The sequence below is a fragment of the Cynocephalus volans genome, chromosome 3 (genome assembly GCF_027409185.1).
Source record: "Cynocephalus volans isolate mCynVol1 chromosome 3, mCynVol1.pri, whole genome shotgun sequence".
Taxonomy (NCBI): domain Eukaryota; kingdom Metazoa; phylum Chordata; class Mammalia; order Dermoptera; family Cynocephalidae; genus Cynocephalus; species Cynocephalus volans.
In genome coordinates this window covers 9,440,588-9,494,555 of record NC_084462.1, presented here as the reverse complement: position 1 = coordinate 9,494,555, position 53,968 = coordinate 9,440,588, and the positions used below count along the sequence as shown (strand labels likewise).

Below are 53,968 nucleotides of genomic sequence, written 5' to 3'. Positions count from 1 at the left end.
ATGCCCCAAAGGGATCCTTCTCAAAAGAATATTTCTGTTTATTTCCCATTACACCCTCTTATGCTGATTTACTTTAGAGGTTGCTCACCTACAATTAAGAATTGAAACTATGTTTTCTTGTTTTTCTTACTTTTCCTCATCAATTGCTAATGGAGGAATTCCAGAGAAAGGCAAAGCACCCTAGCTGATTAACTCACCTTCTTGCTTAAAGGAAAATTGCAAACACATTAGTTAGAGGTATGAGTCAGGTATTTTTGGTAATTATAGTTATTTCAGGTAATTATAACAGCTTGACCGAGGTTATTGTCTTTGAGCTCTCCCTAGGAGATAAGGACTCTGACCCCGAGATAACATCAAGAGTTTGAAGCTGACCAGTCCAGTAACTGCAGACTCTATGACACCCAGTCCATTATGGGACCCTGACATCTGACTCAGACCCTCTGCTGACCCTGTGACCAGCCTCCTGCTTTGCCTGCAGGACAAAACTCTTACCTTACCTTCCTGCCTCTTCTCCTTTATAAATCCCAGAACAGGCATCAGAAGGTGGGATCATTTTTGCGTGGTCATCCCCCAGATGTGGTTATCTGAATAAACCTTCCAATCCTTGCACCAACTTTTGGGTCATTTGTTTAATGTGAGAGGGTAAGCCACGCCCGTTGATGGTAACACAGCCAGAAGAGGCACATAGGGTAAGGTCTAGAAGGGTCTGTCCCCATGGAGATGGCGTGTATCACTCTCCCACGGGAGAGTTGTTGAACTTAGATATGTTCACCAACCCAGAACCTACCCGAACCCTGAACTTTAGGGATTTTTATGAAGATTTCATTTTGTGGGCACGATTAATTATTAACTCAATCTCCAACCCCTAGCCCCTTCCCCAAGTGGGCCTGAGAGTTCCAAGCTTCTAATCATGGCTTGGTCTTTCTGGTGACCAGCCCCCCATCCAGAAGCCTCATTAGGATTAAAGACATTCCTATCACCCAGGAAATTCCGTGGGATTTAGAAGCACTGTATCAGAAATCAAGTCAAAGACCAGATATTAGAACAAAAGACGCTCCTAGCAGCCCTATTGCTTAGGAAATTATAACAGTTTTAGGAGCTCTGTGCCAGCAACTGAGGGAGAGACCGAATATATATATATATTTATTATGTGACAATATCCTTTCTAGGTCCCTCAATAAGAGGGAGATGAACCATGTACTCTCAGGCCTGAGAATCAATCCACCAAGAGTTACCTTTCCAGTTATAACAGTCAGAAAGGAACACATCCCTCCAAGCTGTTCTAGGCTGTGCCATCTTGGTTAAGCTTCCTAACCTCTGTGCCTCAGTTTTCTTATCTGTCAGACGGGGATAACAATAATACCTGCCATATAGTATAAGAGTATTTTAAACGAGTTATTACCTGTAATGGATTTAAACAGTATGTGGAAGAAAGGAACTATTATAAGTTTCTGTTTCAAGATGATATAAACATTTTCCATGTGCCTCAGATGGGATGAGATGTTGGCAAATGTCCTACTCAGAGAAAGAGAAAAAGACAAGCTGAAGAAACAGAAAGGAAAGGGCTGGCTGGTTAGCTCAGTTGGTTAGGAGTGGTGTGTTATAACACAAAGGTCAAGGGTTTAGATCCCCATACTGGCCAGCCACAAAAGTAAAAAAAAAGGAAAGGAGGGAAATTTTTATTTACTCACTGATGACAGTAGAAAGGTGGACACTGGGGTGACTGAGGTGTCCTCAATAGAATAAAGGGAACAGAGAGTGAATTTGTAAGGAAATGTTCAGTGACTCAGTGTTCGGAAAAGTGTTTCATAAACTCAGGAATCTTTACCTTCTGAGATATTTTATTGTATATTTTTATGTTGGTAATGATGCAATAAATCATCCATATAACAGACATCTGGTTGACCACCTTCTACTCAAAGACTGGGGTGCAATGTTGGTTTATACTAGGAATCCATGAAAATACTTCTCTGTTAAAAGAAATTGGTACATGACTCACATATGAGAATATTTGCTCTTGGGCATAAAAATACTCCTTCCTATAGCAGTGCATGCTTTTACAAGGAAAATTGAGATGACTTGTCCAGTGTTCAAAGAAGCTTACATTTTTTACATAAAATCAGAGCAGCAACCCATTTAAAGATATTCTAACCAGATTTAGATTGCCAGACTTTGGTTTTCCTGGAGAGTGGAGCTCTCATCCTTACCTGAACCCCAAATGCTCTATGTGTGAGTATCACTCATGCAAAGTGGGCATTCCTGTTACTGGACTCAGGTCCAGCTGCGCATCCCTTTGAAAAGGAAAGAAAAAAAACTCAGAAGTCAAATAGTTGGTGTTAGGCAAGCAGATGTATTCAGCTGAAGGAGATGGTAGGCTACCCCATCTCAAAGATTTACATTTACTGAGGGGTTTTTAAAGGAAGGGTTGAGGGAATGGAATGTGGGAGGTGAAAAGCAGGAGAGCAGGAGACGTGAGTTATGAAGGGTCGGTGTCTATGAGTCAGGTACAAGGTCTTGCCAAGGCCTCATCTGGTTTCTGTTCTCATCTTCGCTGTTATCTCAGGACCCTGCAAGGTTTTGATTTGTGCCAGTGTACACGGCTGGTGCCCTTCAGTCATTTGGCCTTGATCATTTCTCAAAACTCTACAAATCTCAGAGAAAGAACTGTTAGCTCTGCAAAGTACTAATTAGCTTCTCGGCCTCGTTTTCCTACTTAGCGAGCGAGACAAGAAAGTCAGGGGATGGGAAACAAGAGTGAAGACAAAAAAACCTGTCCTTTTTTTTTCTTTTGGTCTTTTTGTGACCGGCCACACCACGCTCAGCCAGCGAGCGAACCGGCCAGTCCTATATAGGATCCCAACCCGCGGCGGGAGCACTGCTGCGCTCCCAGCGCTGCACTCTCCCGAGTGCGCCACGGGGTCGGCCCAAACCTGTCCTTTTAAAAATCCTCCCCCGCCTCTGCAGCCCAGGCAGCTTTAGGTCCCAACATGGCTTCAGTCCTGTTCACGCCAACAATTCCTTTACCTTAAATCCAGAAAAGGAGATAATTTATCCCGTAGCCTGTGCAGACTAAAATACTGCAAGCAGGTCCCCCTGTCTCTGCCTTCTGCACTGCGGCTTTGGTGGCTTCTGCCTGGACACCTTCCACTGGTGCAGCCGGCCACGTCCTGAGGGCCAGCACGAGGAGCCAGGCGGCCATGTGCATCCCGGCGACCTGAGTGGCCAACGTGCCGGACATCAGGGGCTGGCTCTGGAGCATCCCGGCCATCATGCGCTGTTGGTTCGCCGCCACCGTCGCTGTACCCTTGGTTGGCCCTCTGTGGAGGGCCACAGATTGGTATTAATGAGGTATGAAGGTTGTTGCTAGGCACTTTTTCCCCTAAGTTAAGTGATCAAAATTGCAGTGGAGTTGCATCTAACATGGGGGGTAAATATAATCCGTGATGGACATAATCCCTTTGTGTTTTGTATATAGGGCATACTGGCTTTGTGTCCCAGAGTAGTTGGGCTGTGTTTTATTAGGTGGTTCCAAATCACATTGGCCACAGCAAGATGCTCTCTTTGAGAGGCTCCTGGGCATTGACTGCATTTCATTATCATTCTGGATATATGCTTGTTGAAGTAAGGTGGGAGAACCTCATACCCTATTTAAATTGTCTTTTTTTTTTTTTCTTCCTGCCCTGCTTTTGGTGAAGTGTTTTAGTTAATTGTGAGAAAGGTGTAGCTCGTATGTGTGTAGATCATTCTTTAAAGCTAACAAGCACTCCTAAGTGAATCACACGTAATTTTGGGTTGTAATGATTTTAGAATCATTTGTGTTTGAGGGTCTTTATTATTTTGAGTCATGAATGTATAAGCTCTGTGAATCAGACCAGCTTAAATAACCACCAATTCTATTCATGGGTGGGCTTTTTCCGTCAGAGCTTGGCTCATCACCAAATGAAGTTTTTTGAAGGCTACGGTGTTTCACACAGTTACTTTACTTTGTTTTTACTCTGAAAGCAGACTGTGAGGAGCAATGTCTGCTGTACTTTGAGTCAGCTAAAAAGGCTTTGAGCATTTTGATTAGTTTCTTTTCAGGAAACGTTGTGCTCTACACAGTATGACTATTCTTTTCCCTACCCTTAAACATTGATGCGTGTTATATTAGGAAAGGGGAATTTGAAAACAGCTCCTTATTTTTTAATAAAGTTTGTTTGTGTGTACTCTCCATATTTAGTTTATATGATAGAATAGTAGGTGGGGAGAGTCTGAACCTTCACTGTCATGTGTTTTGCTGTTGACCTGTGAACAAAAATAAAATTTACTTGTAAAATTTTAGAAGCCATTGTTCCTGTTATGTTGCATGTGTAGTCACTGTACAGGAGTGGAAACTCACTGTATGTGTAAGAAGATTCTAAGGGTAGGTGAGCTGGAGTCTCTTATGTGCCCTCTTATCAACTCAACTCTCTGAGAGCAGTAGTTTTTCTAAAGGTTTCCAGAAGTATTTAGAACTCTTCAGTTCAAGGCAAAATGTTCATTAAATTCTTGCTCTTAGACACGGCTAGGAAGCTAATCATTTTATTGATTTTTTTCTGGATTACCTATTTTTCTGGAATAATTTTACCAAAACAAGCTATTTGAGTCTTGACTTGGCAAGATAAGACATGACAGTGGATTCTTTTTATGAATGGGAAAAAAAAAAACCCTTGTTTTGTATAGATGATTTCCCTTTTTTGTACTGAATTCTTTCTATTGGTAAAAATTGTAAATTAAAATATACAACTTGAAAAAAAAATACTGCAAGCAGAGGCTCTTCCCACAGGGGTCAGGTAGTCATATTAGTTATAACAGAATACATAGTAATCATTTTTTTTTTTTAAAAAGATGACCGGTAAGGGGATCTCAACCCTTGGCTTGGTGTTGTCAGCACCACGCTCAGCCAGTGAGCAAACCGGCCATCCCTATATAGGATCCGAACCCGTGGCCTTGATGTTATCAGCACCACACTCTCCCTAGTGAGCCACGGGCTGGCCTGATAGTAATCATTTTAATGGCTAAATATTTTAGCTCTTACAGATAGTGTTCATTGACCATCCTTCCAAAAAAATGATTTTTCCTGTCTTTTATGGAATTTTTATAGACAAGGAAAAATGAGGCAAAGAATGTTTTAAAATAGATTTATTTCTATGGAAATGTTACATTATTTTTATTTGAATGGCAGGGGGCTGTACTAAGAACAAATTAAAAATGTAATCATTGAATATGCTCCTCTGTTTCCTACTATTTCCCTTTAAAGCTATATCCCAAACATTTTTACCCCTTTCCATTTTTCTCTGTGTCTCTCTGTATATAAATATGTGCATATACACACTAGCATATGAACATGAATTATAAATGTTATTATGTATATGAACAAGTGGAAAACTATTCAATCATGGAGACCCTGCATACGTGTTATATATATCCATAATATATAGTTACATTTATTATGCATATAAAACTATGTAATATATACTATAAAAACATATAGAATATAGTTATATACTGTAATTACATATATAATATTATATAATATATACTATGTAATATATTTAAATAAAAACTATGGGAGGCCATTGTTTTGGACTAAGATCCTTCACTAGGCCCTGAGAGATCAGACTAAAAATCAAAATGGAGTCACCAAGGCTAAAATTCCACATCACCAAACCCAAACTAAGTTGTTATCTGACCATCCAAGAAATCGGTTTCCCAGTTTAAATCATCAATAGGCAAGTTAATGTGTACTTGTATGTGTATTAATATATTATATAGTATTTAAGATTAAATACTATATAATAATACTAGTGTTTTGTTGTTTTTTGTTTGTTTGTTTTGGCAGCTGGCTGGTACAGGAATCCAAACCCTTGACCTTGGTATTATCAGCACCCTGCTCTAACAAAGTGAGCTAACTGGCCAGCCAGCCTATATATGAGGGTACTTCCAAAAGTTGGAGGAAAAACAGAATTAAAAGACAATATGAATCCTTCCATGAACTTTCTGAAGTACCCTCATATTTATGTATATACATATATATACACACATATATGTATATATGCACGTATAAACACACGAGGGTACTTTATATACACACACACATATATATAGTCAAAGGACAAACTTATGACAAATTTAGTTTAAATTTAGTTTGGCTTCATTGTGATTCTAGAATTGAGCAACATTTCATTCCATAAAATAGGATAAATGTTCTGATGAACTGAGCAGAAGGGCTTGGCTTTATAGAGAGAGAGGGCTGAAGAGTGTCTTTCAAAGCTACTTTCCTTTTAAGGTGGAAACAGAGAGATAGAACAATAGAAAAATAACTGGTTAGTTAACATCAGGTTACTTCAGACTACTACTTTATTTTTTTGTCTTTTTGTGATCGGCCGCACCATGCTGAGCGCGTGAGCGCACCGGCCATCCTTATATAGGATCCGAACCCACAGCGGGAGCGCTGCTGAGCTCCCAGCGCCGCACCCTCCCGAGTGCGCCACGGGTTCGGCCCCAGACTACTACTTTAGAGTAAGGATTAAAGCAGAGGGAATTTCCTTACCATGTCTATTGAAGATTTAAAGTGAGAAATTGGCTATCTCTTTCTCCTGATTTCTTGCAAGGTCAGATAACAACTTAGTTTGGGTTTGGTGATGTGGAATTTTAGTCTCGGTGACTCCTTTTTGATTTTTAATTTGGTCTCTTGGGGCCTAGTGCAGGAGTTTAAACCAAAACAATGGCCTCCTTTAGTTTTTATTTAAGTATATACACGAGGGTCCTTCGAAAAGTTCGTAGGGAAAAAAAAATGGTTGTGGAAAAGTAGGATTAAATGACAATACAAATATTTCCATGAACTTTTGAAGTACCCTCATGTACACACACATACACACACACCATTTAAACGGAAGTTTTCCATTTGTTCATGTACATAATTATCTTTATTATTTCCATGGTCTACTTCTATATAATTTTTTGTATTTGTGTATATATTTGTGCATGCATGTATTTTTTTTTTATGTGTGTGCATCTGTGTATTTGTGTACTTGTATAGCTATTTAAAGAACTCTGAACTGTGAATTTCTGCAAAAACAGTTCCATATTGTGTAACCATCTCTTAAGGTCAAGTTTCTAAAATGAGTTTGTTGAGTCAACTGTGATGCACAGCTTATATTTTGAGACATTTTGCAATCTGCCTTCTAGAAGTTCTGTACTGATTGACACTTCTGCCAACTTCTTTCACTAAACACAGCGTTCTGTCAGGCGCTGCAGCCTCTGTTTTGCTTCTACTTTCTCAGTAGATCGAAAATGTGCTCCTTCCTTTCTCTGCCCCTGACCCTTACTGGACCTCAGACCTTACCTTCTCTGACAGGGCTTCTCTCATTAGTTTTCTTTCTTTCTTTTTTTTATTTTTTGCAGGTGAGTTGTTACACACTCCTTAGCTGATTTCAACTTCTGTGGCCACCGTCCTATCATTAGTTTTCCAATTGACTCCCCTTTTCTTAATCTCCTCCCTTCCAATCTCCCCAGTAGCCTGCAGGGATACAGATACAGCCCTAATCACGCCACTGCTCCATTCAAAACTCCTCCTTGATTCCCAGTCCCGTTACCTTTAAAATCCAGACTTTACCTGATGTTGGATCTGACCTCAGCTGGTTCCCACTAGCCTTACTTCCTATTTCTCCTCTGCTTGGTGCTCAATCCAAGTCAAAGTTTATAGTTCCTAACATGTGGCAATACACATTTACAGTGTCATTTCGTTGAAAGGGATTGCATCTTTTTTTTTATGCGCTTGAATGCTTTGGTATGGCCTTCCTGGCCAGCTTCTGTTTCTCTTGTTAATTCCCTCTGCCTCATTTATTACCATTTTCTTATAACTTGACCGACTGCATTGTTACAGAATATTGTCTGTCTAACTTTCTTCACCTACTAGACCAGGGGTGGGCAGACTTTTCCTGTAAAGGGCCAGGTGTAAATATTTTAAACTTTGTGAGCCATGCATTTTGTCTCAAAGACTTAGCTTCGCCATTGTAGTGCAAAAGCTGACATAGACAATATGTAAATTGATAGGGCTGTGTTCTAATAAAGCTTTATTCATAAAAAAGGTGGTGCTGGCAAGTTAGCTCAGTTGATTAGAGGACAGTGTTATAACACCAAGGTCAAGGGTTCAGATCCCCATACCAACCAGCTGCCATAAAAAAACAAAACAAAAAACCCCCCCCAAAACACCAAAAAATAAGTAATACAGGTGGCAGGCCAGATTTGGCTCATGGAATATAGTTTGCCGAACTCTGATCGAGTACTGGAGCTGGCAAAACTGCAGACTGACAACCTAAATGTTCCTTGACATATGAATGAATGAAAAATGGAATATAATTAAGCCTTAAAAAAGAAGGAAATTCTATTATTTGTTACAACTTGGATGACCCTGGAGGACATTATGTTAAATGAAATAAGCCAGACACAGAAAGACAAATATTGTATGATCTCATTTATTCATAAAATCTAAAATAGTAAAATCCATAGAAGCGGAGAGTAGAATGGTGGTTTCCAGGGATTGTGTGGAGGAAATAATGGGGAGAAGTTGGCCAAAGGGTACAAAGTTTCGTTTACACAGGATGAACAAGTTCTGGAGATCTAATATACAGTAATGTGACTCTAGTTAAGAATATTGTATTGTGGGCCGACCCCGTGGCTCACTCGGGAGAGTGCAGCGCTGGGAGCGCAGCGGCGCTCCTGCCGCGGGTTCGGATCCTATATAGGGATGGCCGGTGCACTCACTGGCTGAGCGCGGTGCGAGCGACACCAAGCCAAGCGTTGCGATCCCCTTACCGGTCACAAAAAAAAAAAAAAAAAAAAAGAATATTGTATTGTGTACTTCAAATGTGCTATGAGAGTAGATCTTAAGTGTTCTCACCACACAAAAAAAGATAACTACATAAGATGATCGGTATGTTAAGTAGCTTGATTGTGGTGAATATTTTACAATGTTGATGTATATCAAAATATCAAGTTGTACATCCTAAACATATACCATTTTTACTTGTCAATTATATCTCAGTAAAGCTAGAAAAAACATTATTAGTTTACTGTTGCTTTGCCTCCCATGGATTTGTCACCCCTTTTCCCCTGGGTGACGGAGCCACCAGAGATTACTCAAAGCCTATCTCTTCTGAACAGTGAGAAGGCTCAAAAAGGGGTTAATCTCCCTGAACCCTCAAGAGAAAGGTATTCCTTCCATTTTGGGAAATTAACCACGAATTGGGGTTCTCTTCCTGCATTTATTCTCCAGCACAGGAAGTTACAGGAAGAGACACAGGTGGGCTTTTTTGTAAGTACAGTTTAACAATTTTGACAATAGAAGCTGGTAACATGCAATTAAGTCAATCCACTTACAAAAGCTTGATTTTAGCAAACATTCTCTTCTTACAGCAATTTCCCAGTATCTTTACATATCAATCAGTAACCTGTCTGTCTTTGAACCAGCAGCCTTGCTGTGTTACAACTCTTTATCTTACAACAGAGACTCAATAGCCTGGGGAAAATTTCCTGTTTTTTTGTAAGGTCAATATTTGAAAATGCAAGGCTTTGGAAAACCAGGCCCTGTGAAGTACATATGCTTTATGCATACTCTACATTTTACCATATGCTTTTATCTTATTTGGGGTCTTTTGGTCTTTTGTACATGTCTGTTACCTTGATTGAAGTGATGGAATCATGGGCATTTGCATATGTCCAAACGCATCAAGTTGTATACATTAAATATATGCTGCTACTTGTATATCAATTTTACCTCAACAAAGCTGTTAAAAAATTAATCTCTTTTTGATTTTTCTCAACCATATAAAACACAATGGTGGGCTGGCTGGTTAGTTCAGTTGGTCAGAGCATAGGGTTATAACACTTAATGTCAGGGTTCAGATTCCCATGCTGGCCAGCTGCCAAAAACAAACAAACCCCCCCCACGATGGTGGTAATTATTGCACAACAATATGAATGGACTTAATGTCATGAAGTTTACATTTAAAAATGGCTAAAATGGTAAATTTCATGTTATGTATATTTTACCACAATAAAAAAAGCAAAAAAAATGTAAAGAAATTTTTTAGCCTGGGGGGTTGTACAGAAACATGCAAATTGCCAGATGTGGCCCTTGGGCTGTAATTTGCCCACTCCTCCTGCAGTGGATTGGATTGTGTCCTCCCAAAGTTTGATGTATTGGAGGCTTGGTCCCCACTGTGATAATGTTAAGAGGGTGAGAAATCCTATTATGGTAATTGAAAGGTGGGGCCTTGAAGAGGTGATTAAGTTGATGGTTTAACGGTGGTCGTGGGCAAGGTTCTAAGGGCTTTAAAAAGAGAGCACGTGAGAGTCTCTCTATACTTCTTCCATCTCCCAATGTGATATCCTGTGTTGCTGAAGTCACCACCAAAGAAAGCCCTTACCAGATGTGTTCCCTGGACTTTGGACTTCCCAGCCTTCAAAACTATAAGCAATAGATATTGTTTCTTTATAAATTACCCAGTTCCAGGTATTTTGTTATAAGCAACAGAAACGGACTAATATACCTCCATTAGACAACAAGCTCTTTGACAAGAGGGATGGTTTTGGGATCATTTCTGTTCCCTGAGTCTGTAACATAAAAACGAGTGCCCAAGAGGATGTAAGTATATTTGTTTAATTGATGAATAATTAGAGTTTATGAAAAATTACTGTATTACTCTTCTGATACCTTTGGAAGGGTCTTGGGAATGGCTGGGCAATGATAGTAGAGATTCTGGAACTTTATTCTTGAGGTCTCTAGATTCAGTGGGCAGGTGGGACTTTTGAGTAATGTGGGTCGTCTCAGTCAGGCTGACCACCTGAGATTTAGAAGCAGTGATTCCAGAGGAGAGACCATCCAACAGGCAGCTGGAAGCTCTACTGTCCAGTTGATATGTTCTGCACTGGCTCATGGCTTATCTTGGGGCAAGAGTTGCATACTCGCTGGTCTGGGTATGGCTGGGCAATGAGGAGGGTGTCATAGCTGTCCCCTGGGTAAGGGCACTGCAGATCAGCTCCGAATAGGTCACCTCCTTTGGTCCTAAAGCTTCACAGGCCTGGGGAAGGAAGGGAAGTTATGAAATGGTCATGTGATGTTGAGGACTAAAGGATTGTTGGTGGCAGAGTAGAGGAGAAACTCCTTACCTGTCCATCCATTGGTCCTGCCTCTGGCTGTCTCTCTTTCCTATCAACACCTGAAGGGAATAGGAGATTGTTTTGAACTGCATGTTTGTGTTCCCTGAAAATTCATACATTGAAGCCCTAACCCCCAATGGGATGGTATTTGAAGGTGGAGCCTTTGGGAGGTGATTACGTTTAGATGAGGTGTTGAGGGTGGAATTTTCATGATAGAATTAGTGCTCTTATACAAAGAGACCAGAGATCTTGTTTCCTCTGTCTATCTGCCATGTGAAAACACAGTGAGAAGGTGGCCATCTGCAAACCAGGAAGAGAGCCCTCACCAAGAACGGAATCTCCTGGCCCTTTGATCTTCGACTTGCCGGTCTCCAGAACTATGAGAAATAAATGCTTGTTGACTAAGCCACCTCATCTTGGTATTCTGTTATAACAGCCTAAATGGACTAAGACAGAGGTGGTCATGTCTTCTGACAGGTCCAGATTCCACCAGCCCTGTCTTCTGATTTCCCAGATAGGAACTGAGGCTCAGGAAGGTATTGTGGTCCCAGGATGAGCCAGCACACTCGCCCACACCTCACTGTCTCCCTCAACCCCCTTCCTCATCCTCAGCAAATGCCCCGTCCCCATTTCCCCTCTGATTTGCACCGTCCTCCTGTATGAAGGCTTCCCCTCACCCTCTCACGGACATACTGTTTTTGGCTTTGCAATGGTGGAAGATGAAGAAGAGGAGGACAAGGGTGAGAATGAGAACAGCAGCCACTGGGATGCCAATCAGAATGTCCTTTTGGAGGCTTTGGTTGTCAGGTGGGGCTACAAAAGAGGAAATCATGTTGGAGCAGCTTCTCTTTATAAAGTACCTCCACACACTGTGTAGTTCCTGTACACTTTCTCAGACCTTGACTACAATCTCACAGCAACAGAATTGTTGACCCCATTTCTCTGAAAATGGGAATGAGCTTTGACCACCTCATCTGCTTACTCAATGAAACTCATAGATGATGAAAGACTTGGACATAGTGTCTGAATTTGTGTCACACTAGAGTAGAGATCAGCAAATTATGGCCCAGGGGGCCAAACCCAGCTCACTGTCTGTTATTGTATAATCCACGAGCTAAGAATGAATTTTACATTTTTACTTTTTAAAATTTTAGAGATCTGAACCTTTGACCTGGTGTTATGACAGTGCGCTCTAACCAACTGAGCTAACTGGCCAGCCCAAATTTTACATATTTAAATGGTTGACACACATCAAAAGAAGAATAAGATTCCATGATGCCTGAAAATGCTCTTAAAATCAAAGGGCAGTATCTGTAAATAGTGTTTTCTTGGAATAACGCTCACTCACTTTGTATCTTCCGTGGCGGCTTTTGTGCTGCTAGAGTTGAGTAGCCGTGAAAGAGACTGGATGGCCCACAAAACCCTAAATATGTATCTGCCCTTTTACAAAAAATATTTGCCAACTGGGGGGTAGAGGAAGAACAATTCAAGAAGGAGCCAAAAGACAAATATCCAGAGTGTAATGCTAGCAAAGTCAATGAAAGAGCTCACTTCACCAATTAAGAATTGAACACTTAAGATATTGTGGAAAAAGTTGAATAATGCAAAATCAGACATGGACAACATGTAAGCAAACAAGCATGGTTAGATTCCAACAAAATTTTCTTTTGTTTTAACCAAATAGGCCGAGTGAGCAGGATTTAGCCTGAGGACCATAGTTTTCCAACCTCTGTTCCACCTGCATCTGGTATATTTTTGACCCCAATAGATTTTGTTGGCTTGCATGTTCTTGTTTTTCCTTCCCACTCTATGCACACGGCCTGGATTATCCCATCTACTTCCTTTTCTGTCTTTATGCTGATCAATTACACGCCTGTATCTCCAACCCTGCACTCTGTTATAGTTCAAGACTTATCAAACTAACATCCATCGCCCATTTCTCCTAGGATGACACGTGGCCAACTCAACGGCAACAAGTCCAGGATTAAACTCTTTATCGTTTCTCACCTTTGGAAACTCCTCCTGTGTGTTTCTCTGTGAACGGTCTCCTAATCAGGCACTGACAGAGACACAACATGGGACTGAGAGCAAATTACCTTCCTTAGTCCTTTACAGAATTTGCTTCTAAGTGTGTGGAGAAAAGGAGGCTCAGAGGGACTGGAAAGACTGGTTCATGTGAACACAGTGAATTAGTCGTAGAGATAGTTCTCACATTTTCTGTCCTCAGCACAGTATAAGGAAGAAGGCTTCAGAGAACAAGTGAGTCCAGAGCCCTCTGCAGCAACTATTTTGAGATGATATTAAGAATATTTGCCCTTCTTGGAGTATAGCTCCGTAGGTTAGGGGCTATGAATCACAGAAACTCCCAGAAATATTGGCAATGTGGATCAATGATGAATGATATCTATGGATAGTATCAATTTTATTTGCAATCAAGAGTTTCTAACTCTCTGCTCTCCCATGTGGAGAGAAGTCACACTTCCTTTCTCTATTCCTTCTTGACCCTCCAACATCCACACTCTGTGGTGTCCTGCACACTTAAAAAGCCTGCTGTCTCTCTGGTGCATAATCATTCTTCTACTCCAGGTCAGAGGGAAAGGAAAACCCCTCCTTTTAATTTTCCACCTGAACTCAGTTACTCACCAGTTGAGGGACTGGACTCCATGGGATGGCCACGAACTTCTGTAAATGGGGATAAAATGGGAGTGGTTTTCTTTATCTCTGCCCAGGCTCTTTGCTACCTGGGTATTCCCAAAGACCTACACTAACCTTTCCCACAGCCCCCAGCTTGTAGTGTGAGAGCTGCTAAGTGGGTGAGGGGGAGTGAGTTCCTCTGGCTTCATGTCAAAGGAAATGAAGCTGACTTCTCATTCCCACCCTGCTGTCCTCTCTTCCCCAACCATTGCTCCAACTGGACGGTCACAGCCCCCGGGAGGGAACATGGGGATGGACTGGGCTTCCTCACCATTGACCTCAAGTTCCAGTGGGTCACTGGGGTGAGACCACACATAGGGGTTATTACTCATGACACCAAAGCATCTATAGGTCCCTGCTTGTGTGGAGGAGACGTGGTCCATGAGGAAGACAGCTCGATGGACTTTGTCCTGGGGTGTTGAGCTTTGGTTCTTGATGATGTGAGATCCATCTTCTTTGGTGAGAATATATGTGTTAAATGGCACTTTTGAAAAACACTGCAACTTCACTTTGTCTCTTGAAGCCCCGTCAGTGCCAGGAATGCTTGAGAGGGAGGGTTTGTCATAAGCTCCTGAGGAAGGAGGACGTTTGGTGATAAATGGGAAGGCCACGTGCACTCATCACCCCTTTTTATGCCCTGTTTGTGGTTCTGGTTTCCACCCCCTTCCATGTTCCACCCCAATGAAATTGTCTCCACTATCTCTGATTCCTTCCAAAGAATGGAGGTTTTGCTCCTTGATGTTTCCTGTCCCCAAAGCCTGGTCCTTCCCTCTACAGAGAGGCCAGTCCTGGTTCTGCTGCCTCTGTGTCCACTCACCAGTCATCATCAGCTGCAGGGGGTCGCTGTGCTCAGACCAGCGGTCTCCTCTCTGATAGGAACAGTGGTACAGCCCTGCCCTGTCTGGCATCATTTCTATGATATTCAATGTGTTCATCGTCCTAGATCCCAGTTGTTTCTTTTTGTTCAAGGGCTCAGAGCTTCCCACTGTCCATATTCTGTATGATTTAGCTTCTGCAGGCCCTCGGCACTGGATGATCACAGACTTCTTATACGGAATCATGGAGCCAGGGATAGCTTGGATCTGAGGTCGAGGGAGATTTCCTAGGAGAAAGAGAACAGGTATTGGATTTACAAGGGTGTCTTTCTCTCACACTATTCTCTACTTCCTCCCCTCTTAAAGCCAGCAGTCTAAATGCTTAGTCCCCACTTTCCAGCTGCCAAAACTGCTGACATCTGGCCTAAACAAAGAGTAGGAACCTGACAAATATTATAAGGAATACTCACTCTTCTGTGCCTGGGTCCTCTGGTATAGATACAACCCTAGAAGAAAACACCAGGTGAGGAGAGCCCAGCCTTCTTGAACAGTTGCACCTGCCCTCTGTAGCCCCTGTTAATTACTCACTGTCTCTTCCCTCCAGGACTTACCAAGACAGAGCAGGGTGGGAAGAACCACGTTCATGATCTGTGCCCATCCAGGCCCTTGGCGTCAGCAACACTGTTCTTCTGAAGAACAGAGTCCACTTACAAGTGAGACAGACCTACAGAAAAGGGTGCGGGTGGCTCTGTCCCAACACTGAGGATGAAGGGATTTCACATCCTCTTTCCACTTCCTTCCTTGTGGGTGGGGCTTGTAGAAGTAACTAACATCATGAAGACATTCACCATCTGAACTTTTTACTAAAATCCATCCAACCTGATTCCTATTTTCTGCCCTCAATCCCATATGAGTATTTTAATTTTTCTATGTAAAGCATAGGGTAAATGAATTTCAGGCTGAGAAACAGGACAGAAATAACTTCCAAAATTAGTGCTGCTTTGAGATTGGCTCTTGCTGCTGCTTCTTCTTTTTTTTTTTTTTTGGAGGCTGGCTTGTGCAGAGATCCAATTCTTGACTGTGGTGTTACCAGCACCATGCTCTAACCTAGTATGCTAACTCGCCAGCCAGCCCTTGCTTTTTAATGCCAAGCTTCCACCTCTTTACTTCGAAAATGAGGAAATGATAATGAGTTCCTGAAAAGTTATGATCACAGTAAATTGTCCAGAATAGACAGCACTGGAGAGACAGAGAATAATTATTATTCTCCTTCCTTCCACAGTCTATATTCCCAAGATATTGTTAGCAGTCATTCTCTTTATGGGTGTCAATTTTGAACCTACAGAAGATACTTTCTTTGGGTTAAATCAGACTTCTGTTCTTAAACTTATCCCATTTCCTGAACCCTACAAAGTAGCTATGCCATTCTTCCTGATTGGCCATGTAGCCTTGGTTTAAAATCTTTCCTCATTCCAACTTCATGAGACACTCTTCTCCAAAAATCTGAAATAATTGAGTAGATCACACTTAACTGATTTTTCACTTTTTGTCAGATATTATTTCATGCAGATGAATAATTTTCATCAAAACACGGTAGATTATTGTTCCAAATTATTTAGTACATCCATATAACCATCTTAAAAATCCACACCCATATCTGTTAGAATTCCATCACAAAAGCCTACTTATGTGAGTGACATAGAATAAAGGGTTTATGGGCCGAGCCCGTGGCGCACTTGGTAGAGTGTTGCGCTGGCAGCGCGGCGACGCTCCCGCCGCCGGTTCGGATCCTATATAGGACTGACCGGTGTACTCACTGGCTGAGTGCCGGTCACGAAAAAACGACAAAAAAAAAAAAAAAAAAAAAAAAGAATAAAGGGTTTATTATAGGAATTAGAGCATATGCAGTTCTGGGTGCAGATGAAGAAGTCTAAAAGGCTGTCACGGGTGCATCAGGAGGTTAACTGAAGTCACTAAAGATCAGCTGGGCTGGGTGTTGAGAAGAAAAGCTGCAGATGAAGAGGGGGCACTAAAGGGCACACTGCAGCTCTCAAGGGAATTCAGAGGCCAATCACTCATCATCTCTCACCTCAATGGTGTGTAGTGTTCTTCACTCTAGATCTGCAAAAACGCTGGTGCAGGTATCGAGGAACCTGAAGGAGGAGAGTTGAGGGAACTGGAGGAATCATTAGCTCCCACTAACAAGGTGAGCCGGGAGGTGCCATACAGTATATGTGGCTGCAAAGGCAACTGCCTCCACTTACCATCTGCTCACCATCTAGCAGTCAACACACATGTGGGAACTGAGGCCACTCCCAAAACTTGCAGTAGTTCTCACCAGAGCATTGGAAGCTCTGAGAAGGTAGAAACTGCTCTCTTTCTTCTTGCAGAAACAACCACAAGTTGATTTAACACTGTGGGATTTTTGCACGGGCTTCCTCAGACTCCTGGCAGTCAACCTACTCTGGATAGCAGAACAACTGTGAGTGTGAGTGGCAGTTTCCCGTGGTTTTCTGACCTCTTTGTGGCAGCAGATTCTCCTGATTGCAGCTGCAGAAGGAAACCTGAAAGCTAATGGTGCACTCACCAACATTGTTCTGCAGCTTCTCCAACAGTTTTCTAACAACCTAATTCATTGGTTAGAGCATGGTGCTGATGATACCGAGGTCATGAGTTCGGATCCCCTTACCACCCAGCCACCAAAAGAACTCCCAAACAAACAAACAAACCAAACCAAAACCAAAACAAAAAAAATAACCTAATCCACTGTATAAAATTTCCTTCTGAATTACATAGAGTTGTTTCTGGTTTCTTGATTGATGCACCTATCTCCCATGTCACTGTAGGTGTCTCCTTCAGCCACAGACACTAACGTCATAATTCTCATTTTTAGAATCAAGCTCCATGAGTGAGCAGTTGGAGGGAGGGTCTCAGGGGCTTTGAGAATTTTGAAAAGGGAATGAATGGGCTTGGGATTCCTTTCTACCCTATGAGATTGTTCTCATTTCAAGGCTCATTCAATCACCCCCCACATCTTTTCAACATCCCTGTGGGTAGGGATTCCTAAACACCCCACCCTCTTTGTGGACATTCCTCAGAAGTGACTGCTTATCACTCCCAGAGAATAAGCCACAAATGAACCAGATGGGAAGGGTAGGAAAATGTAAGACTGTCTGCTTGACTTGTCTTTACTTTAGAAGCACCGCTAAAGCAGCATGTGTCATAAGTAGCATGATAGCCACCGCTCTGTGTTACAGACTATCCTACAAGGTTTTCTATGAGGATTTCTTGAGTTATTCTCCCTCCCTCCATCCAACCAATTGGCTAAGTTTCTCCTGTTAGGTACCAATTGAAGATGGGACTGTGGGAGCCAAGGGAAGACGTCATTGGCTTCCCCCCTTGAAATGGAAGACATCCTTTTCAATCTCCTGAATGTTGTCTGAAAACTCACCTGATAAACACAAATTAAGGGCTGAGCCCGTGGCGCACTCGGGAGAGTGCGGCGACGCTCCCGCCGTGGGTTCGGATCCTATACAGGAATGGCCGGTGCACTCACTGGCTGAGTGCCGGTCACGAAAAAGACAAAAAAACCCCCCCAAAAAACCCAACACAAATTAATACAAAGAAAGCGTTCGGATCCCTGTATCCGCCAACCACACACACACACACACACACACACACACACACACACACACAAAAGGAATAACAAATTTTATTATATCATAGGTTTCCATGACACAGGAGCCTTCAGAATGAAGACCCAAAGATATAGAAAAAAATTGTCCCTATTTATGCTTAAGTTCTATGAGGTAGGCATAGCCTCGCAGAAATGTGATTGGACAAGAAAAGTAAGATCTAATGTTAACAGACTGAGTGGGGAAACCCAGCAAGGCCTGTCTGTTCAGATTCTCCTTGGCCTCTCTGTGCAGCGTTCATTCCTCCAAGGTATGGTGTGGACCCTTTCTGGAATGGGTGTCTTATGACCTACAGTTAGACAAGGTGTGTCAGAGAATTTCTTTATGGACAACTCCAAGACAGAAAGAGGGGTAGGAGGAAGATTAGAGGATATCTATAACCCGCCCTGGGGAAGAGGGATTCTAGTTTCTATGGCTGCCTCGAGGAAAACTTTGTTTCGAAGCTGCTTCTGAGGCCTTCACTTTGGGGTATCACTTTCTGGGCCCCAACAGGACTCTGGCTCTGTCAATGAAGGGAAGCCCATGTGATCACCTGGGAATGTGTACAGGAATCATTTGAGAGGCTGAGGCTGTCTTGGGTAACCCCTATTCACCCTCTGTCTCCTCCTCTTGGTTTTGTTTTATAGCTTTCTTTACCCCTTTCCTCGCCACCCTGTTCCAATTACAGGTAAAATAATCCAGACATCCAAAGAATGGCTTAGTGTAAGAGAGAGGAAGAACCAAACTGTTTTTCCTACTCTCACACTCTATACAGAATACTTCACTTCTGGTCACCAAAATGTATGTGGGGTTCTTCCCCACACACCAACCAATTCTCTGGACACCAACTGGTTGTCCTACAATTTAACTCAATTCTGACACTCCATATCTGACATGAGAGTCAGATCCCACAGGTTGAGGGCTCAGTCCCACAAAACTGCCCTCCACTTCAGAGGCCAATTGCAAGTTTCTGACCAACCAATTATAGATCTGAATTTTCACTACCCCCTCCTAGGGTTTGATTGATTTCCTAGGAGGGCTCACAGAAATAAGGGAAACACTTATGTTTACAGGTTTATCATGTCAATAAAGGAGATGATCCAGGATACAGATGAACAGAGAGGTACAGGACAAGGTATGTAAGAAGGGATGTGGAGATTTCACGCCCTCTCAGGATGCAACACCCTCCCGGTATATCTCCATGTGTTTAGCAACCTGGAAAGCATTCTGAACCCTGTTTTCTTGGGTTTTTACAGAAGCTTCACTACGTAGGCATGATCGATTACATCATTGGCCATCGACGATCAACTCAACCTCAGCGTCCTTGAAGGTAGGGGGTGGGGCTGAAAGTTCCAATCCTCTAATCGTGTGATTGGTTCTCCTGGCAACCAGCCCCCATCCTGAGGCTATCCAGGAGCACACCAAGAGTTGCCTCACTGGAACAAAAGATGCTCCTATCACCCAGGAAATTCCAAGGGATGTAGGAGGTCTGTGTCAGGAACCAGAGACAGAGACTAAATATTAGAACAAAAAATTGTCCTAGCACTGCAGTCTGCAAGGGTTTCAAGAGCTCTGTCTCTGGAACGGGGTGGAGCAGAGGTCAAATACATCTTTCTTATTATATTCCAATAACACACTTAGCATATGGTCAAGAGGATGTCTTCCTTTGTCTGTTCCCAGGGAGGGTGAACTTTTCTCCCTGTATCACTCTCTCGTGCTAAGAACAGGGCTACAGGCTGGGTGTAAGTGGACATGAGCTAGTCTGAAAAGTCATGAGCTGTGTGAAATACACACTGGATTTCAAAGACTGAGTAAGGAGAAAAAAAAAAGAAAGTATAATATCCTATTAGTAAGTTTTTATATTGATTACATGTTGAAATGTAATATTTTGGATATACTGTGTTAAATAAGATCTATTATTTTTTCTGGCATCTGGGCTGCCACAGAGATTTGAATCCTTGACCTTGGAGTTACAATACTGTGGTCTAACCAACTGAGCTAGCTAACTGGACAGCTGGCAGAATCTATTATTAAAATTAATTTTAGGGCCAGCCCATGGCTCACTTGGGAGAGCGCGGTGCTGATAACACCAAGGCCACAGGTTCAGATCCCTATATACGGATGACTGGTTAGCTCACTTGGGAGAGCGTGGTGCTGACGACACCAAGTCAAGGGTTAAGATCGTCTTACCGGTCATCTTTAAAAAAAAAAAAATTAATTTTATCTGTTTCTTTTTACTTCTTTTTAAACTTCCTTATTGAGGTTTGATTGACATACAGAATGCTGTACATATTTAACATATACAACTGGGTGATTTTGGAGATAAGTACCCTCTAAACCATCACCACACTCTAAACTGGAAACCTGTCCATCACCTTCAAATGTTTCCTCCCACCTTTATTTATTTATTATTTCTTATTATTGTTATTCTGTGATAAGAACACTTACAAAAAGTTCTACCCTCTTAGCAAATTTTTAAGTATACTATACAGTATTGTTATACAGAATGAATAAGTCCTAGAGATCTTTTGGTTTTTTAAAATGTGTCTACTAAGGGCCAGCCCCGTGGCGCACTCGGGAGAGTGCAGCGCTTGGGAGCGCAGCGGCGCTCCCACCACGGGTTCGGATCCCATATAAGAATGGCCGGTGCACCGGTCCGGTCACAAAAAGACAAAAAAAAAAAAAAAAAAAAAAAAAAAAAAAATGCGGCTACTAGAAAATTTAAAATGACTTACATGTGTTGCCCTTTATCTCTGTTTGTTGGACGCTGCTGTTCTACCACTAGGAGCGCAGGGGTGTCCTGTGCTTTTTAGGATATTTATCAGCATCTCTGGCCTCTACCCACTAGATGGCAGTAGTGTGCACACACGCCTGATGACAACCAAAACTGTTTCCAGACGCTGCTAAATGTCCTGTATGGGGCAAACTCACCCCCTATTAGGAATCTCTCTATTCTGGAGAATACAGAATACAATAAATAGGGCTGGCTGGTTAGCTCAGTTGGTTAGAGCATGGTGTTATAACACCAAGGTCAAGGGTTTGGATCCCTATACTGGCCAGCCCCCAAAAGCAAAGCAAAATAGACAAACAAACAAACAAAAAAAACCCCAATAAAAAAATAAGCAAATACAGTATTTTGAAATAAGAGATAGTAAAATAAAAGTCAAGGAACAGCATTAAGAAGTACCAGGAAATGCTGGTTTAAATATAAATGGTCAGAGAATGTCTCAACAATGGGATGATATTTGTGCAAAGACTTGAGCAAAATAAAGGTATGAACCATGTAGAAGGAGCTTGTTGGTGTGTTCTGTAACAGAAATGTGTTAGTGATACTGCAGGTATTAGGAGGAGATGGGTGGATAGCTAATGCAGAATCGATCTTTTTCCTACCTCTATAATCATCAGTCTACTTGTAATAGGCTGAACAGAAGTGACTCCATTTTGCTAAATTTCTAAATTAAAAAAGTTTTTTCCTTACTCTTGTAACCTGAATCACATAGCTTGCAGCTGGACACTAGAATACAATGATTCTTGTTCACATGACTGCTAGAACATAATGACTTTTGCTCACATTGTACACAGAATAATTATAGAAGAAATTATTAACCCAGGTGGTCATTCTTTACTAGCTTACTATCTAGATCTTTTTGAGGTTAACAGGAACTGAACCTGTGACTTGACTTCACGGAGGACGGTCACCATAAATCAGCTCCCACCCGAGAAGTTCTTTGATGTTTATCTGCAGTTTTATGATTATGCCTGCGCGTCCCTGCTTAGATCACCGTGAATCAGCCCCCTACCACCTGTCCCTATAAAACCCTTTAGGCAAGTCTGGGAAAAGTGGAGATGAAAGTCTTTGAGACATGAGTCCAATATTTCCCCTGGCTGCCGGCTTCCTGATTAAAGGCTACCTTTCCTTACACCAGCACTTATCTCTCAATTATTGGCTATTGAGTGGTGAGCAATGGACCTTTGGGGTTTCGGTTAACATACTTACTAGTTATAATTGCCCTGCCTATCCCAGAAACCTGGCCATAACTCTATAGTCAGTTCTTTCTTGCTTTTTGAATGATGGCCAAGTGAATGCAATAAGCCTTAGAATTCATTAAACTTAATCTGTCAATCTGTTAAAAAAATCATGTCGCAACAACACCACATCCTGCAATAGGAAAGAAGGGTTACCCTTAAGTAAGGCAGTGAGTATTCACACAGCTCAGAAAATGGCAACAGTGTTTGTCCTGCAAAGGAGCCAAGAACTACCTTCCTTCCTGTTTAAAAAAGAGAAACTTAGGCCTGTTGTGTTTTTACTCATTTACTCCCCAAAATATATTGAGCACCCACTGTGTGGCAGGCATTTTCTAGTCATTTGAATACAGCTAAGAACCAAAGAGAAAAAGTGACTTTGCCCCCAGAGGAGACATCCATGTGAGCAAAGAGGAAAACAGATGTGTAGATGACTTAATGCTTAGCCAGGGGGAAGGCACACCCGCTCATCCTCACAGTGATGTCTGTGGCAGTCACAGCAAGTGCGACAGAGATAGTTTTGTTTTACTCAAATGCCGTGTGTGAGAACTGCTCTGGAGTTGCTGTTGATTCCAGCCATGCACCTCTGGGAGCTGACTCCTGGCTTGGAGACAGTGGGTTTTATTTCTCCCCCTGAGGTCAACAGTCTGACCTTCTGTGACCCTTATGGAGACTCAGCCCAGCTTAAATAAGTTTTTTCTTCACTTTTATTTTATTATATGTTCAGTCTCAATTTCTTTATAACAAAAAAGTTAAAAAAAAAGGCAAAAGATAATTTCTTAATCTCCATGCATTTGTATACTTATTTATGTATTTATTTTTTTTGGTGCCTGGCTGGTATGGGGATCCAAACCCTTGACCTTGGTGTTATAACACCATGCTTTAACCAGCTGAGCTAACCAGCCAGCCCCCATGTGTGTATTTAAAAATTTTTTCTATGTAATTAATAGGCCAAAGAAGTGTCGACCTCACTTAGAGCATGGTGCTGGTAACACCAAGGTCAAAGTTTCGGACCCCCTTACTGGCCAGCAGAAAAAAAAAAAAGTGATCAAAATTAAGAATGTTGAAGCAGAAATAATTTTGTAAAGTTTGTTGGGAGCCAAATGTGAGAATCGACCCAGGAAACACCATCTGGCAGACAGAGAAGTGCTCCAAAATTTATTACAAATAACAAAGACTTTATAGACAGCCTGAAGAAAGAAGCAAAGAAGAAAACACAGTTTGGTGATTTCAAAGTTACTTTTCTTGCAAGGTGGACAGGGAGACAGAACAATAGAAAAATAACTGATTAACATCAGGTTACTTCAGGCTATCTGTTTTGTGTGAGGATTAAGGAAGAAAGAAGTTCATTAGCATACCTATTGGAGATTTAAACTGGCCTATTCAGGAAATGGGCTGTTATCTCTTTTTCCTGACTTCTCAGAAGGTCAGACCACAGCCTAAGTGACATAGAATTTAGCAGATGTGACTTTATTTTTATTTTGTAATTTAATTTTTATTTATTTTTACTTAGCACAGTGGGGAAGAGAAATTGGGCTCAACTCTGAATACAGTGTGGGCAAGTGGGATTTGTAGCCAAGCAGGGTGGGGGGTCAGTGGATGGAAAATTACTAAGAAGAAACATCAGGGGAAGGGGAGATTCTGGCCCAGCTGACCTAAAGATTCTTGCTGAGGACAGGCAAGGGTGATCACACATCACCTGGGCGATGGTGGAGGATGAGGAACCTGATTATACATAGCAGGGGGAAGTTCTTGCTAAACTGACTTAGCAGGGTTCTTTGCTAAAATCAGATTTTACAAGGAAGTGCACTGATGGGCCTAGGTGGATGTTCAGGAGCTTGATGAAAAAAATTTGCTCAGAGCATCTTTGTCACCCCCCCTTAGATGCCAATCATATATCCCAAGATGTGACCTGTTCTTCTAATCAACTGCCTATAAATTTGGGGTTTTCATGACCACCTCCTTGCATTCAATTAATTTGCTAGAGTAGCTCACAGCTTTCAAAGAAACACCTTACTTATATTCTCCCATGCGTTACAAAGGAAATTTTAAGGGATACAAATGCACAGTTAGAGGAAGAGATCCATAGAGTTAGGTTCAAAAGGGTCCCAAGCACAGAAGCTTCTGTGCCCCTGGAGCTGGGGTGCTTCACCCTCCCAGCAGGTGGATGTGTTCTTGTTCAACAACCAGGAAGCTTGTCTGAACCACGTCCTTTTGGATTTTCATGGAGGCTTCCTTAGGTGGACACGGTCGATTACATAATTGGCCATTGGTGATGAACTCAACCTTTAGCCCTTCTCCCACCTTGGAGGTCAGGTGGGGGGTTGGGGCTAAAACTTCCAAATGTCTAATCACATGGGTGGTTTTCCTGGCGAGCAGTCCTCCACTGCCCGCTCTCTCCCATCTAGGGAATTTCCAAAAATCACCTCATTAACAACCTCACACGTGGTTATGAATAATAAAAGACACTTCTTTTACCTTTATAGCTTTGCAGCTCTTTCAGGTAATGAGGACTCAAGGCCAAATATTTTAACAAAAGATACTCCTATTGTTCTAGTTATTTAAGAAAATACAAGGGATTTTGGAGCTGGGAATCAGGAACCCTATACAAAAACCAAAATGTGTATTTCCCATTATATCACAATATCACACCTGACCCACGAGGCCCGGGAAGAGAACTGCACATTAGAATCACCTTTGGAGTTCTTAAAGGTCCTGATTCCCCAAATCCCACCCTAGATCAATTAGATTAGAATCTCAGCGGACAGGACCCAGGCGATTTCAATGTGAGTCTCACGTCATAGTTGAGGACCACCTATTGTTAATCAAGGGAAGCATTCCATACTGGGCAGGAAGGCCTGGGCGGTGGGAGGGAAGACCAGCCCCAGGGTCCCAAGGGCCAATCACAGAGCTTGCCTCCGAAAAGGAATCCCATAAAATTGATTTCTTTTACACAGGTTAGCCACAGGCAGGACGTCAGTCCTAACCTGGGGAAGGTGAGTACCAGTTCTTGTACCTACTTCTCTCTCTCCTCTTCTAAGAGAGCAGCAATTACTGATTGAGCTTCTACTCTAGAACTTTCCAGTCCTTAACAGTTTGGTGTGTAAACCTCTACAAAGATTTTTGAGGTCCTCCAGCTGAGTTCTCCCTTTATAAGTATACATTTGGAAAGGACGGCAGCCAACAATTACATCGGTTTTTTTCTTAGTATTTTTATTTAAGAGTTTTATTGAAGTATAACTTACATATTATAAAATCCACCCATTTTAAGTGTATGATTTCTAGTAGGTTTGTGAAGGAGTGCAACCGTCACTGCAACGTAATTTTAGAACACTTTCATCACTCTCAGCCCATCTGCAGCATACTTACATTCTTACTGTAAATTTGAAAAGGGTACTGCTGTCTCCAAGTCCCCCAGTCACTTACCTACAATTTGGAGTGGTGGATGAATCCTTCATTTCAATGGAAGGGTTCAGGTGTTGCAGGCATGGAGGATAAGGGAGAATAACATGTGCTTATAGTGCTTAACATGCTTTCACCCCCACCCCTGAATACCTCTGGTAATAGCATCAAAAAAAACTGAAACTAGGTGCTGTCGGTAAATGTGTGGCGTCCTTAACAATCCTGTAGTTCTAGGCTGTACCATGCTGCTTCCCTTTAGTAGGTGTCTTTGTCTTTAATTTTGTTCTGACAATAGAACCTCTCAGGCTTAATCTGGCTCAGCTCCTAAATTTCTTAGGACTGGCTGTTCATCTTCACATTATTCATACCTATTTCTAATTAAGAATTGCTTTCTCTCCTATTCATAGAAAAGTGCTCGCCAGAGGGTGGGCGAAATGAGATGTTGGTCAAAGGTACAGACTCATTTACACAGATGAATAAGTTCTGGAGACCTAATGTACTGTGTGATGATTGTAGTTAACGTATTGTATACTCAAAATCAGCTAAGAGTGGTTCCGAGTGTCCTTATCACAGAAAAGAAAGGTGACTATATATAAAGTGATGAATGTTAATTAGCTTGACTCTGGTAATCATTTCACAATGTACATGTATATCATAACTTCACGTTGTACACGCTGACAAATAAACGCTGTGTATATTTAATCAAACCCCAGTAAAGCTTTAAAGTTAAGAGAATTGCTTTTCCTTCCAAGGGCAGAGCGGCCCACCTTTAATCCCGTGGGGCTTGGCTGCGTTAGCAATTCACTCACTATCTGTTCATTTTCCAAGCCTGTCTCTCAAGTTCTGCTTTTCTGCTTTTATCTGCCTATGAATATACCCAAGTCATTTACTCCCATGTTTTCCCTCCTCCATTTATTCTGGGTGGGAACATCCCTCTTTTGTAATGGTAAGAGAAGAGGTAATGGTCTAACCATTATCTGTAATCACAAGGCTGTTCACTCTAAACAGGAGTACCGATAGAATTAGAATAAAGTGATTTACTAACCAGTTACTTGAGCATGGAAGTAGGTGGCTTGTAAAACTCCACTGTGGGGGTTCTCAAAAGGTGCATGACTATCCTTATGTATCTAGAAATTCCTCCCTAGCTCCTTTCTCTGCCTTTTTTTTTTTTTTTTTTTTTGCACCAACCATCCCCTTGGTGGTCCAGAGAGCCGACCACTTCTGTGCACCATTTTAGACTTGGGCATATTCACCTTGGTTTCACTAAGGAGTCCTAATATGGGTTTGCTCTACTGGGCTAGCTTGAATAGCAAGTGATCAGTAAGTGCAATCCTAGCTGGTTTTCTCTCAGCCAGAATGTGAGAACTCAGTTATCCATCTCTGAGCAACACGATAGATAGGCAGGAAAATCAGTATCTGGTTCTGTCTTTATGTCCTGTTTCATGTTATGCTTTTCTGTTTGTGTCTCTGTCAGCACAACTCTAACCAACTGAGCTAATTGACCAGCCTGTGTCTTCAGGTACGAGCTTTTTTGCTCTTCATGGTCTACATCTAAAATTCCATTAGACTTTTCCTCTCACATAGGTGTACTTTTTAAAGAACTTCACCCCTCTTTTCACCTTCTGGGCACTTCAAGCTGGACCCTGGGTTCTGACTCAGGGTTTTAGGAATAGCTTATAGGAGTTTCCAAGTCACCACCCATGTCTTGGTCTGCTCAAGTCTGGCTTCTACCCCACCACCTTCCTGGAGCTGCTTTCTTTTGCTCTTAACTGGGAAACACACAGACGTGTTCCTATTTTGACTTTATAGCCTAGTCCTCCCATTCTCCTTTCTAAATTGTGTCACACGCCCACGGATCAAATACAGCATTGAAAAAAGACGATAACACCACAAATCTTCCAGGAGATTGAAACTCAAATAAAATCATTGGATTTTGGGGTGTATACTTCTAGCACTTACAAGCTGTAGTGGTTGTCTCGTCTCAACTGGCACACCACATGTGTAGCTTGACTTTTTTGGTGTTTTGGGTTTTTCCCCCTACTTCTTATTTTGGTGTCTGGCTGGTACAGGGATTGGACCCCGGACCTTGGTGTTATCAGCACTGCTGCTCTAGCCAACTGAACTAACTGGCCAGCCCCCTGCTTTACTTAGCATTTTAGTGTGAGAATTATTATTATTATTTTTTTTTTTTTTCTTGGGTGACTGGTTTGGGTATGCCATCCATTGACTTGGTGTTACAACACCACACTCTAACCAACTGAGCTAACTGGCCAGCCCAGCATTTCTATATTAAATATCTTGTAATGATCAATCAACCTATGTTACCCATTTTGTTTAGAAACGTTTTGCATAATTAGTCCTGTGATTGGATAGACTTTCTCCCTTGTATATTAACATGATGAAATATAGCTGTTTAGTAAGTCATCCTTAGTTTTGCCCTTTTACCACCTGAAAATGTAAAGATTTTAAAAAATCTGATTGTTTGGCAGAGGTGCTGTGTCAGTGTTAGAGAGCACCGGGTTGTGAGTAAAACTCCTTTGATCATACTTGCCTTCAACTTCAGCAGCTGGGTGGTCTTGGGTCTTACTTTCCTACATCCGTGGTCCTCAAACTTAAGCATTCATCGTAGTCACCTGGAAGATTTGTTAAAAACATTTCTGGATCCACCTGCTGGGGCTTAGGACATAACCCTCCCAATATGACTGCAGGAGATCAGAATGTCTCCATAAAAGTCCTTGATATCAAAAGGATTCAAGTGTCGCTGTCGTGGATGCTTAAGGAAGAGTGACATTTGCTTATGCAGTTTACAGGTTTGTATTTTTTTTCTCTCACCAATACCTGGTGACAGCATCAAGGAAAACCGAAAAGCCGGACACATGCTAAGTATGTATGGGGTCTCTAATAATCCTGTAGTTTAGGCTGTGGCATATCTACTTTTAGTATATAGATGCCTTTCCCTTTTTACTGTCATTATCCAGACTCTTGGGCTTATTCCATCTCAGCTCCTAATCTTATCAGCACTTGGCTGTTCACGTTTACATTACTCATACCTATTTTATCTTTACTTTTTAATTCTTAGTGAGGACATGCAGTATTTCTCTTTCTGTGCCTGGCTTATTTCACTTAACATAATTTTCTCTATTGCTGGGAACAGCAGAATTTCTTTCCTTATGGCAGAGTAGTATTCCATTGTGTGTATGTACCACACTCCTTATCCAGTCATCCATTGATGGACACTTAGGTTGGTTCCAACTGTTGGTTACTGTAAATCGAGCTGTGAACATGGGAGTTCATGTATCCCTTTGACATGATTTCCCACCCTTTGGGTAAATACCTGGCAGTGGGATTGCTGGATCGTATGGCATTTCTATCTGCAGTTGTTTAAGGAAACTGCGTACCGTTTTTCATAACAGCTGCTCTAATTTACAGTCCCACCAACAGCTTCGTTCTCCTTTCTCCACATTCTTGCTCCTATTTTAAATAAGAATTGCTCTTTTAAAAGTCAACTCAGAAACACAGTAGAAATCAGGGGTAAGCCCCTGCTTACCAGGGGTTGGGGGAAATGGGGAAATGTTGATCAAAGCTTATAATCTTTAAATGCAGACGAATAAGTTCTAGAGACCTAATGTAGGATAGGATAGAAATTCTGGAGGCGTAATGTCCAGCATGGCGACAGTAGTTAGCTAAGTTCAAGTATGCAATACATTATTACTAAGAGCAGATCAAGTGTTCTCACCACAAAACAGCTAACTATATGAGGTGATAGGCTAATTAAATTGTGGTAATTATTTTACAGTTTGTACATATACCAAAATATGTGGTATACATTTGTCAATCATACTTCAAGCTGGAAAACTAAAAATTGCTTTTATCCTCCAAGGATAAAGCTATTCACCTAGAATCCCATGGGGTTTGGCTGCATTAGCAATTCAGTTACTAATTTTCCAAGGGCTACCTCTCAAGTCCTGTTTTTAATCTGCCTATAAACATTCCCAAGTCACAGACCCCCCCCTCCCTTTTCCCCCCTCCCCCAATCATTCTGGGTGGTCACAACCCTCTTTTGCAAGAGTAAGAACAGAGGTAATGGTTTAACCAAGGGTGCCTCTATTGCTGCAACACATTTTCAACCTAAGGTGTTGGTTGCATACACACTGTGAAAACTGTCTTGACCTCTTCACTATTATGAAATGGTATCTAGGTATCTAGTAGTAGTCTTCCCTGAAATCTATTATTTTTCTTCTGGTGGCTGGCCTTCACGGGGATTGAACCCTAAACCTTGCTGTTAGCAGCACCATGTTCTAACCAACTGAGCTAACTGACCAGCTCCTTTCCCCAGACAATTTAGTCTGATATTAGTGTACCTAAATCAGCATTTTTGTCTGGAATTAACATGTCTTGACTTTGAGCCTATACATGCCCTTTTATACTGTATGTTCTGTAGGCCATCTTTGATTTTACTTTCGTTTTGGGTGGCTGGCCACTATGGGATCCACCCAAATCCTTGACTTTGGTATTGTAACACTGTATCCTAACCAACCGAGTCAACCAGGCAGTCTTTAACTTGAATTGGAGTGGTTTGGTCTGGTTAGATTCAATGTAATTAGTATCTGTCTCTCCTCCTTGCTATTTGTTTTCAATGTCTTATTCAGTGGTGGCCTAAAATGTTTAACAAGTAGCTCTTTTTGGGTGGGAGAGGGGAGGTCTTGGTTCATAGTATCTGCTGATTTCTGTGGTGTAAATATTTCCTTTGTGATTTCATACTATTAATGTGACAGGTCCTGTACATGGACTTAGGTGTACGTAGTAAGTCTGCTTTAGTCATAGCTAGCACAAGCTGGCCCTAACACACCATTGACTCTTCATTCTTCGTATTTCTTCTTCCTCCTTTCTTTTGGACTAATGAAGTGCTTTTTAAAGATTCTTAATACCATGTCAGTTATAACGTTTTAATGGAGTTATGTATGTGTATTGATTTATTACAGTCTAACTAAAATTGGTACTACTGTATTCCTGGTTCTCCAGATCATTGCAGTAGCTAAAATTTCTTAGAACATAAGCCTCATAAACCACTAATGTTTTCTGCTTGGAACCCTGCTCTGCACGTGAGCAGCAGTCATGGATATTAACCCCTTATCAGATGTATGGTTTGCAATTATCTTCTCCCATTCTGTAGGTTGTCTCTTCATTCTGATTGTTTCCTTTGCTATGCAGAAGCTTTTTTAGTTTGCAGTTCTACTTGTTTTTTTTGCTTTTGTTGCCTGTGCTTTTGGCATCTTATCCAAAATATTATTGCTGATACCAATGTAAAGGAGCTTTTCCCCCCTTTCCTAGGAGTTTTGCAGTTTAGTTCCTTATTTGTGTGTGTGTGTATAAGGGTCTAATGCTTTTACCTGTGGATATCCAGTTCTCTCAATGCCGTTTATTAAAGAGACCATCCTTTCTCCATGGGGTGGTCTTGATACTCTTCTTGAAAATTATTTGATTGTACACTCAATGGGTTTATTTCTGGGCTATATTCTGTTGCATTGGTCTATTTTTTTTATGCCAGACCATGCTGTTTTGGTTACTATAGCTTTATAGTAGATAAAACTACCCAGTAGTGTAATATCTTAGCTTTGTTCTTTTTGCTTAGGACTATTTGGGGTCCTTGTATGGTTCCCCAGAAACTTCAGTGTTCCCCCCACCCCAATTTCTGTGAATGTTCTTGAAACTTTGTTAGGGATTACATTAAATTTGTAGGTCACTTTGGGTAGTATGGACATCACTCTTTTTTGGAATCAAATGGCTTTAAAAAATTTTAACACATACATATTTGTATGTTTCAATAGTGTGGACATCTAAAACTTCTGATCTATGAACGGAAGGATATCTTTCCATTTGTGTCTTCAATTTCTTTTGGCAATGTTTTATGGTTTTGTGTATAGGTCTTTCACCTCTTTGGTTAAGTGTATTTCTAAGCTTTATTTTTGATGCTATTGTAAATGAAATTTTTTTTTTCTTTCTTGTGTAGTTCATTAAGTGTATAGAAACCCTACTGACTTCTTTTGGAGAATGGCCAGTACAGGGATTAAACCCTGGACCTTGGTGTTAACTGATCAGCCCCCTGACTTCTGTATGTTTTTTTGTGTCCTGTAACTTTGCTGAATGAATTTATTCTAACAATTTTTTATGGAGTCCTTTGGTGTTTTCAATATATAAAATCATGTCTGCAAGCAGACAATTTTACTTCTTGGTTTGGATGCCTTTTACTTATTTCTCTTCCCTGACCAGTCTGACTAGGACTTCCAAGTACTGTGCTGTATAAAAGTGGCAAGAGTGGGAATCCTTGTCTTGTGTCTGATCTTACAGGAAGAGCTTTCAACTTTTCACCGTATAGTATATTAACTGTGGGCTTGTTGTGTATGGCCTTTATTATGTTGAAGTATATTTGTTCTATACCTAATTTGAGTTTTTATCATGAAAGAATGTTAAATTTCGTCAAGTGCTTTTTTCCTGCATTTTTGAGATGATCATATGGCTTTTATTCTTAGTCCTTATTAATATATATCACTTCTTACTGATTTGCACATGTTGTCATCCTTGCATCTCATGGAAAAATCCCACTTGATCATGGTGAATTATTTATTGCACTGTTGAAATCAGTTTCCTACTTTTGAGGACTTTTGCATCTGTCTTCCTTAGAGTTACTGGCCTGTAGTTCCCTTTTTTTTTTTTTTTTTGTTGTTGTGTTCTTGTCTGGGTTTGGTATCAGTATTGCTGGCCTTATAAAAATAAGTTTGGAAGTACTCCAACTCTTTATGAGTTTGGAAAGAATTAATATTCTTTAAAATGTTTGGTAGAATTCAACAGTGAAAGCCATCAGGTCCTGGGCTTTTCCATTTTGTACCAATAGTTTTAATCATATCCAGGTGGATGTTCTAAAAGTAATGACAAAACGTCAAGTTCTTTTCGGAAAGAATACTAACAAGGCATAATATTCCACATGCAGGAAGATACATAAACAGGTTGAGAGAGTGCATGCATGTATATATTCGTGTGCCACTGGTTTTTTTCTTGATAGTAGTTAAACTCATCTTTGGAAGATTTTTTTTTTGATTACCGACTTAATCTTCTTGTTATGGATCGGTTCAGATTTTTTTTCTTCAGTCTACATAGTACTTCACCACTGTTGCATGGGTGGTAAGAACAGCCCTGTTCTTGGCACATATACAACTGGTGTTTTTTTTAGGATACTGATTCATGAGTCGTCGTCCCCCTCCCCTCCCAATTCTTCAATCCTGAAACTTAAGGTCAATCCTGAAACTTGAGGTATCATAGTTGGGGCACTATGACATTTCCACAGCTAGAGTTTAGCCTGGAGATGCTTCTGGAACAACTGAACAAGGATGAATTAAGGAGGTTCAAATATCTGTTATCGTTCCATCCCCTGCAAGATGAACTACAGAAGACCCCTGTGGTCTGAGGTGGAAGAGGCCAGTGGCAAGAAACTGGCAGAAATTCTGATCCAGAAATCTCCCAAACTCTGGATAAGGGAGATAACCATGAACATTTTAGAAAAGATGAATCTCAGAGTTGTCTGAGTTGGCAAAGGCTCAAGTCCCAGGTAAGTAGATGCTGGTATAAACTGGCTATTTGCAATGAGGAGTAAGTCCTGTGGGTTGTAGAAACATAAGGAATAGTCTCTGTGCTCTAATTCTATACTAGATAGGTATATGGCAGGTGGTGAATTCTGCTCGTTTCTCTCGCCTATCTACCCTGAGCTCTTCCACCCCATGTCCTATCTTATTGGCTAACTTAATGCCTGTGATAGCATTGTGCATGTGTTCATGACCTTAGTTTATCTATTACCTCTCTTTGTGGTGTTTTCAGCATTTAAAAAGCTTTGCAACTCTTATAAATAAACCTAAAATTATTCTGAAATATATCTTTCACCCGATATCCCCTAATGTTAAACATTTTACACTTGTCAAAACTAAGAAGTAAGCATTGGTACGACACTAACTAAATTCGACTATTTGGATTTCAGTCTTTCCACTAATGTCTTACTTGTTCCCAGAACCCAGAGTCCTACGATGTATTTCATAGTTATGTCTCCTTAGTCTCTCCATCTGTGAATATTCTAACTTGTTTCCACAAGTTATGTATATGTGTTTAATGCCCATAAAATATCTGAATTCCCAAGGTGCTACCAATTAAATCAGCATTCTTTTAATAAACATTTCCTTTCCCACATAGAAAAAACTCACTCAATTCTATCACATTAAAAGAAAATGTTTTCAACCTAGCATCTCCTTCCAGGCAGTAGTCAGCAAATTTCTTCTGTAAAGGTTCTGATGAGAAATACCTTAGGTTTTGCAGACCATAGTCTGTCATAGCTATATAGTTCTTCTGTTGAAAATGGCTGCTTTCACAATAAGATAATAAATAAACAGCCATGCCCTTGTTCCAATAAAACTTTTACAAATACAAGAGGCAGACCAAACTGACTGTGGTCCATAGTTGGCTAAGCCCTGTTCTAGGGAAGTGGATTTCACATTGATCTGCATATGAAATTGTATAGAGAATCTCAAAGATACTGTTTCCACCGTCCTACCTGGAGAGATTGAGTCAATTGGTTGGGTGTTGTCTTGGAATTGGGGTTTTTAAAATCTGCCCATATAATCGTAATGTGTAGGTAAGACAGAATCAGTTCTATGCTCAATCTTCTGGATGTTTAAAACAGCTTAACCTGCCATTACTACTAAGCTTAGTGCTATTAGATGATTTCTAGTAATTCACTAAGTGTTCTCTGGTAGGAACTTCACGGTGATGTAATTTTTATAAAAATGAAGAGTCTAAATCTGACACTTGGCATTCTGCAGGGTCTGCCATAGAATAGCTATTTAGTACCAGTTGGCCATTTTATCTTCTAACATCTTTCGCTTTCTGTGTCAGTAATATTGTCTTCATTCTCCTATAGCACTATTTTTAGTTCTTCAGGGACTAAATGTTTTTTGCCTACTCCTCAAGATATGGTAGGTCTTAGTGGTCTGACAAATCATTTTCATATTCTACTTGTCCTGGTTCATATTTCTTGTTGAAGTTGGAATTATACTGATCCCCAAGGCATATCTTCTACCTGGCTATGCTGTTGTCTCAGTATATTCCCCAAAATTCCTAAATGGGAACCAATGTGATCATATGCGGGTACTTCAAAAAGTTCATGGAGCTACTGAAAGGCGTTTTCAGATCTTTGCATAAACTTCTTGAAGTACCCTTGTATTTCAGGAATAATGCTTGTATTCCGCTTCTGTTTCTTATAACAAAATACACAGAACTGGGTGATAAAGAAAATGAAATTTATAGCTTACAATTTCTGAGGCTGGGAAATGCACAGTCTAAGGAACACATCTGGTGGTGGCGGCAGTGACCCCTCACATTGCAGGATGGTGGAAGCAGAGAGACTAACCTCTCTGTTCTACTTTTAAAGCCCTTTGTGTACCACACCTGACCACCACGTTTAATCCATTCACTACTGCACGGTCCTACAATCTCCTCACCTCTTCAAGCCTCCACCTTTCAATTAGCATAATAGGATTTCCCACCCTCAGTTACGGTGGGGATTAAGCTTTCAATAAATGAACCTTGGGGGACACAACTCAATCCACAGCAATGCTTTAAAAAGCCCAACTGCCTTCATCTTCAGAGAGCACATGAGTCCCCAGAACACTAGAAACATACTTGCAAGAGAACAAATAGGAATCAGAAAAAAAACTGATTTGTATCATCAGGTGCTAGAGTGATGTAAGTGACAGGTGCTTGCTCCTCTAGCTCCTGCTAAAGCTGTTGCATTCTCTATACCAGTTTCTTCCATTGCTTATAGTATCCATTGTACATCGTGGAGAGAATGGTTTCTCTTAATCAGACCAGGTTTAACAAGAGATAGACTTCAGCCTCCTGGAAGCCTGAGAGTATGTTGTGCCGTGGCTGTGTTTTGTGTCAGTTTTAGAGATCGTAGACAAGACTGACCCTGTTAGTTTCACAGAATAAAGAACTGAGAACTGTTAGTGGGAATGATTGAGCTGACCCTGTAGACAGTCCAGGTATAGATCAGGGATTTTCCACTTAAGCACTAATGACATTTTGGGCTGGCCTTTACCCACTAGATGATAGTATCACCTCACCCAGTTATGACCATTAATGTCTCCAAACATCAAGTCCGCCCTGGAATTGAGAACTACTTGTCTGGACAAAGTTTCTTTCAAACCAGTTGGTAAGTCACTTGACTTAAAATAGCAATGAAACATTTGAGCTCCTATAACGTGGTAGAACAGGGCTCAGCAAACCATGACCCATGGACCAAATCCATCCCACTGCCTGTTCTTGAAAATGGAAGTTTTATTGGAACACGGCCATACTTGTTTGTCTTTGTTATCTGGTGTGGCTTTTAGTTTCCAATGACAGAGTTTAGTAATTGAGAATGTGTGGCCTCCAAAGCCTAAATTTACTCTGTGGTCCTTTACAAAGTGTCCTTTTTTATTCTTATGATGAAGAAAGATGTTTCTCACCCTCATAGAGCTTATGTTCTATACCAGTAGTAGACATAAGCAAAGCCAGATAAAATTGTGGTGTATTCTGGTCAAGTTACTAGAGTAGAGGTGTGTAACATGGTGTATTCCTCTGCTTGGGTGATTAAAAAACACAGAATGGGTGGCTTAAACAACCAATATGTATTTTTCTCACAGTTCTGCAGGCTGGAAGACCAAGATCAAGGTGGTGTTGGCAGGGCTGGTTTACTGAGAATCTCTTTCCTTGATTATGATGGTTGCCTTCTAGCTGTGTCCTCATAGCCTTTTCTGTATCAGTCCTATTGGCCACACCCTTAGGCTTTCGCTTAATCTCAGTTTCTTAAAGTCCTGTCACCAATATAGTCACATTCTGGGTTAGTCTCAATATAAATTTTGGGTTTGTGGGGACACAATCTTGTCCATAGTATCTACTTTAGAGTTGCCTTTTTTCTCTCTAGGTAACTTGTGTGTTATATTTCCTGATTCAGAATAGAAACTTGAGTCTCTTTCCACATTCAAGAATAGACTCAACAGTTTGGTTCTTCAAAAATGTAGAATTACTGGGTTATATGGTCATTCTCCTAGATATGTACTTAGGAGATTGAAAACAGGTATTCAGATGCGAACTTGTATATGAATGTTTGTTAGCAGCACTATTCACAATACCCACAAGGGAGAAACAATCCAAACGTCAATCAATGGATGGATAAACAAAACTATCTTCCATACAGTAGAATATTATCCATCTGTAGAAGGGAATGAAGTACTGATATACTGGAACATGAAGATCAAACATTATGCTAAGTGAAGGAAGTTAAAGATCACATTTTTAGCTTCCCATTTATATGTAATATCCCAAATAGATAAATCTTAGAGACAGAGCAGACTAGTAGTTGCCAGACGCTGGAGATAAAGATAGGAGTAGTTACTGCTTAATGGGTATGGAATATCTTTTTGGGAGCCATAAAAGTTTTGGGACTAGGTAGTATACAGCCTTGTGAAGTTGTCTAATGCTACTGAATTGTACACTTTAAAATAGTTAAAATAAATCTTGCATGCATTTTACCAGGATAAAAATAAAATGGACTCAAGAATATTCCTTTATGTACAACAGTATCTGATCTAGAAATATAAAAAATCCTATGGGTTAAGCTTATATTTGTATATTTATTTCAGAGGGTGAACAGGTGCAAGAAATGGATAACCCAGAGCTGGGACACACTGGAGAGGACTTGGAGGTAGAAAAGCCAGGTGGGTAAATGCTGCCTTATAAGTTTAAGAGCATAGAAGGTAAATCTCCTCTTCCTCATTCTTATTTCTGGTACTTTAGAATGTATATTTTTTATTCAGGTGAGTTTGATCATTGGCACCCCAACTCTCCTATTATATACCACTACAGGTAAAATGGTTGGATATAGAAACACGATGGAGAAACTTTCTTTAATCTGGAAAGATACATTTTGGCCAGGAAGCAGTGACAATTTCCATGATGATGTCACTTGGAGAAGCCAAATGTTCATACCGTTCTTGAGTTCCAAAACACCCACACAGCCATCACCATATACAGTGGTTTTGCATGGTCCTGCAGGTGTTGGGAAAACTACAGTGGCCAAAAAGTGTATGCTGGACTGGGCAAAGAACTACAGTCCGACAGTCAAGTACGCTTTCTATCTCAGCTGCAAGGAGCTCAATCACGTGGGGGCGTGTACATTTGCAGAGCTGGTCTCCAAAGATTGGCCAGAACTGAAGGATGACATTAAAGAGGTACTTCTAGCCCAGGCACAGAAAATTCTGTTCATTGTTGATGGTTTTGATGAGCTGAGAGCCCCTCCTGGGGCACTCATCAGTGATATATGTGGTGACTTGGAGGCAACTAAGCCTGTGCCTGTCCTCTTGAGTAGTTTGCTGATAAGAAAAATGGTACCCAGGGCCACTTTACTGATCACTACACGACCCCGGGCCCTGAGAGAGCTCCGGCTCTTGGTCGAACAGCCCCTCTTCCTAGAAATCGAGGGCTTGTTGGAGCTGGACAGGAAGGCATATTTCTTGAAACACTTTGGAGATGAGGATCGAGCACTGAGAGCTTTCGGCTTGATGAGGAACAACGCAGCCTTGTTCCACCTGGGCTCGGCCCCCGCGGTGTGCTGGATCGTCTGCACTTGTCTGAAGCAGCAGATGGAGAAGGGGGAAGACCCCAGCCTGACCTGCCAGACCACCACGTCGCTGTTCCTGCGTTTTCTCTGCAGCCAGTTCATGCCGGCACCTGGCAGCTGCCCGGGTCAGTCCCTCCGAGGCCCGCTGAAGGCTCTGTGTCTCCTGGCTGCCGAGGGCACGTGGACACAGACGTCCGTGTTTGACGGAGAAGACCTCGAGAGGCTTGGGGTAAAGGAGTCTGACCTCTGTCCTTTCCTGGACAAGAACGTCCTCCAGAAGGACAGAGACTGTGAGGGCTGCTACTCCTTCCTCCACCTCAGTGTCCAGCAGTTTTTTGCAGCTATGTTTTATGTCCTGGAGAACGAGGAGGAAGACGGGGATAGCCGTAGGTGGGACATTGGAGATGTGCAGAAGCTGTTCTCCAAGGAAGAAAGATTAAGCAACCCCAACCTGACCCAAGTGGGATACTTCTTCTTTGGTCTCTTGAATGAAAAGAGAGCCAAGGAGCTGGAGACAACTTTTGGTTGCCGAATATCAATGGAGATCAAACAGGAGTTACTGAAATGCAAAGCAACCTCCAATGAGGAGAAACCCGTCGTCTCACTGATGGACACGGAGGAGGTTCTGTACTGTCTCTATGAATCTCAGGACGAAGAGCTGGTGAAGGGTGCAATGGCCCACTTCAGGGAAATGTCTCTGCACTTGGAAAATAAGACAGACGTCATCCACTCTTCGTTCTGCCTCAAGCATTGCCAGAACTTGCGGGAACTTACACTGCAGGTAGCCAAGGGGATATTCTTGGAGAATGATACCTCAGAATCAGCACCTCAGTTTGAGAGGTAAGAACTGTTTTATTCTATTTCTCACTTTATCCTCTTCCCATGTTTTATTAGGAAGAGGCCAGAGTCTCCTGTTCCCTGTGGCTTAGGGTCAGAATTTTCTTCTTGCTGTACTTTCTTCCTGCTTAACATTTCAGGTGGGAGACATGACATTGTGATTAGGGATGGAGGCTTTGGAGTCAGATCTTGTTAGTGTTGTAAGAGGGTACTTCAAAAAGTTCATGGAAAAATAGAATTAACATGAATCTTTGCGTGAACTTTTTGAAGACCCCTGTAGTTTTCTTGTGAGGACTAGGTCCTATAGATAACCCTAGACATGTCACCATTTCATATTCTCTCCCCACCAATACTTATTATATTTTTTTCTACATGTATTTTTCTGTTCTTGGTTTATTTCTTAAACTTAATTTTTGTCAATTAAAAATGATCTTAAATTATGATTATGGGGTACAATGGGGTGTTTCTATGTATATTTATACTAATAGAATGTAATCAAGTTAATTAACAAATTCATCACTTCACATTTTTTGTGATGAAAAAATTTAAAGTATAACATGCATTGTTAATTACAGTCACCATTTTGTGCAAAATCATCAAAGCTTATAGCACTTCACTGAGGGATGACTGACACACAAAAAGCTCTGCATATCTAATGTATCTATACAATCTGAGTTTGGATATAAGTATACACCTGTGGAACTATTACCACCACAATGTATACCATAAACCTATCCATTACCTCCAAAAGTTTCCTCCTGTGCTCTTATTTTTCATGATAAAACATAAGATCAACCCTCTTAACCATACTGTGGTACATAAATTTGCTAACTGTAGGCACTAAACTTCTGAGTAAACACTCTAAACCTACACCTGACATTCTGTCAAACCACATGTTCAAAGGATGAAACTTTGTTTTGTTCAAAACTACATACCAGATAAACACTGGAACTTTTCCTGAAACTTTTCCTCAAACCAACATGCCTTAGACTTCAGCCACTGATAGTATAGTGCCATTTAGTTGGAATAAATTACTATGACAAACCATATAGTTATTGGCTAAAGGGTACAGAGTTTTGGTTGTACAAGATGAATAAATCCTTGATCTGCTATATACCATATGTACTTTTTTTGGCAGCTTGCTGGTATGGCATATGTACTTTTATTTTCCATGGCTAGTGGGTACGGAGTTCCGAATCCATGACCTTGATTTTTATAAGGTTGTGCTTTAACCAACTGAGCTAACCAGCCAGCTCTCATATGTACTTTAACAGGTGCTCTTGTCCATCACTTCTAGGTCTCAAGCCGACTACTATATTCTTCACCACTGGAGAAATCTGTGCTCTGTGGTCAGCTCAAACAGGACTCTGAGCTTTCTGGATGTGAGTCAAAGCTTTCTGAGTGACTCCACAGTGAGGATTCTTTGTGATTATATAACCCGTGTCACCTGTCATCTGCAGAAAGTGGTGTAAGTAGAAGCTAATTTTGTGATGAAGGTTTTTTGATGTGGCCAAGCTTTTTGCATTTAATATGTGAACAGTATTTGAACGCCTTGATTAGGTGCGCAGGTACAATAAAAAGGAAATAGTTCCCATCCTTAAGCTAGCTGAGTGAGAGAATCGTATTACATCAAGTCATTTTCAGGAAATTTGGCCAAGAGTTTATCCAGACATCCACAGTGGGGGTGTATTTAGAACTCAGCCTACTGGAAATGTTAGGCATATGTCAGGAGGACCTGGGTGGGAATTGAGGAAATATTCCAGAGAGCACATTAAGTGTGTGAATAAGAGTATTGGTAAAGAAATAGTGAATCTATAACCAGTGTTATGGGAATGGCACTGAGAAATGAGTCTGAATAATTAAGTTGAAACAGATGCAAACCAAGACTACCTAGGCGGGTAACATCCTTTTAAAAATAATTTTCTTGGTGTGTTCTCAAAGTTTAAGACTTAATTGTACTCCATAAGACAATTACTTAGCGTAATATGTTACACATACATTGTAGAATGGTTAAATCAAGCTAATTAACTATCACCTCTCATACTTTTTTGATGAGGACATGTAAAACCTGCTCTTAGCAATTTTGAAATACACAATACATTGTTTTCTGTCATATGCAATAGATCACTAGAACTTATTTTTCGTAACTGAAACTTTTTTTGCTTTGGCTACCATCTCTCTTCTTTATACACCTTTCTCCCTCCACCCAAGTCTCTGGTAATCCCCATTTCTATACTTGATTCTGCATATAAGAGATCATCCAGTATTTGACTTTGTGCCGCCTGGCCTGTTTCATTTGTCATAATGTATGACATACTTTCAAACCAACACATGTTCGAGGGATAAGTTCTTGTCATAATTACATGTGGGTACATTGCTGAAACTATAGCTCAAGCCAACATGCCTTAGCAGACTTAAATAGCATTAAATTTTCAGTGTCTTAGTTATCTAGAATACATAACAATGCTAAACATGAATTGACTACCTGTTGATGTCAGGTGACAGGTAGCTTGCTTATTTCAGAAGGGTGGCCTACCTGTGGCTATGCCATGCAACTTCTACATACAAAGCAAAAGAATCTAACAATAGATTGGTGTTGGCAATGGTGGCAACACGTCTTCTGTATGACCTTGAAATATTTGTATTGCTCCAGTTTTGTAAGGAGTTACATGGGGGGAAAAAGGCACTTCTAATTTGTGTAGTAGGAGTTTAGGAGAACTTCAACAGGAATTCTAATCAGGGGATATCTGTTCCTCTGAGGACTGAATTTTGAGGCTGCTTTTGATAAGCCATAGGGAATGTTCACTACTTAAATGGTCGAGTGTAACAAGACCAGTTCAAGGTTTAGGGAGAAGAATTCATTTCATCCCCCTGAACAGAGAGTAGGTAGATGTGTCATCTGGAGGTGTTAGATGAAAACAGGTTAAGAAGCCTTAAAAATACAAGTGAAAATGAAGATCTGAATTAAAAGTGTGGTAGAATAATAGTGGTTTTTCAAATTCTATCTCAGATTAGGGTAGATTAAGCATATCTCAAAAGGCAGCCCTGAAAAAAGTTCATCCTCTTTCATTATATATCTAATACAGGAATTTATGAGCTAGCTTCAGTATGAGACCAATTGAGTTTTTTTTTGCCAATTGATTCTTACGATGGCATAAGAAAGGAAAATCATTTTTTAATGTTGAGTTTTTCCTTGATGCCTGGAGTTGGTTTAGAAAAAACATTCATGTTATATCCCATGTAAGATTTACTTCTATCCTTTTTTTACTTGTACAACCACACAAGAGAACAGGGAAATTATTAAAAAGCTGTTAATGGCTCATACTTCCAAGGTGTCCATCATTATAAACCTTAACTTCCTATGGCCTGAATAAATGGTGCTTTGTAGAGATAGATATGACTGTATTGGGGGTAGAGTAAGAAGTAAAAAGTATAGAAAGTCAGTAGGCATTGAGGGGGGAGGGAAGGAAGTATATGTGAGCTGGATGTTGAAGGAAATGAAGGATAGGGATATTTCATCTGAGAACAGCACGAGCAGAGACAGGGTCTACCAAGCCCGCTCCGTTTTTACCTCCCATCATTATGCCCTGCTTCTATGAGTAGCCCTCTCCTTTTTCTTACCAGCTACCACTCTGTTAGGTCGAACACTTCCTAGGCCGGTTAGGGGTAGACTCCCATCTGGTCGGTGCTACTACTCTATGTAATGTAACCACCTAGTCATGCTCTTTCCAACACCTTTGCCCTAACTGGCTAGAAGAAAGACATATGTCCCACTCACTTGGAATCACACAAGCGGGAACACAAGGAGATATGGGGATCCTTGGAAGTGATCTTAGTCTCGAGTCTGGGAAGACATAGGCAGGGGCTGAAGGAACCTTGGAAAGAGTGAAGACATGAAACTTAAATACCTAGATTTTGAGCCAGTCACTTCTTACTCTGCTCAACTAGAATAAAGCCTTGTAGAGTCTTCCTGTACCTAAATATAGTTTATTTCTATAAATCATATGCTGTGAAAAGGCTCAAGGAAATATGCAAACAGACCTAACCACCATTCAGTTAGCTAAGTTACTGTTTCGCTTTCTCATTAGACTCAGTTAAGCTAAGATCTACACAAGCTGGAGTTTTCATCCTCAGCGTAGATAAATTTCTCTTTTCAACCTACTGTTTCATTAGCAGTGGGTTCTGAACCTTGTTGTAGGACACTTCCTAATGAATTCTTGTAAGATGTGTTAGAAAATGTGCTTGTTTCCAAAATTTAGGGGAGAAGACATTGTCACTCTTTTTTTCGACCAGCCATAGAGCAAAATAGCACTTGTTTGAAATGAAATGTGCTTCATTACTTCCCTTTGAAAGGTTGAGACAACTGAAGAAATGAGAACTTGTAGTAGTTCTGAAACATATTACAGCTTTGTTTACATATGCCTCTGAACAACATAAGGATAAGCACAAGATGAAATCCCTTTTTTTCTACTTTTTCCTTAGGATTAGAAATGTCTTCCCTACAGATGCTTATCGAGATTTCTGTCTGGCTTTCATTGGTAAGAAGACCTTGACTCACCTGACAATAGAGGGCTGTGTCCAGTGGGATGAGATGATGTTGGCAATGTTGTGTGAGACCCTCAAACACCCAAGATGCAACCTACAGTATCTGAGGTAGATCCTCATGGTCATTGCTATCCTAGTATCCAAACTGAGCTGTATAGTGTTGCTGAGGGAACCAAAAGAAGGGTAGCCACTGTGACAGGATGCCATGCCAAATGGGGGACTCATCTCTCAAATAGACCTAGGTGGTGTGTTGGCCTTTATTCTCTTCCACCAGTTTGTCTTCTGCATTGAATAACTAACCCTGAGGGCAAAGAAACCAAGAATTCTGTCATCATGACTTTCCAAAATGCATATTGCCTACTGGTTACTAAGAGCAGCCATTGAACGCAGTTGACCCGCTCAGTGATGCTGTGATAAAGTCAAGTGTCCTGGTTCCTAGTGGCTCACTGGTTTGAGAGTCCATCTCTTCAGATAGCTCTCCTGATGAGTATTATCAGTCTTTAGGGTACCATTTTTTTTTCTTTTAGTTGAGTAGCAACCCAGGGTACTGGTGAGAGGCACAAGTCTTTAGAGTTAGAAATGATGAGCTCAAATTCTTGCTCTGATGTTTATGACCCATATGATTTTGAGCTGTTTCATCCATAAGATGGGATTTTGAGAATTGAATAAAACATGCATGTGAACTGCTTTGCACAGGGGACAGGAATAAATGATAGCTCATATCATTTTGATTTCTGATGCTACTGCTGTTTTTTTCATTTACTTAGAAAAACTTAAAGCTTTAAAATCTTGATGTTTCTCAGTAGATGCATGGAAATGCCAAAATGTAAAGTGGCTGATATAGAATCTTATTTTCATCTGGTTTGAGGCATTTAATCCATCTTGTATCCTGATGACATAAATAGATGTACAATATCCTTATAGGTTAAGCTCCAAGATGAAGAAAGGCACTAATTCTAAGAACTCCAATTTTACGTGGCACACAAGGCAGATGGACTGTATTCTTTGTTTGACATGAAGATATTACTTTACCCCAAAGTATAGATGTGAAGAAAAATGAATATTACAAAGATCAAGTAACTTGTAGAGATTCTGGACATAAGAGACAGGGCCATGAGTTAGTCTTATCTGTGGTGAACTCTTTGAGGATATTTGAGTGTCTGCAAGAATAGTCAGGTTTCAAATTCCAAGGTAAATGGATTTAATGGATTGTCTGTTCTCAGATGTGCAGCATTCATATTCCCATCAACTGGAGGAGTTCCTAATTCCCCTTATCCTTGCAAAATTTAAGCCTAACATTTTTAGACCTGACTGTCTAAGTATCAAATTGTATCTTGTTGCTTTAATTTTTTAAAAATCTTTATTTTATTTTGTCAATATACAATGTGGTTGATTATTGTGACCCATTACCGAAATCTCCCTCCTCCTCCCTCTCCCCCCTCTTGTTGCTTTAATTTTTATATTCCCTGAAAGTTACAAAGATGAACTTTTAATTCGGGTATGGAGCATCAATTTTTTCCCTGTAGAATCACATACGGTAGTCTGTCCTGTTCAATGGCTTTGCTTTCTGTGGATTTAGTTACCTGTAGTCAGCTGTGGTTCAAATAAAGGTGAGTACAGTACAATAAACTTCTGAGAGACCACATTCACATAACTTGTTACTGTATTATAATATCTTATTACTACCTCTTACTGTGCCTATCGTATTCATAGGTATGTATAAGTAGAAAAGAAACATGGTATTGTCATATGAGGGCAAGAGTTTGTAGAAAGATCCTTTAATCCTACTTTTCCACAAACTTTGAAGTGTCGTCATATAGGGTTAGGTGCTGTCTGGTTTCAGGCATCCACTGTGGGTCTCAGGACGTAAATTCGGTGGATAAGTGGGAACTACTGTATTAAAATCCAAGCATCCATGTTGTGAAACAGAATTGTATTAACATTTTTTTTTTTTTTCCTTTTGGAGAAGGGGCTATGAGGATACTTGAAACAAAGGAGACCAGATCTCTCCAGTAACCAGGCCAGGGCTGGCTGGATACCTACTAAAGTAAAGTGAGATAAACCAAGGACATGATCTTTTGTGTTTTAAGGAAAGAAGAAAAAAATGTTCATAGAAGTTTTATTGTAGTTCCAAACTGTAAACAGCCCAAATGCAGGATCTTTAGGGAAGCAGAGAATAGTAAGCTAATGCGGTCTCCCGTCCTTCCGGAAAAATGACTTGCCTCCTATTCATATCACAGGTTGGGATCTAGTTCTGCCACCTCTCAGCAATGGGCTGATTTCTCCTTGGCCTTCAAAATCAACCAGTCCCTGATGTACCTGGACCTCTCAGACAGTGAGCTCCTGGATGAGGGTGCCAAGGTGCTGTGTGCGACTTTGAGACATCCAAAATGTTCTCTGCAGAGGTTATCGTAAGTCTCTTTTCCTGTGGAGCAACTCCGTTTTAGATCTTGGGCCATAGAGAAGCAGTAGCTATGGAGCCTTTAATTGGTGTAAATACCTGCTTCCCGTTTTTTGGTCCCAGGTAGATGGCTGGTGCATCTTGTTGTTTTCTCATTTGTCTCTTTATGGCTGTGATCGCTAGCACATGATAGAAAGAAGGCAGGGAGTTTGACCAATGCTAGCTGAGGGACCCTGGCATTTGGAGACAGCCAAGAAGTTTAGACTTTGGAAATGTTCCCACCATTTTTTCATTTGTTAATTTTGCAGGTTGGAAAATTGTCATCTTACAAAAGCCTCTTGCAAGGACTTTGCTTCTGTTTTGATGGTCAACCAGAGGCTGACATACCTGTGCTTGGCCAAGAATGACCTCGGGGACGGTGGGGTCAAACTTCTGGGTGAGGGCTTAAGTTGCCCTGAATGTAAACTACAGACCCTTATGTAAGTCCTTGCTGGGTGTGCATGCCTGTGTCCAAACATGTGGATTCAAGTAGGACAGATATGAAAGTATTTAATTCCTTTGAAATACAGATGCTAAGAACCTGGTGGAAATTAGGGAAAAAGAATAGAAACAAGGAGAGATGTTACTATTTACTTCCATGTCATTCAGAATCTTCTTCCTACTATGGGGATTTGGGATAGGGGTTCTCAAGTCTGTTTTGTGCGTGTTCTTAAAATCCAATGACATACTGCTTCCTGCAATTGGGGATGGGTTGAGCTGCATGGTCAGGCCAGTAAAATCTCCCCCCACCATTAAAGGCCAGATGGTAGTAAATACTTTAGGCTTTGTGGGACATATGATCCCTATGGCAATTATTCAACTCTGCTGTGGTCATGTAAAGGAATGAATGTGATTGTGTTCCGCTAAAACTCTTTAAAAAATAAAGCAGGAGGTGGACTGGATTTGACTCATGGACTGTAGCTTGCTGACCCTTGTTGTATGGGAGCAAGTTCTGCCTCAGCATCAAAATTAGAACAACATTCAAAAGATAGGATTGGGGACATATTTCTATGTAAATTTTATCCAGTTTTGGTTTCTATGGATCCCTTCCTATTGCCTGTTGGCTTCTAGCTGGTCCTAGAGACCCCCCAACCCCATGGCTTAATCTAGGATACACCTTAATCTACACATGTCCCAGTCACTTAAGACTTGAGTGTTTCTGTATCTAGTGGCAGAGAAAAGGGAAGAGATAATATCTTTACTGAAATGATATGCCTTAGAATAATATGTGATGTCACTAGGTAAATAACCCAATCTTAAGAGTTGATTTAGGCATCTGAACAAATGATAAAAGATGTCCCATACTTATTAAGCACTTAACTGCTTATCAGGGACTATATAGTTGTCTCTTGGTATACTTGGGCGAATGGTTCCAGGATGTGCATGCCTCCACCCCTTGCATATACCAAAATCTATGGCAACTCAAGTCCCAGGCCTTGCCTATGTGAAATGTCAGCCCTCCATGTACGTGGGTTCTGTATCTCATGAATGCTGTATTCTCGATCAGAGGTTGGTTGAAAAAAATCTGTGTACAAGTGGACCCATGTAGTTCGAACCTGTGTTCAAGGGTCAACTGTACTAAATTTTACAAGGCTTATTAAACTCTTACAATCTCATGAGATAAACATTCTTATTTTAATTTTGCTGGTTAGAAATCTGAACCTGATCTACTTAGCTTGCCCATGGTCACATCTGTGTAATAGGTATGAAACCCTCTCTATAAACTGTGTTGTCAGTGATCATTACTTTAAAAATATGAAGTCAATGTGTGGCCAAGCTTCCATTCTGTAGGCTGTCAAAACTAATTTTAGACTTTGTTCCTCTTCCCAAACTCTCCAGTTTCACATTTTAGAATTTCACATAATAGAAAGTATAGTGTCTTTTGATCCACATATCCGTTTGCTCTTTGTAGTGTCCTTAAGGTTCTATGCCCTCTCTTGCTCTTCTGCCATTCTAGGGGCACACGTCTGTTAGGGTGATTGCAGATCCATCTGCTTAAAGGTATCATGTGACAGTCCTTTTCTATGGTCTGTCCTCCTAACAGGAGGATTTGTAGAAGCCTATGCTTTTATTGGAGAATCTACAGTGTTTGTTAGAAACCCAGCTACTGTGTTATCAGGAATGTTTTGCTTTCTGGGTACATCACAATTCTGCTGGGCCAATTAAATTTAAGACTTAAAACATAAACAGATAAGAAAGATGGAATCTCAATATCTAACCATGCAGAAAATGAAACCCAGAGCTAAGCTCTTGACCTATAAGATGGGCCACTGTCCTAGGAAAACCTGTATCTTAGATGTGTGTGTCTCCATAATAAAAGGTGGCGGACAGACTAGTTTAATCCTCTACTGCCTAGGCAAGGTGGAAACAATCATAACTCCATTTGGATGCTTGTATGTACAAGACCATTTGGAAGTGCACAGCTTTTGAGGTAGGTGTTGGAAGTAAAAACTGCTTCACAGGGCATAAAATCAGGGGGATAATAGACTTCTATTTGATTGTCCTGTAGGCTATCGAACTGCAACATAACCAAACGGGGCTGTGAACATATCTTAAAGATACTCCAAGAAGACTCCAGCCTAACAAACTTGGACCTGAGTCTCAATCCCATCGCTGCTGGAGTGTCATTTCTCTGTGAGGCTTTAAAGGATCCAAATTGTAACCTAAGATGCCTAGGGTAGGTGCTTTTGCTCGTTTTTGAAAGTGTTTGGAAACCCTTAATTTCTACATCCCAAAATTTCAGATTATAGCATGTTGCTCCTAGTCCAATTTCAAGGGCAATTGAACATAGGTAACTGGATGCTTAAGTCATTCAGAAGCGGGACATAGGTGGGGATGGCCCCCAGTGAAGTAGATCTCAGGAACATGCTGCTTTTGCTGGGATCCAGTGACCAGGGAGCTATGTAGACGGGATACCCCCCCCCCCCCCGGAAATACAGTGGTTCCATAAATGGGATGTGACGTCTGTATCATTTCTCTTCCAACTCTCAGCCAGAGGTATCTCATTAATGCAACCTAGTTTGCAGCTAAAACTCTAATGGAAAGAGAATCTTGGTAATGTGACTACTTCCTTAGTGCTCTGCAGGGACAAGAAACACTAGAAAGAACACAGGGTGCTCTTTTTTTTTTTTTTTTTTTTTTTTTAATCTACCTGGGGAACTTAAAATTTTCAGCCAAGCTTCCTCCAAGACTGATTACTTCTGCGTAGTAGAGCTATACATAAACTAGCATGATCTGTATCTACCCTAAATAGAACCTCCTACAAAGCACCATTTAGTTTCAAAGGGGCTCTAGGAAAAGGAGGTGGGGAATGGAAGTAACATGTTCATGTCATGCATTACTAATATGACTAACTGAACTCTCAGTAATAAGGTCTACAAAAAACAATCCAGTCCTTGTATTCATTGACTTAAGCCTTCTGATCCTTTAGTTCTTCCTTCACAGCTCACATTCAGACTATGCTGAGATAACTTCTTCCTGACACCTAGCATCTGACCACCTATTCCTCAGTGGCTAACACACTCCTCTGGGCCACCAGTTCTCACGTGGATTGTTGCATAATCTCTGAACTGGTCTGCAGGTTTCTGACAATGATCTTGTAAAGTTTCTTAACCCGTAACCCTGAAAGACCTTTTAAGTTACAAGGCAGATCATGGCACTTCCATTTTCAAAGACTCAATCTCCCCGTCTCACGGAAAATAAAATCTAAAAGCTTCTACAATAGCCTACAGGGTCTTATGGGATCCTCTTGTTAGTTATGAGCCAAACTCTGTCTACTCTTCCCGTGCACCCCCCACCCCCATTTCAGCTACAGTTACTTCCTTTCCTTAATCACCGTGGTAATTTACTATCTCCCTTCCTTCTAGTTTCTTTGTCTCTTTCCTGTTGAGGATTTCACTGACCCATAGATAGAATCTACCCAATTCCTCTCTGGTTGACTGACTTACCCTATTTTCGTTTCAATACCGTTATTCACTGTCTTTCATGTGACATGTCTTGATGTCCTCATGTAGCTTATTTTAGTGAGAATGATTTGATCTCCCCTATTTCCTCGGCAAGTAAGAGTGTGCCTGGCAATACAGTAGGTTCTCGATAAGAGCTTGGTTGATAAATAAGTAGGTCTGTGTTCTTTTTCAACAGGCTCTGGGGCTGCTCCATCACTCCTCTCTGTTGTGAGGACCTTGCATCTGCTCTCCTCAGCAATGAGAAGCTGGAAACTCTGGACCTGTTCCAGAATAACTTGGGGCACAGTGGAGTAACGTTGCTCTTTGAGGCTTTAAAACAAAAGAATGGACCCCTGAAGACACTTAGGTATGGCCTTTCTGTTATGGTGAATTACTCATGAAGAGACTAGCTTTTCTGGGGTTGGGAACACACCTTACAGAAATCAATAGCATGGGCTAATAGCATTCTTCCTAACTTAGGAATTCTGTATTAAGCTCTTATCAAAATGTTCTTTTCTTTGAACTGAGTATTCTTCAATATTTCCCTTAACTTTACTAGACATACTTAAGCCACTCTAGAGAACAGACTGGAAGCTTGTATGAGTACACACACACACACACACACACACACACACACAGACACAGACACAGACACAGACACAGAGAGACAGAGACACAGACAGAGACACAGACAGAGACACAGAGACAGAGACAGAGACAGAGACAGAGACAGAGACAGAGACACAGAGACAGAGACACAGAGACAGAGACACAGAGACAGAGACACAGAGACAGAGACACAGAGACAGAGACACAGAGACAGAGACACAGACACAGAGACACAGAGACAGAGACAGAGACACAGAGACAGAGACACAGACACACAGACAGAGACACAGACACACAGACAGACACACACACACACAGACAGACACACACACACACAGACAGACACACACACACACAGACAGACACACACACACACAGACAGACACACACACACACAGACAGACACACACACACACAGACAGACACACACACACACAGACAGACACACACACACACAGACAGACACACACACACACAGACAGACACACACACACACAGACAGACACACACACACACAGACAGACACACACAGACAGACACACACCCCTCCTGTTCTTGGTATCTCCGGAGCTGCGCTGGGTCTCAGCTTCTCAGAAGCTGGTCCTACAGATGTTCTCTCAATTGCATGAGCCATCTATATCTCTTCAATAACTTACTTAAGTCTGTCTTTAGCTTCCTTTTGCTTTTAATCAAAGGACTCTAATGTTATTCACTCTCCCTGCAATACATATCTAAACTTGATGTTCTAGACATGGTGTGCACACTTTGCCATTATGACCAGGTAGTAAATAAAACAGGTTGTGTGACTACTCTGCCTCTTTTGAGCAAAAGCTGCCACGTTCAATATGTAAATGAACAAGAATGACTATTCCAATAAAGCTTTATTTACATTAGTGGGCCAGATTTGACCTGTAGGCTGTAGTTCAGTGGCCCCTGCTCTTATCCTTTATCTACCATCTGATTCCATTATCATTTTGTCTTCTGATAGAATGAGGGTAGTGATTGGGTGGTGGGATGTTCTTACTGTCTAAGCTCAAACATTCATGAATAGGCCCACAGTCATATTTGCTCAAGGAATATAATCTGTTTCTCGATCGTGGGATTAGTCTTGGTTATAGGTATGATACCCATCAAAATTGGCTTAAGGTTTTAGAGGTATATCATAAAACTTAAGTAAGGTAGTGTCCTGCTTCTCTTGCTAGCAGGACCAAAACCTATAATGCCATCAAGAAATGGGACTAGGGCCGAGCCTGTGGCGCACTCGGGAGAGTGCGGCGCTTGGGAGCGCTGCGACGCTACCGCTGCGGGTTCGGATCCTATATAGTAATGGCCGGTGCACTCACTGGCTGAGTGCCGGTCACGAAAAAGACAAAAAAAAAAAAAAAAAAAAAAAAAAAAAAGAAATGGGACTAATCTCTAACCCTGTATTCTCTTATGTCACTATGTTTTAGATTTCTGTCTTATCTCGTTCTCTCAATCACCTGACTTTGATGAACAGGGTTGAATTTTGCAGCCGTGTTAAACTTAAGTTTGCTATCATTAACCCTGGAGTTCATTTTTACAATGTTAGTTTCACTAAATGTTTAACTAGTATCTCTAACCAGATTCACTAGAGGTAATCTAATTAGCTTGCTTGAATGAGCCGCATACCTCTCAGACTCCCCTTAATTCTTTAGCTAGTAGCAGCCACAGCCCACTCAAGTCAGGGTGCACAGAAACTGTCAGTAGGTGGGCTCGACATTAAGAGTTATACCATGTAGAGAGACACCAGCTCTGGCTCACATTAGATACTAACTACAGAAACAGCTGAAGCCATGGTGAACTCATTGCAATGTTCTGTCAGACTTTAGCCTGATAACTTTTTTTTTTTTTTTTTCATGACCGGCACTCAGCCAGTGAGTGCACCGGTCAGTCCTATATAGGATCCGAACCCGCGGCGGGAGCGTCGCCGCGCTCCCAGCGCAGCACTCTACCGAGTGCGCCACGGGCTCGGCCCTAGCCTGATAACTTTTAAAAAGAATCTGGACCTACTAAATAGGAACCCATATGAATGTCACAGAAAAAAGTTTTCTGCTGTGAGGGCCCTGAAACAGGCTTTCAGGCACTTTGGGCAATTTAGAATCCTTGGAATAAAAAAACTAGGCACTCTGAAAACATGTTCTCTGATTTTCCAGGTTGAAGGCAGATGAATATAATATGAAAATACAGAAGCTGTTGAAGGAAGTGAAAGAAAGCAATCCCAGACTGACAATTGCATGTAATGTTGCTAGCACAACTAGGTCGTCATATTGTGATTTTCTTTCCTGAGCAGCCTGAGACCATTCTCTCCATTAATTGTGTTTGGGGTGGGCGGGTGAGATATGATCTAAGACATCTCATTAATGAAGGTCAAAGGGTCAAATGTTAGTAGACTAGGTTTCAAAATGTAGGATTTAGCACTGCTCTTTTTTCTTCTCTAGCTTATGGTAAATTCTATACAAGTCACATCCACTTTATAATCACAATGTTATCTCTCACAAGAATAAAACAAAAGTTAAAGCGCTTTGTTTGAAGCTGCATTTATTAACATGCCCAAGAGCAAACTTGGAATAAATTTTATACTTGGCATATTTAAGTCTAGGAAAAAGTATTACTAAGAATTTCATTGATTTTCTTTTTCTTCCCCAGCTCAGTATTTCTTGACCTACTTTAAAGCTGCCTGATGAGTCTACATGACCAGTGTTCTTGCTACCAAGCTTTATAATATTCTAACCCAGGAGTTGGCAAACTTCTCACAAAGGGGCAGGTAGTTAATATTTTCTGCACTGCAGGCTACATGGTCTGTCACCACTATTCAGCACTGCCCTTGTAGCATGAAAGCAGCCATTGACAATACATGAAAGAATGGGCATGACTGTGTTCCAATAAAACTAGAGACAGACAAGTGTGCAGATCTGGCCTGTGGGCCACGTTTGCCAATCATGTTCTAATCCTGTTACTTATGTAACAAATTTGCCACGTCACTGTCTCTAAACTTTCAGTGATATCCTCTGTCTCTGTGGCTCTGTATCTGTCCCTGTCCCCCTTCTGTTTGTTCTGTCAGTCTCTCATCAATTGCCATG

General features: G+C 41.1%; 1 protein-coding gene across 1 annotated transcript; it reads left to right on the top strand.

Moving 5' to 3' along the window:
* The first annotated feature begins 33,119 nt into the window (after nt 1-33,119).
* Nucleotides 33,120-53,569, top strand: NLRP7 (NLR family pyrin domain containing 7). The gene is given in 14 exon segments (XM_063089915.1): nt 33,120-33,245; nt 33,247-33,359; nt 33,361-33,395; nt 37,516-37,590; nt 37,739-39,332; nt 40,120-40,143; nt 40,627-40,797; nt 43,812-43,982; nt 46,115-46,285; nt 46,584-46,754; nt 48,824-48,991; nt 50,455-50,625; nt 53,042-53,124; nt 53,535-53,569. Coding segments are annotated over 14 exon segments (3,108 nt in total).
* Nucleotides 53,570-53,968: the final 399 nt, after the last annotated feature.